Below are 64,718 nucleotides of genomic sequence, written 5' to 3' on the forward strand. Positions count from 1 at the left end.
GAAACAGACACACAGAGCTACTATAAACATCAAAATGCAGCGGAACAGATCATCTATCTTTTTCTTCCTCCAAAAAAATCATATACAAATACAGCTCATGGCTTTCAGGCAGAAAGAAAAATAGAACAGAAAAGTCATGACTGTACAAAAATTAAAAGTACAAAATACCTATAACAGATCAGACTCTGAACTCCTACTCCAAGACTTCCTTCCCTTTCCAGAACCTAAAAACCATGCATAAAATAAGGATGAGCTATAACAGCTCAGCAAGACATCAAACCTCCAATCAAAATCCTCAGAATCCACATCAAACACATCAGACAAAAATTCGTACAGAATCAGATCAACAGAATCGTATATCGAATCAGAACAGAACAAAAATCACAGAAATCATTATTCCAGAAATTAAATTAGAATAGAATCATACAGATCAGATCAAATCAGAACAGAACAGAATCGTATCAGAATCATAAATCATATCAAAATCGTACGGAAATTAGAAATCATATCAATTTAGAACATATCAAAAGTTAGAACAGATTCCCTGACTCTGATAGAATCTCAACGGATTCTGGCCCCTTATACCTCCCTTCCTAGACACTGACAGAATCTCTCGGATTCTGGCCCCTTATACCTCCCTTTGTGCTCATGGCACCAGAACAGATGTGCTTATAGCACCAGAACAGAACTTATCATCGGATCCGGAACAGAACTTGTTTTCAAATTTTAGAGCTCATTTCAGATTTCCCTGACACAGACAGGATCTTACAGGATCCTGATCCCTTATAACTCTCTTTTCATAACACACAATCATATCATGTCATTTCAGAACAAATCCGGACAATTTCAAAAATCGTACAAAAATCCAGCGGCATAACGGCAGTATACGAATTTACACAAAAATTTCTAAATTAAAAAAATTACCAAATTAGCATAGAATATTCACAAAAATATTGCAAGACTTTTATTCTACTACCCAGACAATTTCAGACTTCATCAGAAATTACAATCAAAATAAAACACCGCCGAATCAAAACTATCCAGTTAAAATTCTTCAGAAAATAATTAAAACGTGCGCACTCGGCACCTCAGAAACATACCAAAAGTTACGCGGTAAAAACTGAACCAATCGAAAAATACAGACGAAATTCGCTAACGAAAATGAAATTCGGACAGAAAAATCGTTCAAACTTCACCATTCTGAAAATTGAGAAAGGTGGAATGTGCCTTACCTTGCGTACACCAATTTCTTGAACTACTGCAATGGACGAAAACGGACGGGAGTCGCCCAAAAATCACTTTTCCTTCTTTTTCCTTCGTTTTTCTCTCTCCTGGGCTTTTCTCTCTCTTCAAAATATCTCATTTCTATATATATCCAAACTGATCGTCCCGGACGATCGCAACTTCGTCCCGGGACGATTTGGCTCTGGACGAATTTCGTCCAGACGAGATTAATTACCGTCCCTGGACGACTTGGCTCTGTAAAAATTTAGTCCAAACGATCCGACTTTCGTCTAGACGAAGCATGCAGCCAAACATGTTTTCCTGCACAACCTGTACCGATCGTCCCGGATGATCCAACTTCGTCCAGACGAACTTGGGAGCAAAATGGCCTTTACTACACATGTGATCTATGGAATGTGCCATGTGTTCCACTTAAGTGACTCAGCACGATCGTACTTTATGATATTTAGATATTACAATACGATCAATCCAGAAAATCGAATATAAATGGAAGAAGTTGAATATCTTTTTGCATAGTGATCCAAATGTCATTAAATTTGAAACATAACTTCCCCAAAATTAGATGAATTGTGGGGAAGTGTTTAATTACTTTGAAAAGCACTTTTCATAAAAGTTATTTTGATTTGAATATTTAAGCTAGAGTTGGGCAAATACATTGATCCATATGGTGAAATCCTTTATTCTTGGGCTTTATGGACTCCTAGAGAGGTTCTCATTATCTTCCTTTAAGACCTCCTGATTTGAAATCCACGAGATGGAGAGTTGTTTGAGTGGAAAGAATTTCTCTCTCTTCTCTCTTAGAACTCATCACTTGAACTTTTATATAAGGTTATGTAAGGCTTAAGGGAGTTTGTGTGAAGCTAAGGAATGCAATGTACTAAACCTCACTTCAACAAATTTAGGGGTATTATAGGAGAGAGAAATTAGATCCAAGAGCCAAATTCATGCCTAAGTAATAATCAACCACCATTTCAGTTAGAGATAATCTAATAGGCTGCAAGGAAAAATTCTAAAAATTTTAATCTCACACGATTTATTATTAGGAAAATTATAATTGAACCAATCATTTAAGAGAGTTTATTTTGAAGATTCTTGCCACATCAACCATCTATATGGGTAAGAGCTGGCTATGCCATGTATAATGAATGTTCTAGAGTATTGGGCCCAATTTAGGCTAGGTTGCTAATGAGCACAAGAATTTGGGTTTTAGAGGGTTTGGGTTAGCTCAATTGGTTGATCCAAGTAAACTCATGGGTTGAGCTTACTGAGCTAGGTATATTTGGTCAAGATACACCTACTATAGCTGTTTAGGTAATTTAATTTCACAAGGATTTGAATTTGGTTCAAGTAAACTCTTTTGGGTTCACTTGATTCACCCCATGTCGTTAAATTAGATGGGCCCATAAGCTAAAACTTTTTAGGTGACCCTTGGAGACTCAATAGACAATCCTTATAGGTTTGGATGCATTAATTATGTCAAAATTATTGGTTTTGAATTTTTAAGTGCTTAATACATTTTGCTCAATTAGGGTTGACCAGGGTTCAAAGTGTGGTCCAACTCATTTCAAATGTGATTTAGAACTTGTTGGAATAAGTAAATTCCATGTAATGAAGAGGTCATTTGGTATAATATACATGTTTGAGTGCTTAAGGGACCTTTTGGTCAACTAAGATTGACTTGATCAACCATGGTTAACCAAGGGTTGGATCAATGCATTCAAAATGATGGGTTGAGTTTAATGAAGGTGGTCCCAAGATTTGGTCATGTCTCCATGCATGAAACATAATTTTAAAGGTTTAAAGAGCCTTTTGGTCAACAAGGGTTGACCATGGCTTAAGTTTGGGTTCAATGCACTCCAAATCACATTTGAAATTTGTTGGAATAGGTTTTAGGGGTTGGTTTGATTGACCCATATTGAAGTTCAAGGAAAATTCAATTTCAGGAGATTTTAGGGTTTAAGGTTTATGTGGCATCATGGTTAACCATGGTCAACTATGGGTTCAATGTTGGTTCAATACATTATGCTAATGATACTGATGATGTTTAATGGATTTGGGAAAGCTTCCAAGGTCAAATTCCATAAGATGTCATATTCAATGACATATGTTGTAAATATTTGAAGGTTTTGCAGTATTGGAATATACTTTGAGTTTAATGTGTTATGGGACTTGTAATACCTCTAAATTGATATGGTTTACTATAGAGACATGTCTAATCAATATGCATGTGATTGATCGTTAATATATGGTTATTTGGTTGGGGTTTGAAGTGATTGAAAATTATCCAAAAATAGGTTATGGACCAAAGGATTTTAGGTTTGGTTTTGAACATTAGATTTTGAAGTTTTGAATTTTCATTGGGAATCAATGGATTTGGTTTGGATTTCATTTGATCGATAATTTGAAGGAGTTTTGGATTTGAAATGATCAGATCATTGATAGTTATTGACTGTCAATTATTAAACCCTAAATGATCAGATGACAAACTGTGGTGACTGTTAAATGATGGATTTAGAGTTTGATTTTGCTTTGAGTTGACTATGAAATTTTGATTTTGAAATGATCATATCACTTACAATCATTTGGTGACAATCAAGTGATTGATCAGTTGATCATATGACAATCAAAGATGTTTGTCAAGTGCTAATTTTAGAGTCAATGATGTGATCACATGACAAAACACAATGATGAATTAGATTTTAAGTTTGGAGTGGAGTTCAATGATTTGTGTGTGGAGATTGGATGTTTGATATAGAGAACTATCCTCACACAACAATGAGGCTAATAGAGTCCCCACTGACTTAATAAATCCTGCATACTAAACTACCATATGTGTCTTAAAAATTTTTGAAAAGTAATTTACCTCAAGTACGCCTAAAGATGATTCAGATTTCACATCCCGCTTTCTTGCCGACTACAAATAAATAAAACTCTTAATTTTTATGCTATTATTTTTAATTAAAATTTATAGGTAGAGGCCAAAGTTTGAGGCAAAGTACTGTTGGAAGCTAAAGATTTACTTTGTAAGTTTTACTGTAGAGTTGATGATCACATTACTTTATAATTAAAATTAAAACAATTGATGTTGAGTTAAGCTGATTATTACATTTAAATCTTTTTTGTTAATAAGAAGTTTATAAAATTGATACTATTATATTGGAGTAGTAGACTGTGTTGGGAGGATTGCAATTTTTTATTTAGGTAAGCTTTTTTTTAACTATCTTCTTTGGATATGATGAAATAAAATATTTTTTGTATGAAATTTATTAAATAGGATTTTCATTATATATTAGATATGAAGAGATATTTTAAAGGAAAAAAGTGAAGTGGATTTATATGACTGTATTTGTAGTTATAATAATGTGAAATTCAAACAAGCTCGCTTAGAACTGAATTTTGATGAAATCCCTTCGGATGTATTTAATTAATTTTTTTTTTATTATCATCGAATGTATTTGAGTTAAGCTGATTATTACATTTAAATCTTTTTTGTTAATAAGAAGTTTATAAAATTGATACTATTATATTGGAGTTGTAGACTGTGTTGGGAGGATTGCAATTTTTTATTTAGGTAAGCTTTTTTTTTTTAACTATCATCTTTGGATATGATGAAATAAAATATTTTTTGTATAAAATTTATTAAATAGGATTTTCATTATATATTAGATATGAAGAGATATTTTAAACGAAAAAGTGAAGTGGATTTATATGACTGTATTTGTAGTTCTAATAATGTGAAATTCAAACAAGCTCACTTAGAACTGAATTTTGATGAAATCCCTTCGGATGTATTTAATTAATTTTTTTTTTGATTATCATCGAATGTATTTAATTAACCAATGAATTATACTAAAATTAAAATATAAACAAAGATCTTATAGTAATTTTCAGAATAGTCCTCATCTTGCAGCATCTTAACACATCTCATATTAGAATCCCACATCGGTAGCCCATCAGCCCCGGCATAAGTGATTCCCACCTCAGTCGCCCACTGGCACCGGTATAACATAATCCCATCTTGATTGCCCACTGTTGCTGGCCACCTCAGTTTTGTGCTTGCTCCAGCATAACAAATCCCATCTAAGTTGCCAACTGACATCGATATAATAGAATCACACCTTGGTTGCCCACAGGCGCAGGCATAAATGATTCTCATCTCAATCGCCCACTGACGCCGACATAATAACACATCACATTATCTCACATATTTTTTCATAAATAAACATATTTTTGGATGTATTTTATTAATTAAAGCATAATTGGATTCAATTCATAAATTAATAAAAAAATTAGAAAATACTTAAAATATTCGTAACCATAATCTTTATAATATATAAAAATTTAAGTGATGAAAGTTTTACCAATAAAAAGTTATCATCGTATTTCGGTAACAAAAATATAAATTTTATTAGAAAATTTTATACATATTAAATTATTATAAATTGAGATAGACAAAATATAATTTACCTTGAGACGAATAAAATTTTCAATTAGCCCAATGGCTAAAAATGATTCTAAGCAGATTAAAATGGAGTTTTTCTCTACATCAATAGAGGATTTTGCTTAACATTGCTCTCTAAAATTTACAAGTGCAAACTTCCTTAAGCAAGTTACTTTCGCATGGATTTTGTATCACATCATGCCAAGTCCTCTATTTGAATAATTTTGGGAGATTATGAAATATTCTGTTGAGCGCAACGGTTCTAGGGATGCGAGCACCACAGTGCCTAGGCTAAGTTAATGTTTTTTAAATAATAAATATCTTCATCCATTTTTATTTCTACCACCTCACCCTAGCCATTGCCGGAGGGAAGAAGAGGAAAGAGTGGAGAGAGAAAAAGAGAGAGGGATTTTGGAGGATAAAGCTCAGGTTCCATCCGTCGAGCCAGTTAGAGATTTTGTAGAGCATGGAATGGACTTCTATACTCTTATATCTGATTTCAATTCTAGTGATTTTCTAAAAAGTTAAGAGTAAAAATATATTTTTCTTTGATTTTATGATGTTTTTATCATGTTACTTTAGTATACTATTATACACTTTATTTCAAGTATTTTGACAGTAAGAAATTAGATTTTCTCGAGTTAATTTTTTCTACTTAAAATTTTTGGTATATGAAATGATTTGAGGCTTTTTTCTCATTTACAATAGTTATATAAATGTTTTAAAATACTAATTTATATATCTCTCCGAAGTTAGAAATTAAATAGAAAAACTTTAGTGAGTATAATGTTATACGTACAGATTCTACTAGTAATTCTAGCAATTAAAGTATCATCCAAGTACTGCATTAAATCATAATTATTTACTATTGCATTTACATGTGCATACTTCATAGCATGACAATGGAAAAGTTTTGATATATAAAAGTTACATATCTTAAATATTATTAGTGCTTTATTATATTCTATTTTTGTCTCATCTATCTTATATGGATATATTAGTGATTTTGATCATCCTAAAAGAGAGTGCGAGAGATTATGTTGTGATGTTATTTTTTTTTTTTTAAATTTTGGACTCACTTGCTATATGCAGGTCTAAGAGGTTAACGAGAGTTATAAGTTGAAGTGGAGTTATAAACATGTATCAAGACATGTGCATTATAATCATACATTGCATATTATGATAATTTAATGAATCAAGTATAAGTGATATTCTGAGCTGAATTTTAATGATTTTTGAATCTTTGTATAAACTTTGATGAAATGGGAAAGTCAACTTAAAGTAAAAATCTAAAAATAAATGTTATTTGAAATATTTGAAATTTCTATGAAAGTTATTGTAAAAGCTAAGTGATAAATCTGAAATAGAATTGATGAATATTAAAAAAAAAAGAGATAAATCTATGAAGTAATTTTTTTTATCCATTATTAAAAAAAAGAGAGATGATTTTAAGAAATATGAAGTAGACACATTTTTATTTTTTGTTAAATTTACTTCAAATTAAATAAACTAATTTTTTTTATACAAGAATAAAATAAAAAAGAGTTTTGTAGATGCGTTGATAAAAATTAATTTAATCATTTTATAGATTTAGTTTAGAATAAATATAACAAAAATATCAATAAAATTCTATATTTTATTTATAAGGACGTTGAACAGCCGAGCATTCATTCAGCTCCGGCGAAAGTTCGCGGCTTGCACGATGGAGAGAGCCACAGTCGCCTCTCTTCTCGTTTTCTTCTCATGCCTGATTTCTTCCTCGCTCGCTGTAACGTCTGGGTATCTCCGTACCTTTCCGATTTTTCCTCTTCTAAACCCTAATATATATTCTCTTTTATTGAGCTATTGTAAAGGATTCTCTGTAATCTCGCAGTTCGGCGGATGGATACACCATCACGGGTCGCATCAAGATCGATGGTTAGTCTCAGTACTTTTTTCTTGCTTCAAATTTATAGTTTAATTTAGGATCTAGCGGGACTGGTTTGATATCGCTTCTTTCGTACTTTCAAATCTTGTTTAGTAAATAGGGGATAAGATGTTTTATGCTAAAGTTATGCTTTGCAGAATTATTGCGGTTAGTTGGTCCTTTGAATGCATTTTGTCACTTATTATGAATGTTGACGTTGAAGCTTGTTTCTCCTTGATTCTAAGTTCAATCGCCTAAATTCTCTTAATCCCAAGTGCTTGTGAGCTGGCCGTGTCAAGATCGCATGATCTTATCATTTTTTTCTTTGTTTCGTAGTCTATAATTTAGGTTTTTAACCCTTCAGAGCCTTTAAAGATTTGAAGTAATAGAGTGGTGATGAGATGTTTTCTTAAAGGTTGTGCTTTGTAGAATCATTTTTAGATGCAGTGACTTGGATCATGGACACCAGCAGTATTGTTAAAAGAAAAAATCAGAATGCAGCAGAGTGGTACTTCAGTTGATTTCAGTGGTCTGGATAGGGAAGTTGAGTCATAACTCAGACTTCCAGGTAGGGTTCGGCATTGGCATGAAAGAGCTGGAGGAACTGGGTAATGCAGAAAGAGAGCTACGATAAGAGATAAAGGTTGACTCAGGTAATCTGGATCACCAAATCAATTGGAGATGCATTGCTTTATGCAATTGAAACTTTGTTTCAAACTATGTTTAAGACAAAGGAGTGCAATGGCGGGATCTTCAAGATTGAAATAGAAAATTTCATTCATCAATAGCCGAGTTCTAATAACATAAAGAGCTATTTATACTAGGCTGTAAACCAAATAGCTGCCGTACTCCACGAGGTATTTTTAGATAAAAGAGGTAAAAAAAATAGAAAGTGACAATAAAGGGGAATTACATGAAAAATGAATGCTTACTGTATGTATGAATTCAATTTGAAGATCCACTCAATTTGATCTAGAATCAACTAATGTTTAATTCTCCACGAGCACAGTCGGAGAATAGAAGTGGTCAGGCTTGTCCAACATATATGCTGGAGTAGATTGAGACTAGCTACCAAGCCTTTGAAAGGGAAGAATGCATATCAACTATAACAACATATGAGAAATACTAGAGATTGGGGACTCATAAGTTCGAGATAAAAAATTAGCATGAATCAATTCTCTACTTCATCACATAGCAGATCCATACTTCGCATAATATAAGTCATTAGTTACTTCAATGTGGCTTACCTCTGCCACAGTACAACATTGAACCCAAAGATTCCAAACTTTTAGGAAGGGTGTTAATTTTTAGATGTGCATTATTGTTTTCAGCGAGTCAAGAGTTGAAGATGAAGGTTATTTACCTTTGGAACTTCCTACTAATGGGTTTGGGAATTAGGATAGAAGAAAATATTAGTACAAATAGTGAAATTGCATGAAACTAAATGTAGGATAGCATTAAGCTGAATGAGTAAGTGTACAAGTGGAGGAAGGTAAGGCTGAAAATATGAATTTTAACGCCTTAAAAATGAATTTTTCTAGTAGGGAGTTACAGTGAAGTATGTTGTTTGTAGATGCTTTTGTCATTGTCAAGGTTTAAAATTACGCAACTAGGTATTAAGATATTTTTTGTTCATGAGACAAGGCATAATTCTCAAGATGTTTTGAAGGCGTAAGCCTCAAAATTCAAAAGTTGCGTAAAGTGAAAATAAATGTTACAAGTACATTTATATATAATACTCAAATAATATATCAAAGGATGAAATATTAACTTTCTATTGAATTATGAAGTAACAAATTGACATGCATATAAAATAAAAAATTTCAAAAGACGTAAAGCGACAAGTGATAAATTGAATGAAATAGATTTGAAATCGAAATATTACAAGAGCAAACCAACATAAAGGATATGAATTGTATAAAAAAGTATCATATAATATAAAGTTCAACTCCAAATTTTTTCTTTTCCTGTTCCATGCTCATCCAAATTTAATTCCTATAGAAAGTTGAAATAGTTGGTAATAACTCAAAAATTATCTGCACTGTCATCACTAGGGGATCTTTATTTGAGTCGTCGTCATAACAAATTAGTCTATCTCTTGTATCTTCCTGTGGAGTCTAATGCATCCCAATCTACTTCATCTTCATTTATTTCAACCATCTTCCTTTTTCATAAATGTTTGTCATCAACATAATGATGAGAGTAATACTCTAAAATTTTTAGATGATGTCATGGTGGTGTGTGGCTTTCAAGTAATCCGTGATGATGACTATGATGATGGTGGCTATAGTGAAGGCTGTAGGCTGGAGGTTGAGGCAGTTGAGTGAAAGTTGTTGTGGCTCGAGGTTGTATGAATGCATGATTTGTTCGAGGCTTTAGGGATTTCGATAAGTTTTAATAAAAAAATATCTAAATAGGGTGAGGCGTACCTCACGCCAGCAAGATGAGGCTTGCCTCAAGGCGGGCCTTAGCTAAGCCGATGCGTATGTCTCATAAAAAAGCTTGAGGCGTAAGTCTCGAGATATTTTTCACTATAATTGTGCTAAGGCGTGCCTTAAGGTGAGCCTCATATTGCACAATTTTAAACAATGATCATTGATACCATGAGAGTTTCTCGTTCTACTGTTTGGCTAGCAATAGGCTATTAAAAGTGCTTAATCCATACGAATAATCTTATAAGAAAGAAGATCAAGATGTTTTATTAGTGATGAAATGTTTTGAATGTGGTTTTGATTAGCCTGAGTTAGGGGTGTAAGTGAGCTGAGTTTGCTCACGAGCCAGATCAAGTTCATTTTAAAGAGCTCGCGCGTCAAGCTTATTAAGTCACGAGTTCAAGTTTGAGCCTATACTCGAGCTCATATAATAAACGATCTCGAGCTCAGTCTAGCTCATTGAATCGTTCGATAGCTCGTTGAAACACTCGATTAACTTAAAGTATATTTAAAAATTAATTTAAATTAATATTATATAATATATTTAAAAAAATTTAAATTAATTTTATATTAAAAATAATGTTATTAAAAAATATACATATATATTTTAATTTAAAACTAAGAAATCGAGCTCAACAATTGAGTTAAGCTTGATTTTTTCAAATGAGTTCGAGCCTATAAATTTTTTAACTAGTCAAGCTCTAGCTTAGTAAACGATCTGGAGTTGAGCTCAAGCTCAATAAGAACTTAACAAATTGGCATCATCCGAAAAAAATGAAGAGTGGGATGCAAATTTTTTCCATGTGGCATCATCTGGAAATTTAATTTTCATTGCAAGTAAACTTGACCTGCAAAGTTGTAAAAAGGTAATGGGGAAAACATATAAGGAGAAATTCATAGTGACCGTCATGAATAGTTTGATGAGCATCTTTAGAATGCATCCTAACTTGCTAAGAGGCAAAACAAAAATGAAGTTTGGAAAAAAAATTCTATATAATTCATCTAAAAATTAATGTACTATTGGAATAATAATTTTATCTTTAATGTTGAGTATATTACGAGTTTTAGAGTTAATGCAAACATGCCAAGTACCATTAGCATCTTTTTGAAAATGTGGAGAATGATAAGGATGGATGTTAATTGTCTGAGAAAAAGATGGAAGATGAATACATTGATCAATGGTACAAGGTTGAGGTGAACCTTTCGGTGGCTGAAATAAATGTTGAGTTTGTTTGAGCATGGTAGAATTGGATAAAGGTTGATGATGTGAAAGAAACGAGAAACTTGATGTGGAAGGTGGCGGCTGTAGAGAAGGGATTCAGTTAGTGGAACTAAGAATGCGGGTGGAAGAGAAATTATCTTGGAGTGGAGAATGTGGACGGTCATACACAAACTATTAAGTTTATTGTTTATAGAATCCATGAAATAATGGATTTGTTGAAGGGATGAGCCAATGGAAGCAAATTGAATATCTGCTTGATGAAGTGATTTCTGAATTTCTAAAAAATGGGATTCTTGATGTGATTGCATGGATCGTAATGCATCAGCCAAATAAGAATTCTTCATGGTGATGGGTCTCAAGATGATGGAAATTGGAAATATGCAATTCTTGAGAACAAAAAAATTGGTATCTGTAAGAAAGAAGAACATCTAGTAGAAATATGTATTTGGAAATGCAAAATAAGTAAGTGATTCGAAGGAACAGAGAACTTGATGCGGTCTTGAAAAGAAAATTTGCAAGAGGTGGAGGACCGGTTGATTGCAAGAATTCGTAGGTCTTGAAAAAAACTGCAGATGGAGTTGTTGTAATGTTCTTGAATGGGAAAACTGCAGGTTTAGAGAAAAACTGCAACTGTTTGGTCTTGAAACTGCAGATCTTAGAAGGTTAAAACTGCAATTCTTGAGACAAACAACTCCTAAAACAATGTGGAATTGCTGAAGATTGAATGTGAGAACGTCTGGTGGCTGGAAAGAGGGCTATTATGGCTGAAGGAACCGTCCAAACAGGTTCTTGGAGGGGACTCTGTGGCTTAGGGGCGTTGGCTGCCATAGAATGCTGAAAGGAGGTATCAAAACAGCTGAAAGAAGCTGTTTATTGTCAAAATAATTCAGGGAATGTAGATGGATTGTGCTTTTCTGTTTCTTGAAAACAGCAGGTGCAATTAGCTGGTGGTTGTATCTAAAACAATAGCTGGAATAGGTGGACTGCTGCTGTTTTTGAAGGTTTTGGGTGGAGAAGAAGTGGCGTGAGACTGCGGCTGGAAGAAGTCTAGGCAGAACCGAAAAGCGGTGTCCAATATTGCTAAAGAAGCGCGGCTGGAAGCTGTGTTTGGAAGGTTAGCTGCTCGTCTGACTGGAGACTACGGCTAGAAAAGCTGACATTGGATGGCACATGGACAGATGGTAAGGAGGGATGCCAATCGGCATGAAGAGGAAATGGAATTTGAGGTTAGCGCAACAAGAGCACTATTTGTTATACTTCTTGATTGACATCAAGAAGGGAACGACATTGTTTGAGTAGGTATGGACCCCATAAGGAAGAAGAAGGAAAAGAAGAGGCTAGAAAAGGAGAAATGAGAAATCTTTCATTTCACGTGTCTTTCATTACAATAGGAGAAATATTTATAATGCTTCAGGAGATAATGTTCTTACTAGACATTTGCAAGAGGATGTACCTTGGTATGCTTTTCGCTGATGATATTCTTCTTATTTATAAGATTAGAGAGGGAGTTGAAGGTAAAATTGAATTATGGAGGTCAATCTTAGAGTCTAAAGGTTTTATAAGACTAGAGAGGGACTTGAAGGTAAACTTGAATTATGGAGGTCAATCTTAAAGTCTAAAGGTTTTCGCTTGAGTAGATCTAAAACTGAATATATGGAGTGTAATTTTAGTAGTGATAGACCTAGTGGGGGAATTGTAACTTTGGGTGATCAAGTCAATAATAAGAGTATACATTTTAAATATCTTGGATCTATTGTTCAGCGTGATGGTGAAATAGATGGGGATATTTGATGGGGACATCGGAGCTTGGAAAGTCTATTAGAGGCGTGGCCGCCGATCTACTGCTACGATAGCGCTGATGTATTTTTAAGTTGTCATATATATTTATCTTTTATTTATTTATGCTTGTATTTGCTTTAGTTATTTTTCCTTTTTACCCCTTACTTAAGGGTGGTCATGTGTAAGGCCAATGGGCATCGTCGTCTTTTATTTTGAGTCCTTTGTATGAGGCTATACATAGCTCTTATGTTCTCTTTTCATGTTTAATGAATGAATGATAAAATTTTTCCCGTGTTTGAGTTCTTGTGAGAGCTTGAGAGAGATTGGAGAGAGATCCCTTGGAGAGGGAATCAGATCACCCACCAACATTGAAAGTGTCCGGGTTTGTGGTTCTTTCTTCCCTATCTTTCTTCTCCATATTCCCTTCCCCTATTAGCCGTCGGCCAAGGATTCCCCACCCCTAAGCCGCCGACCACCTTAGCCATCACCCACCAACATTGAAAGTGTCCGGGTTTGTGGTTCTTTCTTCCCTATCTTTCTTCTCCATATTCTCTTCCCCTATTAGCCGTCGGCCAAGGATTCCCCACCCCTAAGCCGCCGACCACCTTAGCCATTCACTCTCACCGTTGGCTAGCTCCCAATCCCCACCTTACACCCGAACCCACCTCCCTCCACCACCACTCACGGCCAAGTCCATACCGCCGGCCCCTCCCCTTGGCTTTCCCTCCACCTTCAACTTGCCATCAAGCCTTTCCTAATTTAGCTTTTCATATTTTAGGTAATTCTATTAATGATCAAATTCAAATCTGTTTGAATTTGAAATTGTTACATAAATTATAAATCATATTTTAGAAAACTTTTCAATTCATATCCTATTTAAATTTTAAATTAAATTGGGATGAAATCCTTCATTCCAAATTTAATTTATTAATATAAGAAAGCATTGAATGCCTCCTTAAATCCCACCCCCCTCTCCCTATTGTCGCTGGCCCCCCTCTTGGATTCCTTTGGAATTATTTCCAAAATCCAAACAACCCTCTTGGCAATAATTCAAATCTCCCCTCCCCATCTCTTGGCTGAAATCCCCAAGGTCACCACCTCTATTTCTTTCCAAACCCACCTCTTCTCTTTTGGGAATTAAATCCCAAGCCCCACTACTCCACCCGCCCCCCTCCTTGTGGCAAACCTCCTTTAAATTTCTTTCCAAGTCCAAGAGACTTTGATTTGAAAATTAATCTCAGCTTTTCCCTCCAAAATCACCTCTTTAAATCCCACTCTAGCTCCACCCAATCGCTGAATTTCCAAACCCTAATCCTCCCCTACTACTAGGCCGGCCACCTCCCATGTCTTCTCCATTACAACTATTGGGAGAAACTTCTTTCTATATAGTTGAGTCTTCAAGGGAAGTAACAACTATCATCGTCCACACATCAACTCTTCAAAACCAATGAATGGCCGATCCGAAACTTGATTACGTATTCGCTTACGACGAGCAAGGGAACGTCAACATCCTCCACTCCACCTTCGACTTCAACCCGGAAGTCGATAACTCCGTTAAAGACTATTTGGATCGCATCATCTTCACACTTTCTGAGGTCATTGACGAACAACTTGCCAACGCCCAATGACAAATTGTTTCTGGACACAATGAGGGCGAACTTCTTCCCCTATTCATTTATCTTCTTACTCCGCTAATCTTATAGGTGGTGATCCAATCGCAAGGAGTCGTGCCTCGCCCTTTGCCCCCTGCTTAGTAATCATAGGCATTGAGTTTTACTTTCTATGTTTCTACTCTCATTGTTAACATAGGGATTTTTGTTGAATAACTACTTAATTTGTATGTTGTTGAAATTCTAAATTGTTTTGATGATTCAAGTACTTAGCATGCGATTTGGCCTAAGCGTAACTACCACTCTTATGCTTTCTATTATCGTTTAGTGGCTAATAGTCTTAATTGTTATTTGCTCTTATCAAAATCGTGCAAGTTCTTATTGCATTAATCTAAAGCATATTTAGTCCTGCATCAATATTATTAGTAGAATTCAAGTTTCATGGTTGAAGTGGAGGAATGCATCGGGCTTATTGTGTGATAGAAAAGTCCCCCTCAAACTTAAGGGAAAATTCTATAAGATAGTGGTGAGATTTACAATGTTTTATTGTGCAGATTGTTGGCCATTAAAATAGAAGCATAATACTAAGTTAAGTATTGCAGAGATGAGGATGCTCAGGTGGATGAGTGGATTTATCCTTAGAGACATGATATGAAATGAGCATATACGTGAGAAGGTTGGAGTAGCTCCTGGGGAAGATAAGATTAGAGAGAGTCGCCTTAGATACTTTGGTCACATAAAACGACGGCCTTCCGATGACCTGGTTAGGAAAGTAGATGTATTAGATTTGACTTATATTAAGAAAGGTAGATGTAGACCTAAAAAGACTTGGTTAGAAAATATTAAAAATGATCTTTCTTTATTAGATTTAAATGAGAATTTGACTTTTAACAGGACACAATGGATAAAAAGGATTCATGTACCTGTCCCACGTAGTGGGACAAAGGCTTGTTGTTGTTGGGGAGATTAAGTTTACAATATAGAACTGATATAGTTAATACAAACTTAAAGTATTATACAAAAAATAAACTATTGCTTATTTTATATATATATATATATATATACTATTTGGTTTGTACTTTATTTGACTAAAGATATATTGCTAGTGTATAACAGAAGGCCAATGGGTAGACTAGAGGCAACATAGATAGATTTTGTATAAAAAATTTGCGCAAAATAGGTTTGGCGCTTCGTGTAACACTCGACAAACAACAACAACAACATCATCAAGCCTTTAACACTCGACAAAGATTTATGAAAAATGAGAATTTATAAAGTCAAACTCAAAATATTGGGATACTCTAATGCTGATTACGACCTTGTGCTATTTTTACAAAATGTGAGTCGAGAAATAAAAAATAGTATTCAGGTGCAGTTGCATTAAAAATAAATGTACTCATTAAACTAAGCAATTGATGCTGAAAACACCCAGTGTGGTTGATTTGGAATTAATTGGATGCTTGACTTGAATTATGGAGTTCATCTTCTGGCATTTGTTATTAATATGGCAGCTAGTGTTTCTTGTAGGTTTGTTGTACCGCCAATGATTAAATCTAAAGATGCTGGCTGCGTTCCTTTGTTATAATTTTAAAATGTATTGTTTAGTTTTTAATGTTTGCTTTAGATTTCTACTCTTTATCTATGGCCTAGTACTACAAAGTTGAGATCTGCTCTTTTGTCGTTCAGGTTATATTCTTGTTTGCCAGGTTAGAATAATTAATTTGTTTCCTAACTGATTTTTGGATTACCATGTTTTTTTATGCTTGATAAAATTATTAGATTTGGCATCTTTTGGAGTAGTGCCATTTGTTTAAACTATGTCCTCTGTTGATTGTATATTCTGTCTTAATCTTGATTTCGTGAGGTGGGAATGCGGGAATTGGATATGATCAAAGCTCAGATACATGAGTTTTGCGAACTCTTTTTGCTTCAATCAAGATAAAATAACTCATTATATCACTGCCTTGCGCAAAAGATATCTTTGTTTTATTATAATTTTTTTATGTACAATTTTTTGGTATATACCTGATGTTTTGACAAATAATACATAGATTTTAGATCAATAACTATTTTGGTCTTGTATATTTGAGTTAGTTCTAATACAGTGTCTGAAACAAAATCTATTTACAGGTATTGGGTCAAAGGTATTTGGACATTCCTCCAAGTTATCTAATATCAAGGTCATACTTAATGGTGGTCAGACAACTACTTTTGTTAGAGCAGATGGTTACTTCTCATTGTATCCTAGTGACTTTGTTTTTGAATTTCTTTTTTTCCCATCCAATTAACCGTAACGATTCATGAATCTCACGGTATTAGTAGAATTCCATTCTCACTGATTTGGTGAGCACCTTATTTCTTCCTTGTTCTAATCCCCGGTTTCACCATCTTATCAGAATAATCATTGAAAAACAATAATCATATCTTGTTCGCCCATCTGCTCTTGCTTCATCAGTGTTGGATCAAGATAATTAGATAAGAAATTTTTAAATTAGTTTTTATTAGTAATTGGTGGTTTGACAGGTTGATGCCACTTCTGTGTTGTGTCTAAATTTTAAAAACTCTTTATATTCAGCATATTTTAGTTCATTAAGGCTTGCAGGTTTAGATTTGTGACATGCCATAATACACCATGCCATTAATATTGATGGTGTATCATACTCTTTTTCACTTAAGAAAACCAATCTGGTATTTTGGGACCCTTGTACCTACCATACCGTATATAAAGAAGCATGGAGGGTTTAAAGGTTCTTTAGAACAAGAAATTACATTTCAAATATTGGAATGTGATTTACAAGATAATCCATTGGTGGATTTATTTACTTTTTATTTGAGTAGTCTCTTGTTTTTCTTTACCGCCATGCTTAAGCTGCAACATCCCTGCTGGTACTCATCTGATTGAGGTGGCTGCAATGGGCTATTTATTTTCTCCTGTAAGATCTTCTCGCTATTAGACATATTCAATTCACCAAGACAAAAACGTGAGCAAATTCTTTGTAAGTTCTTCAGGTTCGTGTTGATATAAGTGCTAGGAATCCTGGTAAAATCCAGGCAGCGTTGACTGAAAATAGGAGAGTTCTACAGGAGTTAGTTTTGGAACCTCTAAGAGAAGAGCAATACTATGAGGTACGTTTGATTTTTGGCTTAAAGTTAGCTATTCATATGTACTGATGATTTATTTGGTTATTATACTTGTAGATGAGGGAGCCATTTTCTATAATGTCTATCGTGAAAAGTCCTATGGGTTTGATGCTTGGTTTCATGTTCCTTGTTGTGTTCCTCATGCCAAAGTTGATGGAGAATATGGGTATGTACCCATCCTTTAATGCTTGCTTGTTACATATTTTATTCTTAGAGCCGAGTATTTAACTTCTTGTGATGCATTTATTTGATACATTTGTGTGTTTATCTTTGAAAGATAGGCCGTTATCTCCTATTTTGGTAACAGATTTAACAATATGAACGCGTACTGAAAATGAATGCATGTGTATACAAAGACCAGGCGTAGAGGTTTCACATAACATTTTCAAATTAACATTGTTTTTTGTTTTTAACATTGTAACACATAAGATGGCGGTTATCCTACTGAATTGAGAAAATAACAGTAATATCCTCTTTTTATTTCTCAATTCCTCCATCAGCAAGTGGCCTACATTGTTGGTTGCTTGAAGTCTTAACAATTAAGGAAACTTTCCTCTTTTTGGTGCCACACATCTATTGGAAAGCCCTATTAACTGAGTTATGCATGGAGTTGCAATTATGCATCTTAGACTCAGCAAGAAATGACGGTCAATGATGTGGTCCCCCCGAGGGGGGTGGTGGGGGGTGCTGCCTGGTTGGATAGGGAGTAGAATTAAAAGAGTGGATCACTTATCAAAGGAGAAGGTGGGGAAAGTGGGGAAAAACATGAACTAAATTCAAGTTTTTGAGGGAAAATAGGGAGAATTATATTCGACATTTTGGTGGTATTATTTCTTCATGCAGATGTTGTAGTTGTTCTTCTTGTCCACTATTTTTGTGAGGGATTCTAGCAGCATCTAGAGTTTGGGAGAGGTCCTCCCGAAAGAGGACCATTATATCTTGTATATTCGTGTTTGCTTTCTTATCAAGAAAATCTGATTAGTTTGCTGAAATTTACTGTTTGTTCGTTTATTTTTGGAGTTCAAGTCCTTGCAAATGGGTATCAGAGCAATTTCTTGGGACCGATGGTTGGGATAAGAGTTGAGGTGTTAGAAGAAAAGTTGGAGGGGGAAGTAGGACAACTGCGAATGGATGTGGGATTGTTGAATGAATATTTTTCAATGATGGAAGGTTTGAGAATCTAGAGGAGATGATGAAGTGGATGTTGGAGTTTCAAACTAAAGCGGCTCCTCCGGAAGCAAGGGGGAATAAGGAAAATTTTAGGAGAAGAGGATGGAATACCTCTCCTTGAGCCTTTACTGAGAAGGGGGATGTATAGAGAATATGGAGGCAGTATGGAATGGGAATAAGAGAATAGGCGGGCTGAATTTGAAGGAAGAGGGAGATACGAAAGTAGAAGGGAGGAGAGGGAACCGTGGAGAGATCTCAATACTCACTTCATGGGAGGCATGACAGGCGGAAGGGGAAATTGGGGCGGAGGAGATCCGAAGTTTAGGAAGTTGAAAATGGTGGTGTTTGAAGGCGAAGATGAGCATGGGTGGATCTATAGAGTGGAGAGGTAGTTTATGGTGAATGGGTTAATTGAAGGTGAGAGACTTATGGCAACAACTCTATGTCTTGAGGGGAAGGGACTGTCATGGTACCAATGGAGGGAGATGAGGTTCTTGATCTGTTCATGGTAGGAGTTTATGGATTGCTTGTTGGAGCATTTTCGAACCAAGCAGGATGGGGATTACTATGAGCAATTCTTTGCATTAAACAGGGAGGCACTGTGATTGAATATCAAGAAAGATTTGAGCTTCTGTCAAGTCGGGTAGGGAGGTTTTCAGAGGCAGTGTTGGAGAGCAATTTCATGAAAGGCCTCAAACGAAAGTTGAGAGCAACGGTGCGGGTGGCAAGGCCCCGTGATTTGGGGGAGGAGATGGAGTTAGCTTAGCTGATTGAGGACAATAATTGACTGCAGAGGAGTAGTAAGGGTGTCAGCTTGGGAGGTTCTTATCGCACGACGGCCACTTTCTTGGCACCTAGGGTGCAGACTATACCAGTTCAAAGGGAGGCTCCAAAGGAGGGTGGTTCGGGAGTCCGACAGGGAGGGAATTTTAAGAGGTTGTCTGATACAGAATTGCAATACAAGAGGGATAAGGAGTTAAGTTTCAGATGAGATGAAAAATTTACACTGGGACATAGATGTAAAAATCGTACCTTGCAGGTTCTCTTTGTGTGATGAGGAGGAGGTGGATAAAGTAGAGGCAATAAGGGAGGATGTAGAGGAAGAGAAGCCATTACACTTGGAGGTGATTGAAGTTTCATTGAACTTTATCTTGGGATTCACCCCGAATCACACTATGAAGGTTAGGGCACAAATAAGAGGAGAGGCAGTAGCGATCTTGGTGGACAGTGGGGTGGCTACACAATTTTATATCAAACCATGTGGTTGACTAAGTTGGGTTGAAACTATTGGACACTAGATGTTTTAGAGTGATAATGGGCATAAGAAATGTGGAGAAGAGTAGAGGGATCTATCAAGGTTTGGTGGTAGAGCTATAGGGGATTCACATCAAGGAGGATTTTCTTCCATTAGAGTTGGGAAATACTTATTTAATTTTGGGAAGAAAGTGGTTACAAACCTTGGGGGAGACCAAGGTAAGCTGGAAGGCATTAGCTATGAAAATCCAGGTGAAGGGGAGGAAGGTGGTAATTAAGGGAGACCCAAGCTTATACAAAGTAATGGTTTCTTTGAAAACTATGATTCGTGCCATACAAGAGGAATGAAGGGGATTCTTGATGGAGCTCCAGAGCTTGGAGGGAGGTGGGACAGAGGAGATAGAGGACATTCCAAACATTGTCTAGCCACTACTTTGGCACTTCAGGGAAGTATTCCAACTTCCCCAGGGATTGCCACCCCCATGGGAACACAAGCACTCTATAGTTCTGAAGGAAGGAATCTCTCCCATTAACGTCTGGCCATATCACAACCTTTAGATCCAGAAGGATGAGATTGAGAGGTTGATTCGGGAGATGGTTGAAGCTGAAATCATCAAGCTCAGTGTGAGTCATTTGTCTAGTTGTGTATTGTTGGTGAAGAAGAATTGAAGTTGGAGGTTCTGTGTAGATTATCGTGCCTTGAATAAGGAAACTGTACCAGACAAATTTCCTATACCAGTCATTGATGTGCTGTTAATAAGTTGCATGGATCTATGATATTCTCCAAGATCAACTTGAAATTCGGGTACCACCAGATTAGAATGCGATCGGGAGACACCCACAAGATAGCTCTCAGGACACACGAGGGACACTATGAGTTTGTGGTGATGCATTTTGGCCTCACTAATACATCAGGTATTTTTCAAACTCTGATGAATAGGGTATTTCAACCCTACTTGCGAAGGTTTGTGCTGGTATTTTTTGAAGATATATTAGTATATAGTAAGTCTGAGGAGCACTTGGAGCATTTGTGAGTTGTGCTATCTATCTTAAGAGCGCACTTTGTTTGCCAATCGGATGAAGTGTTCTTTCGCCTAACCCAGAGTGGAGTATTTAGGACATTTGGTGTCTTAGAAGGGAGTAACAATTGACTAGAGTAAGATTAAGGCCATGCTCAGATGGCTCATACCTAAGACATTGAAGGAGTTGAGAGGATTCTTGGGACTTACAGGCTACTATTAAAAATTTGTGAAAGAATACAGTTCTATAGCAGGGCCGTTGACGGAACAGCTCAAAAAGGATAACTTCAACTAGGGAAGTCTACCAACCAGGCATTTGAGGAGTTGAAGAAGGTTATGATCAGTGTGCCAGTTTTAGCTCTTCTAGATTTCGGCCAACCTTTTGTAGTTGAGACATATGCCTCAGATTTTAGGTTGGGAGCGGTACTCATGCAGAACGAGAGACTTGTGGCCTATTTCAGTTAGGGGTTGACAGCCAGGGCAAGAGTCAAGTCAGTCTATGAGAGGGAGTTGATGGCGATTGTGCTTGCCATTCAAAAATGGTGGCCTTATTTATTGGGAAGACATTTCATCGTCAGAACTAACCAGAGGAGCTTGAAGTATTTATTGGAGCAGAGAATCATCACTGAGCAGCATCAAAGATGGCTTTCCAAGTTATTCGCTTATGACGTTGGGATTTAGTATCGACCTGGAGTTGAAAATAAAGTAGCAGTTAGTTTATCCAGGTACATGTGAGAGTCCCATATGATGGCATTGTTTGTGTCCTTAGTAGTTGATTGGGAAGCATTGAGGAGAGAGAGAGAGAGTGAAAAGGATGCGGGGTTAATGAAAATTAGGGAGGAGCTGGTGGAAAATAAAAACAACCATCCAGGATATTCAGTGGTGGGATAGAAGTTGCTTCATAATGGGCGGTTTGTGCTTCCAAAAACATCTTCTTACATTCCCTGCTTGTTTCAAGAGTTTCATGGGATGACCATTGAGGCATATTCGGAGGTAAAAAAGACATATCACAGATTTTCTGCAAAGCTGTTGGGAGGGTATACAGAAGGATGTAAAAGAAGATGGTGGCTAGCTGTAATATATGACAGAGGCATAAATATTTAGTTATGTCTTCAGGAGGGTTCCTACAGCTGTTAGCTCTTCCAAAAAAGGTGTGGGAGGAGGTGACCATAAACTTCATTGAAGGGCTGCCAAAGTCAGAAGGATACACTAGGATACTGGTGGTAGTGGATTGATTAAGTATGCTCATTTCATTCCCTTTTGCTACCCTTATACAATAGTATTAGTAGCAATATTTTTCATGAGATATCGAAATTGATTATATCTGATCGAGACAAGATCTTTGTGTTAGTTCTGGAATGAATTGTTCAAGATGCAGGGGACCGTTTTGAAAGGAGCATTGCTTATCATCCTCAGATGGATGGATAGACAGAGGTGGTCAATCGTTGTGTGGATACTTATTTTCGATGCTTTGTATCAGATATACCAAAGTTGTGAGAAAAATGGTTGGCATGGGCTGGGTAGTGGTATAACATTTTCTATCATTTGATAGCTTAGACAATACTGTTTGAGGTGTTACATGGAATATATCCGCTTCACTTGATATATGATTGACAAGGCAGCACACTGGTGGCATCAGTAGAGCAATACTTTGAGGACAGAGGCATGATATTGGTGGAGCAGAAGGGGCGTTTTTTGAGAGCTCAACAAATTATGAAGAGACAAGTAGATGCATACAGGAAAGACATTCATTTTCAGGTGGGGATAGGGTTTACTTGAAGCTTCAATCCTATAAATAGAGTACCTTGGCACAGAGAAGGAATGAGAAGTTATTACCTTGTTATTTTGGTCCTTACAAGATAGTGGAGTGTATTGGTGATGTGGATATTGCTTACAATTACCATCGTCATCAGGCATTCATCCAGTGTTTCATGTGTCCTAGTTCCGACGTGTGATAGGAGAGCATATTCCGTTTTCCGCACTTCCCATGACATTGACGGACGATATGGAGGTGTTGTTAGAACCATTGGATGTTGAAGGAGTGCGCCAGGGAGTAACAGGAAGCAAAGAAGTGTTGATTAAGTGGAAAAACCTACCAAAGTATGAAGCCACGTGGGAGTTCTATCAGATTATTCAGCGGCAGTTTCCTTCATTCCACATTGAGGACAAGGTAGTACTTTTCGGGGGAGTATTGATGGACCATTGGTCAAGGATTTGGGCCCAAGTGTGGGGGGTGGCTGCCTGGTTGGCAAAGGAGAAGAATTAAAGGAGGGGATCAGAAAGGGAGTAGAATTAAAGGAGTGTATCGCTTATCAAAGGAGGTGGGGGAAAAATATGGCGTAAAGTTAGGTTTTGGGAGAAAAATAGGGAGAGTTATATTTGGCCTTTTGGTAGTATTATTTTTGTTCATGTAGATTTTGTGAGTGTTCTTAATGTTCATTGTTTTTGTGAGGGATTCTAGCAGCGTTTAGAGTTTGAGAGAGGAAGGCCTCCTCTCGAAAGAGGACCATTGTATATTGCTTGTTCGTGTTTGCTTTCTTATCAAAAAAATCTATTTATTTTGTTGAAATTTACTATTTGTTCATTGATTTTTGATGTTCAAGTCCTAACAAATGGGTTGCTAAGTGAGTAATACTACTTGGATGTTCTTGGTTTCTCTACCTAAACTAAACATTTATCTGTACTGCTCTTTCATTTAGATGCAAAATGGATGATTTTCAATTTTGCATCTTATTCATAACCAAGAAAATTGGTTTCTCAGTTAGACGGCTAAGGATTTTTGCTTTCTCTACTTCAACAAAACCTTTATTAGTACTCTTTTTTCTTTTAGTTGCAACATGGATACCTAAAGCAACCCCTGATCTTTTTTCTGTACAAATTTAGAATGGGAAAGAATGGGAATGCCACTACGAACATGTTACATTCCGGCCATAATACCTACACCATAGCAAATCACATCAAAACCAGACGGATGGATTAGGCTAGATCATTCTATCACATTTTTCATCATTCATATTGAATCATCTTTATTTGTCATACACATCTACTAACACAATAAGATACATTTCTAGCGGATTAGATGAAGTCCTCTCATTCATCAAATATAGAAAAACTTATACATTTATCCATCATCTATACAAAAGACATTTAGACTTTAACTTTTATTTTAGGGAGTAATACATAAAACATGGATTTTAATATACTAAATGATGATGGATGACTCATCTAAATATGGAGTTCAATTTGTGCCTTTTTTCTTCAAATTTCAAATAATTGAACATTATACCAAACCAATCTTAATGAAAAAATGACTTGGTATTCGTTTGGAATGACTTTCTTATTGCTTCTTAAAACAGCTTTCTAGTATCAAAATTTTAATTTTTGTATTAAAAAATTACTTCAAGAAGCAGTAATAAAGCCGTTCCAAACGAAACCTTAATCTTCACCAAATGGCATAATCATCATCTAATCCTAGAGAAGAAAAGGAAATTAGAACAGATTGTCATTACATAAAAATATAAACAACATCAAAATGACAAGCTTGAATATAATGATCATTCTAGTCTATTCATCATGATATCGTAGCTATGAAAAAGGTGTGTGTGGCATAATATGAGCTTCCAGCCTGCGGGAGCTTTGACCTACACTATGAAATGGTCTGTTGTTGGTGACAAGGCCATAAACCAATAATTAGGGAAGAATTGCCAAAGTGGATTGGAGATATAATTTTACAATTGGAAGAAATTCTCTTTGAATGGGTGAAGAATGCCTGCTATTTATCCGAGCATAATGGAGTTAATCTAATTGGCCCAATTAGCCAAACATTCAGCGAGCTGAACCTTATATTTCAATCTCTATGATATTTCCTACATTTGATTGAATCTGTTTCCTTACCCTGACTAATTTTCACATTCAGATCCGGAAGAAATGAGGCGGGCTCAAGAAGAAATGAGGAACCAAGGCGTCCCATCTCTCTCAAACTTGCTCTCTGGAAGGACCAGTAATTCATAAACAAGCCAGTTTCATAAGAGAAATGTCCATTGGAGCTGAAATTTTCTTCTTTTTTAAACTATTGTGGCAATGCTAAGCTGGTTTCTGGCAAGATAGATAGAGACGTGAGATTTTGACATTTCTCGAATGATAAATTTGCTTCTTTGATATGCTCAAGTGGTACAACAGATTGTTTTCTCATTCTTATGTAATTGAAAGTTTACAAGTCAGGCTCTCATTGTAATAAAACTTTAATACTATATATTTTTTGCTTTTCACTTTAATTATTGGATTTTACTGATTAGGAATTATTAGAGTTGAATTTTAATAGTAATTTTTAGTACTTAGTTTAATGTGTACTCTAACTATATTAAAGATTTGTTTGAGATAACTGTAGCTTTTTATAAAGATAGTTGCATAGTTTTTATGGAGCAATTAATACTTTAAAAGCTGTTGTAGAAAGCAAAGCAGCCTTAAGACAAAAATTCTTAAAAGTAGCAATAATGAATAGTCAAATAGAGACAGTGGTTGTGGTTTGAAAAATAAAATAATAAAAAATTGATTCAACCGAATCTTAAGATTTTGTTTTGAATGACTTATTGCTTCTTAAAGTAGTATTTAAGTAAAAAATTTTAATTTTTATACTAAAAAATTATTTTAAAAAGCTAAAGAAAGCCATCACAAACGAAATCTAAGACTTTGGGATAGCTTATTGTTTTTCGAAGTCATTTCTTATTACATTTTTTTAATAAAAAGAAGTTTTAAAAAATATTAAGAAAACTATCACAAATGAATATTAGATTTCATTTTTGGTTGTCTTGGGAGTAGTAGGATAAATGCTCGTTGTGCTTGTATATTATTATCTTGATTTAATGTAAAATTTTAAACAACAACAACAACCTTTTGTCCTACTACATGGGGTCGGCTATATGAATTTTTTTCTCCATTATGTTATGTTAAAAGTCAAATTTTTGTTTAAATCTAATAAAAATTGATCATTTCTAATATTTCTAGCTAAGTCTTTTTAGGTCTACCTCTATCTTTCTTAACATAAGTGAAATCTAATATAAAATTTTAAAATATCCTAATTAATTACAAATTTTTATAAATATAAAAAAGATTAATTCCATAACTTTTTAATAGATTGATAGGTTTTATATATTTTTTATTCGAGCAATTTTTATTTGATATGTAATCCCTGCATCTCCCACCTACGACAAATTATTGCATCTGGTCACCGGTTGCGGAAAATAGGTTCGGATATCCAATAAAAGTTTGTCACGTCACCTGCACTTTACCTATAGTTTAGATGCGCTTTGACCTGCGCTTTAGATGCGCTTTGACCTGCGCTTTAGATGCGCTTTGACCTGCGCTTTAGATGCGCTTTGACCTGCGCTTTAGATGCGCTTTGACCTGCGCTTTAGATGCGCTTTGACCTGCGCTTTAGATGCGCTTTGACCTGCGCTTTAGATGCGCTTTGACCTGCGCTTTAGATGCGCTTTGACCTGCGCTTTAGATGCGCTTTGACCTGCGCTTTAGATGCGCTTTGACCTGCGCTTTATATGCGCTTTACCTGTGCTTTTGACACTCTTAATTTAAAATAATATTTTATTAATTTCTGGACCTATCTCCGCGTCCCGTGACCGGATGCAATAATTTGCCCCCACCTACGGATGTGTTTCATTTTCTTACCTTAAATATAAAATTAAATCAATTAATATTTAATAATAATTATTTTGTTATATAAATATGTCCAAGCCAACAAAATCATTACTCGTGGATGGAGGTGGAGCGATCGGATAAAAAAGGGGGGATTTACACACAAATCACGTATTTACTCATCAAATATATAAATTTTTATATTGATCTACGTAATATTTAAGTATTTAATTATATTAAATGTATACATAAAAATATATTTTATTAAAAAAAAATTAATGTTAATGATATATATGATGAGAAAAAATTGTTTTTTTGGCAGGCTTGCAATAAAATAATTAATTAAATGTTCTATAAATTTTTACATGTATTTTGTTTTTTTAATAAAAAATTTTATCCTACCGCAGTAGTCTATGTTTGTTTGTAAATTTATCTATTGTACTCATATAATATAGACATGTATTATTTAAAAAAAAAAACATATTTTTTATCTTATAAAAACAGAGGAAAATGTTAATATTTTTAGGCGCCATTGCTTTTCGCTGCTTTCAAGAATTTTTTTTTACTTGAAAGCTGTTTTAGAAAGCAGAAGAAAACTGTCCCAAAGAAGGCCTTATGGCTTGTTGTAAAGTTGCTGTGTAAAAAATAGTTTTTTAAAAGCTCTTGTAGAAAGTAGCTTGCCATCACAAAAATTTGGTTGGTATCTTAAACCAAAACATTAAAAAGCTGTCCCAAATCAAACCTTAATCGAAAAAATAAGATAAATATTTTTGGTCTCATTTGAACACATCAAAATTTGATTTTGATTAAAATAAATAAATTCACATTTCTTACACAGTTTTTTTTTAAGCAGATTCATTGTTAATCACCTTGTTTATTATTATTATCATTATTATTATATCAGATTATAACTGATGAATAGATTTTTTTTTTAATTACAAGGAAATATTACTAAATAGGAAAATTAATGAAAGGTTTCCCTTTCGAACGTATATATTTCCACTCTACCAACTTTTAGCGTTTTACTTCTTAGAAGAGCAAAGCGGGCACGCTTCAATCTTCCAACTTTGACATTTCTGCAAAGATATTTGAAGCTATCTTTTTACCAATATAATACCTTATTTTCATCTCAAATATTTAATTTTTTATTTCTTGGTCTGTCTGACATTTGTTGCCTGCCAACTACAGTCCCTCTGACCATCGTCACCCACCGACTATGGTCCCTCTGACCGTCGTCGCCCACCGACTATGGTCCCTTCGACCTCTGCCAACTGCTGACTATAGTCCCTCCAATCTCTATCGTTCGCCAATTATGGTCCCTCAAACTACCATCCCTCATAGATTACGTTCCCTTCGACTATCATCGCTCGCCGACAACCATCCCTTCGATGGTCCATCCGATCAATGTAGCCCACTAACTATGGTCCCTCTGACCACCATTGCCCATCGACTAAGGTCCCTCTGACCTCCATCATTTGCTGCCATCACTCGCCGGCTATAGTCTATCCAACTTTTGTTGCCCGTCGACTCTGGTCCCTTCGACCACCGTCACCCACCAAATATGGTCCTTCCTACCACGGTAGCCCGCTCATTACGATCCCTTCAACCTCCATCGCCTACCGACTACAGTCCCTCAAATCTCCATCACCAGCAGAGTACGGTCCCTCTGACCATTATCGTCCGTCGAATATGATCCCTCCGACCACCATGGCCCACTGACTACGATCCATCCGACCAACGTCGCTCATCGACTACAAACCCTCCGACCACCGTCTCTTGCTGACTATGGTCCCTTTAACCTATATTGGTCATCAAGCACTGTCACTCTAAGCTCCGTTGCCTGTTGACTACGGTCCATCCGACATCCATCGCCCGCCGACTATGGTCCATTTGACCACCGTCGCCCACAAACTATGGTCCCTCTGTCCTCTATCGTACGCTGACTATGGTCTCTCCTACCACCGTCGACTTGCCAACCAAATGAACATGCTAACTTTCTCTTGAGAATGACTCCTTTATCATTGGATTTTTCCAACCCCAACTATGTAATGTGCTCTATATGATACAATGAGCCAAGGCCTTTCCCCCGAGGAATGGGACCATTTGTAATCAACTACAAATACTAGTGGAATCTTTTCAACTGGGCCAGACTTCATTTTTCCCTTTTTTAGGATTTTTCATATAAAAATCTTAGTGTCTCTTATGAGTATTGCACACCTCTATTTTATTTATATGTTTGTTGGATCTTTATTCAAAGCTAAGACATTAAGCTCTTTATCTCTCTATCGCCGAAAATATTTTAGTCTACAAGATGAATACTTAGGGGTAGATGTAGAAATAGTTCAGGGTGGACAACTGCCCATTATAAAACTTTTAGTAAAATAAATAGTTTAATTATTGTTTTCCTTAGTAGACCAAAATTCTACCAAAAAAAAATCATTTTCTATTTCATTAATAAGATTATGCACATTCTAATCATATTTTGCCCGTCTTCTGCATCTAAAAATGTTGCATAAGTTGCTAGTTTTGTTTTGCATTTTTTTTTCACATATTTTAATAATGCTATAGTTTCATAATATTCAGTTCAATTCTTGCTTCATTTGGGAAATGTTTTTTATTGCTTTTTAAAACAACTTTCTAGTACACAAATTTTTTGAATTAGAAATTTTTTTACTAGGAAGCGCTATTTTAGAAAACAGTAAAAAAGTTGTCCCAAAAGAAAACATTCAACCTACACTAAGAGATTAAATGGATAATCTTTTCAAACTTCTTTCACTAAGAAATTTTTAGCCGAATTGCTTTTTAAATTTTGTGGCAAACAATTGAGATGGTACGAATGTTAAAACCATATCTTCTACTATTCCTCTCTCTCCAAATATGTTACAGAGAGCAGCAAAGAACAAAAAAGTAAAAAAAATTGCAAACAAAAGTAAGATGAGACTAATCAAATAATTGCAGCAAATACGATCTCATGAAGCAGAGATGATTTATGTTAACAATAAGCAATTTAGCTGAACGCAGCTATAAAGGAGAGCTTAAAGATGAGAATTGAATTAAAACATGCATCATCATCTCAAACTAAACAAAAAACAGTTTACAAGCTTGCATATACAATCAGGGATCTTCACTAATTCACAAAAGGAAGAATCCCTCTTCATGGACTGAAACAAAGTCCAACCAAACTAACCTATCTAGTTAGAAACAAGGAATCAAATCCCACACCATTAACAAAGAATATTTAATCATATATACTGTACAAATTAATGGGAATAACAGCAATATGACAAACTAGACGACCAAGTAGCTCAGAAGGGTGGGAGAAAGATCAGGTGAATTCGCTGTATAGGTTAGCCGAGACACTGGGCTTTGATGATGCACCAGCTCGTGGATGTCTCTCACAATGTCAAAGACTGCATCGGGTTGAGCCAATTTCAGTGCATTCTGTGATAATCTCTTTAGTTCCTCTCTCTCATGGCCAAACCACCTGGCTACCTGGTTGGCTGCTTCCTTTGGGCTGCTGGAGAACACCCCAGCTCCATTGTCAACAACATAAGGGATATTGCCAACTTCCTGTAGTAAGAAACAATCAATTAAATAGCTGGAAATAACTTGGCATATACAATCCAAATCAATCCATTTAGGCTTCGTTTGGGACGCCTTTCTTTCTGCTTCTTAAAGCAGCTTTTCAGTTCAAAAATTTTAATTTTTTACAAAAAAGCTGCTTTAAGAAGCAGAAAGAAAGTCGTCCCAAACAAAATCTTAATCTGAGTATAACTAGTACCTGTCCAGGGATGAAATCATTGAGGATTATTGGAAGTCCCCTAATTAGAGACTCAGAAATTGTGCCTGGTCCAGCCTGACTACCAAATGATCTTTTAGTAATAAATGGAGGAGTATGTTCTTAAGGTAAATGAAGTTATTGTACCTTTGTTATTATGCAATCACAAGCTCCCATCCATTTCTCCAGCTGCATTTCGAATCCCCTAACCTTTATCCAATAAAAATGACTTAAAAAGCCTTGCTATGTATTGAATTTGCATCAAATCATACAAGTTATTGATTTATTACCTTTACAGGAATCTTCCATTGAATTGATTGCAATGAAGAATGCAGGGCCATATTACGACCGCAGATGATCACTACTTGCCCAATTGGGCGATCAAGTTCTTTGTCATGAAGTGCCTCTTCAAGGGCTTCAGCTGTCTCCTTTACTGGACCCATCCCTTCACCTCCCCCCATCAACAGAACTGCTTGAAGGCACGGCTCCATCTCCAGCTCTTGTCTCAAAGAATCCTTTTTCATCATATAAATGTAAGAGTTGTTTCATTGAGAGTGTGCTCGGAAAAATTCTGATGTTGCTTGATTTAATTCTAGTAAAAAATGCATTTCATGTAGTCTTTTAGCCAGTTAAATCCAAGGAAGAACTTAAGTTATATTTGAAGAGATGTAAAATGGGCTGACATCATGAGTTCATTTAAACACAACATTTACTAAACCAAACAGCTTTTGAAACTTGCATTATTTATCATGTAACACGAGATCATAAGCTTGCATTTTATTATTTCTTATTTTATTACTATTTCTTAAGGAAGCTTGGAGATAGGGGGATAGAAAGATGGAAAGGCTTGAACCTTCTCGAGTGCTGCACGGCAGAAGGAAGGCCTAATTGGTAAACCAAAGACTCTGATTTGAGAAGGAGCAAGTCCATCAAGTAGGGCTCTATTGGCCACTTCCACAGATGGGCAATAGCATCTGTTCACATCGCTATGAAACCTGGAACAAAAACATGTACATATAGCTTAGTTCTTCAATGTTCAGTTATCAGAAAAGAGAAAGAAAATTTTTTCTGAGGTTTACCATGCCCGATGGCAGGAATTTAGGTCAGTGATGACAGTGAGGAAGAGAATATCCTTCTGATGGCTTTTCCATTTTAGCACCCATAATGGAATGTGCTGCATAAGCGGATGGACGCTTATAATGATATCTGGCTTGTACTTCCTCAGACCAGCTTCCACCGTTCTTCAGATTAATACACAAAAGATAAATAGTACAATGAAATATTATTCCTCCACTCTTCAAATTAATAAAGGCACTAAGTATAAAAATGAAGATTTCTTTGTCTTTAGTGTACAAAACCAGTTCTTGAAACAGCTTAATCATATATTTTTCTTTCTTGCTTGAATAAAATGAAATTTTAGCTAGGGAGTAGTCCACATTTAGTTTTAAATTATCAAAAGATGGCAAAGGAAAATGGTAAGTCACTTAAATAATAAATAGGAACCATTAAAATACTATAATAATGTGCTTATGCACCTGCAAAATTCCACTGGAATTTGCATCATATTTCATTTCCTTACCAGTGGAAAACATCCAAGAAAATAATATAGAACGACTATTTCAAGCCTTAAGAAGAAAATTCTTCAAGGAAAAAAAATCATCATATTGGTCTAATTAAACTTCCTAGTATTCCTGAAAGAACTATTGAAGAAATGTGCAAGTTAAACAGTAATTCAGTGCTTCGTCGTGTCAGTTTAGCACCATACTTAATAAAAAAATTTAGGCAAAAAACATTATTTATCCAGAAACATTTTATTTTATTAGTGAAAAACAAAAACTGGTTGATAAATCAAACCAGTAACAATTCAGACAACCTTGTATTACTAATTAAACTAATCTAAGGAAGAAAAACATACTTGGCATAGAAGGCAGCCAGGCCTTCAAGATAAAGGGAATGCACCCAACGAGGTGAAGTGCCATGAAAAGCGACCTTCCAGAGCTGGCTATGTCTCAACAGAAACTTGTAGGACCTCTCCATGTTATTCAATGGCCAACCTGCATGCTCCTTGCACAGGTCCTTCACAAATACCTAATAATTCATCCAAAACAACAAGAATCTACTCAACTCATATTATCTGACCACAATAAAACATGAATAAAGATTTATCTAATTCAAACACGCTTAAAAAAACCATTTTGCTTTCTCAAAGGAAGCATCCTAAGTATTTTACAAATGAGACTTCATTTGTCATAGTTTTTATTTTGCTTGTTTCTACTTCCTCGAACAACATTAATAATTTTATAATGTTTGGAAAAAAAATTGCACGATTAAGTGCAATTATGCCATGTTCAAAAAATAGTTTTTTTTTTAGAATGCAAACTTAGATAACTTTCTCTAAAAAATACAATTTGAATTTAAACATTTTATCTAATGATTTAATTATTAAATTAATTAAACACAAATTAAAGTTATGAAATTTTATTTTCATCTCATGGAATTAATAATAAAAAATATTATAGTTGATATGGCAAGTTAGCCAATAAATATAATTGATTTTAGCAGCAATGAACCTCTATAACTGACAACTGATATATCATCAAAAACTTATCTTGATTGGCCACCGACCATCACCGGACTTTCGTCCGACCACCAGCTGTCGCCAGACTATGGACAGACTGCCAACTGACGACAGATTTTCATCTGACCACTGAACATCACCAAATTTCCATCCGATCTGCGTTCATCACTAGACTTTAACCCGACAGTTAACTATTGTAATCTGACCGTCCTCAATTTGAAGGGAAAATCAGACATTTGTAATCTATTCAAACACCCATGGTTTTTCTCTTGAGGGTTTTCCACGTAAAAAAATTATGGCATTTATTTTTCCTCTGTTTGTGTGTTGAATACTTGTGCAATGCTAAAACATGTTTTTCGTATTTTATAGCCACGAATATTCTAGCCGGCAACAACAACAATGAACAAAACAATGCAACACAAAATAGTACAGGATATCAATGATCAGAAGAACCACGTTGATCCCATAAAAATAAGCAAGCCATTTGCTTGGGGAAACGAATTATCAGTTGTAAGCGCCAGGGGATGAAAAAGAAGCCAGTAAAACCACCCATGAGTTCAAATCTGGGTACAAAATCACAGCTTCTTTTAATTAGGCCAATAAATTAAGCGAAAAAAAATCGAGCAAAGTTCTTGCCAACAAAAAAAAAATAATAATAATAATAAAAAAATGTAATTCCAGAATTACTCATCCAAAACCTCAGTATCTCGAATCAACAAAGAATCACATAATTCGCTACAAAAGAAGTTCAATAACTCGAACAGAAAAGCAAATCGGTAAAAAGCTAAAGGAGAAGCCCATACCCTATAGTCGTCACCGAATTCAAGGTGGAAGGCCTCACGGATGGCCTCAGCAGAAGCGCGATGGCCTCCGCCGGTGTCGCTCATAAGAATTAGCACATTCTTGGGGCGCTCAGTCCCGATCTGCAACATCTCCATGGCGCCCTCCTCATCTTCGTCGACCACCTCCCCGCCCGCCTCCGCCCAAACGCCGGCCTCATATGAGCACCGCCATGGTCGGCGCTTGTGTTGCCCACTGTAGGCCATCAGTACCGTCTCCCTCAGCGATCTCCTCGTAGCCACCATTGCCGGCGAACTTTCCGGCCACCAAACAGACGTCACTGGGTTCTCAGATTCGCGGAGGTGGAAGGGAAATGAGGCGTTATTAATAATATGTGCAAGATTCGGGAATTATGCGGGAATGTTTACGGTTTAATTAAGAATAATTAGTGTTATTTGCATCGCTGGACGGAATCTTCTAAGGGGTATATTCTCTATACCTACTGGAGCTGGTGACACGTGGCAGATTTCTAACGGATAAGGGAATGTGACGTGCTGTATTAGAGCGTGGGGCCCACTTGCAGACCTTTCGTTAGGTGTAATGGCATTATGAAAAATGAAAAATAAATAAATAAATAATGCACGAAAAAGGAAGAATTATATATATATATATATATTGGCAATCCTTTTCATTGATTCAATTGGATCTATGGGTCCCATGCAGGGCCCACTTGCTTAATTCAAGCCAGAAGTCTAGCGGTATTAAGTATTTAATGAGTTGGATTTATTTGTTTGTATTTTAATAGAAATTAATTAGACGTTGTAAGCGATTTGTATGCAATAAAAAATAAAAATAAGTCTACGTTCTTTTATTTATTTCTTTTATGTTTAACTTGTTTTTGTTAACATTTACTTTTATTTATTTATGTTTGGTTCATTACTTATGAACATAAATAAATACATACAAATATATCAATGGCGATAGAAATATTATAGATGTAGCAGTTAGATGGTGATAGTTGGGCAATGATGATCGAATGATAGTGGCAGGGTGAGAATAATCGGGCGTTCATAGTCTAATGACTGTAGTTAGAGGATGAAGGTAATATGATAATGAATGGATTGTGATGATTGAGAGAGAGTGGTCATGTGTCAACGGTTAAGAGGTAATGGTTGGATTATTGCAGTCAGACAACATAGGTGGCTAATTATAGTTATCAACATTGAAACGTTAAGAAAAGTTCTAGAGTTCTTCAAATCTCAAAGTTCTTTCCAAACTAAAGTCCCCTTTTATGTGGAGAATGAAAGTTTATTTATAGTATTTTTATAGTGATATTTTATTAAATTTGGCTAAACTTTCATAACACTTCGGTGGTCGGATGACTATAATTAGTGATAGCAGTGGCTAGCGATGATTATTAAATTTAAATGTCAATAGAGCTTTAGAGTTCTTTAGATCTTTAATCTCTCTTGAAACTTAATTATAAGTTCTTTTCATATGGAGAATGATTGTCTATTTATAGTATATTGAGAGTAGCAATCTAATAAATTCAGTTAATTTATATAACACTCCATCGAACTGCTCATATTGAATTTTTTAATAATATAACATTCAATTAGCTTTGAAGTATCTTAATGGCATCAAAATCTAGTGATATCAAGCCACTCGATTTGACCATATGCATATGAAATTTGGAGATTATTTAATCATTCAATTAATATTCTCAAGTCTTCAAGTGCTTGATTAGGGCTCATTTGTACTCTTATTGAACATCCTTTAATGTTGTTGGGTTAATCTTATCAAGACACTCAATTTGACTATAAGTTTACTGAAATCAAAGTTGGAAAGATTTCAAAATTTAATTTAAATAAGATCTTATTGTAATAAATTATGCAATGATATATATAGCTGCAAATGACCCGAGCATTTGTACAAGTTACTCATGGTTCAACACAAGTACTGCTTGTTCATGGTCGTTTGTTTATGCAATCAAATAAGTTTGAACAATTTTTGAAATACTCGACCGTTAATTAAATAAACAAACATGAACATCTATGTGTTTGGCTTGCTTATATTCATGAACATTATCAATTAAAGCTCTTGAATAAGCTCGATTAGAAGCTTGATTAAATCCTTATTTTGTATTTTTTCGCATAATTTTTAGTTTATTATAATAAATGGTTCTTTCTTTATAAAAAATATATTTCATTTTTTATGTTACACTCTTCGAATAGAATGAATTTGTTCAGGAAAAAGAGGTATTTATTCAAGTTTGTTAGATTGTTTATTTAAAGTATTTATGGACAAGCTTTTTTTTATAAGAAGAATCATTTTTTGAGCTTTTTTGTTCATGAACAAGTTCATTTGATAGCTCAAAAATATTCACTATATATGTTTCTAAATCGGTTCATTTGGTAGGTTGAAGATTCACACTATATATGCTCACTATTATACTCTAGGTAATTATTTATTAATAGGGTCAAGAAGGCTTGATAATGCTTACTTGTTTAAAGCTCAATAAACACAAAATGAATCAACTATCAATATCAAAATTGTGAGATTTCAGCAGCACTTGATAACAACATTTTTGAAATTGCTCTTGTAGATATCTTTTCTAAGCGTTTTTAACCGCTATTAATTTTTTGGATTTAAGGCAGCAATTTAAATTAGTTTCTAAATTCTATCTTAGAGCATTTTATGCACCAATTTTGCTAGAAATTGAAGGGATAATAAAAATCTCCAACAAGCTGTCCGCATGTATCCATGCCCTAGCTACGCACGTGCAGTGCTCGATCTCATTCTGCTCAAGCTCCATTCACATCCATTCGACGATTGGTGAGTCTTCTGCCTGAGGTTTCGTTCGGCGAGTATTCACAAATTCAATCGCTCGTTAAGCTCATGGAGGTTGCCCCTTGCCATAGCTCCGCTCCGATCCATTCTAGTAAATTTGCATGAAATTATCCCATCTCCTAATTTATCTATCAAAGCATAGATGATTGTACCAATTTAAGTAGTGATATATGTTCGTTTAGAGATTCAATGGTTTTCTCAAGTGCAAAACCCTTTTCCCAAGGCATCACAAAAGAGTATTTTTGATTATTTTTTTGGTCTTGATTTGTTCTTAGTTGGCCATTCACTAAGAGTGAAGAGGGAGTAGAAACGTTTGAAATGAGAAAGAGTGAGGTTGGAGAAGATGAGTTAATTGAGAGGAGAAGTGGGATTGTTATTGTTTTTTAAATATTATTTTTTTGTACTAAAAACATATAATGAATATCTATGTTAGTGCTTCCTTTTTATTAATTAGATTTTGTTTTCATGCATACATGTCATGAAGATAAATATGAGAGGGATATATTCATAAATGTAGTTGTATTTTCTCCCTTAATCTTGATGTGTAGGAGAAAAAAGGGAAATAGATTAGGAATTTCTAATACAAAATTAGTAATTAATGTAAATTATTCCTTAAATCTAAATAATTAGATAAATAAATTTCTTGTGTATTTATAAGTAAAAACTATATTCTTTTAGTTTTATTAATATCTAGTAATTTATCTAGAACTTGTTATTTTGAACTTAATACATTCTAAGCTCAAAGGTGATAATTTGTAAATAATTCTAGATAAAAATCTTTGAGATAAAAAGTGAAACTAGTATATATGTGAAAACTACTTTACCTAATTTTATCAAAAGTAACAAGTTTATGCGCTGACCACAAATGAAAGAAATTCTCTTGAGCAAATTAAAACAAACATGTAATCAAGATGTACAAAGATTGATGCATGCCCTAATAATTGTATATTTTATTGGAAATATAGATCTAATCAAGATGTTTGTGACATTTGTGGAGCATCAAGATGGTTAGATTCTAAGAAGAGAAGTATTGTAGGTATGAAAAATCATAGGAAGTTAGCTAAAATTATATTATATTTTCTATTAATTCTAGACTTCAAGGACTATTCAAAATAAAGAAATATGCTGAGGAGATAATTTGTCATGCAACACACAAAAACAAAGATGGCTTACTACGTCATCCTGTTGATGAAGAAGCATGGAAAGCTTTTGACTTGCGATACCCTAATTTTGCAGATGATCCGCATAGTGTTCAATTTGATTTATCAACAAATGGTTTTAATCCTTTTAAGATTATGAGTAATAAATACAGTATTTGACATGTACTTCTAGTTTCATATAACTTGCCACCTTGGATGGGAATGAAGCAAAATTCTTTCATTCTATAAACTATTATACGAGGGGAGAAAAGTTTAGAAAACGCTTTTGACATTTATCTTGAACCATTGATTCAAGAGTTGAATTATATTGAGTTGAATGCTCTGACATGACAACTAAACAAACTTTCAATATACATGCTGCATTAATGTGGACTATAAACTATTTTGTTGCATATGGCATGATATCTTGTTGGAGCACTAAAGGGAGATATGCTTGCCTTATTGTGCAGAAGATACATAATCTCTATAGTTATATAAGGGCAAGATATTTGCATATATGATTCATCAATGGTGGTTTTAAGATAATCATACTTTTCATCTCCAAAAATAGCATTTTGATAACATAGAAGAAGTTTGAATGGTGCCTAAAAGGAAAAGAAGTACTGAGATTCTAGCAAAGTTACATACTAGGTAGTTCCTTACGGGTAGATTCAGTGGCGGAGCTAGAAACATTTTTAGAGGGGGCACAAATTCTTTTAAAAAAATTTCCCTCAACTTTTTTGCATCCGGGCTTGGGACCGGCATAGGAAATTTTAAATTTTTTTTTTAAAGATTAAATACTAAATATAAGATAGAAAAGACTTACAATTTATAGCGTCTGCTCTTTATATTTTGAAAAAGATTAACAATTATATCATTTTCAATACAATCCAATATTTCCTTCTCAATATATGCGAGTAAAGTATTATTCATCCACTGATCTCCAATCCTATTTCACAGTTGAGTTTCAATGATAGCCATTGCAGAAAATACTCTTTCTACTCTTGATGTTGCAACCGGCAAAACTAAAGCGAGTTTTAATAGCCTGAAAACAAGAGGATATAAAATATCTTTTTTATTTTGTATCATTGTCTCAGCAAGGTGTCCAATATCTTTTAACAATGAGAACTGTGGATCTGACTGCATATCCATGATATAAGTTTCCAACTGATTGTCTAGAATTTCCAATTCAACAGAAGTAAAATAACATGGATAAAGATGTGCCATTTGAATTAATCTGCCTTTACTGAATGCACAAAAAGATTTAGATGGATTCAAACAAGCAATTTTGAATGGCCAGTGCAGTAGATTTATTAAACCATGTTTGAAAAGAGGTCGTAATGGCCAGTGCCCGAGGGATGGAAGAAGATATCTATTTTCTTTGACTTACCTTATTGTGAGTATAACTTATTTCTATATAATTTGGATGTTATGCATATTGAGAAAAATATATGTGATAATTTCATTGCTAATTTGCTTGACCTAGACAAATCTAAAGATAACTTGCAAGCACGACAATATTTAGTTGAAATTGGAATAAAGAAGGAACTTCATCCACAAATTCTTAAAAATAGAAGCTATATTTTGCCGCCAACGCCTTTCAGTATGTTAAAGAAAGACAAACAAATATTTTGTGAAGTTTTACAAAATTTGAAAATGCATGAAGGATATTCATCAAACTTCTCCTGATGTGTCAATATAGTTGAATGCAAAGTCATGGGCCTCAAAAGTCATGATATTCATTTGCTCCTTGAAGTGCTTCTACCCATCTCTCTTAGATCATTTGCACCATTATATGAGGTTATACACATACTTGTAGAGATATCACGTTTGTTGAAATCAATTTGTGCAAAGATTATTATTCCAAATGAATTGGAGATGTTAAAAAATAATATTGTAATGACTTTATGGAAGATGGAGAAATCATTCTTTACATCATTCTTCATGATTATGGTTCATCTCCTAGTACACTTAATAAAAGAAGTTAAATTAGGTGCACTTGTTCAATATCGATGGATGTATCCATTTGAAAAGTAAATTATACTTTTCTTCCACTGATTAGTTAAATGTTTCTAATCAAATCACACATGACTCTTATTAATTATAAATTCTTCTTATTTTTGAAAAGACTAGGTAGGAAATAAAGCACAACCAGAGGGGTCAATGGAAGAGGGTTTCATAGTAGAGGAAGATTTTTTTTTTGCTCTAAATATTTGGAGGGAAATAGAAAAAGAAAGTGCACTATTCCTGAATCAATAGAAAACATTATTATGTTTAAGTTTTCCATTGGTGGAATTCCTCTTTGGAAGGTTTCCTCATTTTTGCTAGATAATAAATTGGTAGTCCAAGCTCACAGATATATCCTTCATCATTGTTATAACCTGACATCTTATAAGGAGTGTTTCAAAGATGGAGAGAAAAAGAAGAGATGTTGGCATACACATATGATGCCTTCAGATGTTGAGAATCTTGTTAATTAATGATTCCATGAATGGTTGCGTCAAATAGTAAGCTCAAATATTAATTTATTTCTTCAATAATTTAAAGCACATTTCATCTAGTAATATTTATTTTAATATAGGTTTCATCAAGTAATAAGTATTTCCTCTTGCATGATGTCTTGTATGAGCTTTGTATGTTTTATTAACTTTTAATGCATTTCCAAATGGTTATTTACATTTGTTATAATTCATGTTGTTACATTATTTTGGTATAACTTAACTTGTGCTGTAGATTTTGTAGAAAATGAGAGGAGGTAGCTTGCTCAGATGAGCCAAGAAGGTCATATCTAGGGAAGGATCAAGTAGGGGTAAAGTAGTAAGACATCAAAAACACTCTCTACTTTAACCCACCTTGATACACAGGAGTAGCATGGGTGTAGTGCCATGCAGTAACCCCTACGCCAATCATTTCATGAGCAAGCTCCAAGCTCAAATGAAGGAATATGGATAATAAGTATATGCTTTTGATTTAAGAAGTTTAATATGAAATACATTTAATTATGCTCATGGTATAAATTTTATGCAGATGAACAAGGAAACCCTATACGTCATAGGGGGAGGACCACATGTGTTGATATACAAAAAATGCCCCAAGGAACATGTATTTTATATTGAGGTGAACAAGAAAAATATCACATGCAACATACTAGAGTTCATCCTCCTGTGGTCCTATTTGGGTGTTATTGCTAGAGATCCAATATTGGCACCACTTGCATTTTCAGATTGGAGGAATAAGGCCATGGAGCCCTTCAAGAAAAGAATGTTAGTTGAAGTTGAGGTAAGTTTAAAATATTTAATAATTCTCCCAACAACATGTTAACCCCCACCCTCCATCTTGAGAGATTATTACGTGTGGAGCTCGAAATGGAGAACCGTCCAGTTTTTGTGAGCATGCCTAGTAAAAGCGTAGTTATTGTTCATCACTGAGCTTTTACTGTGATTTTTTTGCATACTCATGAAAATCAGGCGCAGCTTCAGTTTGAATTCTACACGTAATAATCTCTCCCATCTCACCCCCTCCTCTCACACCATCCTTCTCATTCACTAACCCACCTTGCGCTCCCATCATGTATGTAGGGGAAGATGGATCATATGATATTTATAAGATAGTGCTAGTATCTTTTGTTTCATTCATAGGTTTTTCACTAAAATTTATATTCTAGATGTAATTTCTTTTTGACAAAAAAAGATTATTACTATTCTCTTTTCATGTTTTTATGTGTCTACTAATGCAAAAATTAACCAAATGATAGCCACCTTGAGGGTCATTTTAATTTTCATAATAAATCCCCCGTTTCATTTTGTATATAATCCCCATCCCCCCACCATGATTAATGAACTACTAATATACGAGATATAATATCATAGGCTTGGAGACTTGTAGGGGCCAAAAAGACTTTATGCAAGATGTAGTTATTTGAAAAAAGCTAATAAAATGTTGATATTTAGATGTGTTGATTAATAATAGTCATGAGAATTTTCTCATTATTAGATGTATTTCTTTTTTTAATTACTTTAGAAGATATGTGTACTCATTGTGAATGGATATATTGTCATTTAAATAATAATGTTAACTTTTTAGATCATTTTATTAGTGATTTCGAGGCCTTTATCTATTATTTTAATCAATTTTGTGAAGCTAAGGTGTGCCACTGAATAAGATCAAAAGTCTTTCAATGTGATGGTAAGAATTTTCATACACATGATTTTGTTATAATTCATTTATAATATAAAGGATTCACATACAATTGTTTAATATAATGTGCTTAAGGAGAATTATCAAAGTAAATAACTCTCTTTGAGTTCTCACCATGATATTTAGTTGCACCTAATCCATATATTGATATTGTGAGGCATGCACATGGCCCACAAGATTTTGTAGAAGATGCGAACAACACATCAATTTATGAAATTGATGAATTATTGAATGAAGAATCTATAAAATTTTATGCTCTTATTTTAGAAACTATAGGAAAGTAAGCTTTTTGCGGTGGAAAAATCTGCCTCAAAACAAGCCAAATTTGTTGTAAATTTAGCTTTACTGCAGGTTTGCTTTGCGGTAGATTTTCGACGGATTACATTCCGACGGTAAAAGTCGCGTCTCAGCATTTTGTGATGGACATATTCCATCTCAAATAATTTACAACGGATATATGACATATTTACAGTGGAGTTAAAGTCCATAAAAGGAAGTCTTTATTTTAGCCACCTGCCATTGATTCCACCGCAAATTATAACAGATATGCAATGGATTATGGCGAAATTGTCATCGCAAATTATGGCAAAATTACTGCCACAATTTATGACAGAATATTTCGTCACAATATACGATACACCTTCATCGTTTTGATATTTGAAGCAAACATTCTGCTGCAAATTTGTTTGAAACCTCTAGCATTAAAAATAAATAGCACCTACAATTAGTTATTCAGCTTTTGAACAATAATAATTCATGCAATTTAAAAGCAGTAGTTAATAATGCTAAATGAAGTAGTTATCAATGATAATATTTCAATAAATAATGCTAAAATAAACATAAGAAACACAATTTTTACAATCATAATCCAACTTAAATAGACAATTATATTCCAACCGTTATACAATTATTCTAATACTGCTAAAGTAAACATAGTTCTTACACAAAAAAAAAGCATAAAAAATCTAAGAAGATAATCTTAGTAGAATCTATATCCTCACTCTCATGCTCGACCAATGTAGACGTAGGCTGATTTCCACCAATCTGCTCTCTCAATCTTTAAAACTCATCCAGTATTTGAATGTTAATGTCCGCTTGTGATTTTTAGACATGTTTTAACTATGATGTCAAGTTAGTTACCTGTTTCTATATAAACTCTCATGGTTATTTACAGAGTAGTAGGGGGAAGAAGAGGACTGTCCTCATAAGCGTATGCTTGCAAACCTAATTCATAAATGCTTCCCTTCTGCATTCCTCCTATCGCTTATAACCAAGTATGATAGTAAGAAATATCTATGGAACAGCCACAAGATCCCTTACTAGCTGCTTCCTAGCTCTCTCAAAGCTGTATATACCCATCTTACAAAATATAACATAACATTAATCATCATATAATCATTACTTACAATATTTAGCTAAGAATAATAACTTTATATACTTACATAGGCCCTCCTCGCTCACTCATCCATTTACTACTGGTCCTCATGACATTTATGAGTGTGACTAAACAACTCAACTATAGTGAGCTCTCTACCTAACATAACTTTATATAGTATACTTATATTAGCATGCAATAATAAATAAATTATTAAAATTTATTAAAATTCTTACCAATCATTGTCTCTGCTCAGTGTGTGAAACTGAGCCCCAGTATAGAGGGAGCTATCTAGGCCCCTAATGTTAGAAGCTCGATTCTATTTGTTTTACACCCTCCTTACATTATAATTTGGGCTACCCAAAACACTTATGAGCTTTACCTATACACCTTCTCTAATCTAAAGCAGTAGATTGCTTGCCCTCTTAATATGTGTGAACATGTCTCGTAGGTGAGTTGATCCGCATTTCTCAAAATTCATTTTAATATGCATGCCATTCGATAACCATAGAATTCTCGCTTAAAATTAGAACACAAATTATTCTTTATAAGCTTAATAAAAGTTGAACATATGTTATCACTACTGCAAGTTACTAACCTCGAACTTCATAAATCACATGTCGTGCATATCCTTTGGGATTTTCTTTCAAGAACTATATGGAGCATCAAACTTACTTAGTACAATGTCCTGTGTCTTGTGTGTGCTTATTTGATGGGTAAAACCTATACAAAATATTTATTTAAAAGCATTACTTCATAAAAATCTACGTAATATAAAATATGTATTACATACATGTTACCCTTAGGCTGAATCAACATGCGTCTATCAGTGGTCGGTGTTACTGCAGTCTGCATGGAAAGTATAAAGGTAATATGAGTGGAAGGTTCAACTGTAGAGGGCTAAGGGGTGGTGGGTAGTAGAATGGTGGAACGTATGTTAGATAGGGATAAGTAAAAAGGACTCCCTGAGAAGATGGTGGGGGTAGTACAGATAAAAGAGAGCCATCTTTGTAGGGTATAGTTATGGAAAGCATGGGCCTGGGGAGTGAACTTGAGGACTTCTTGGGTATGGGTAGCAGGTTGTTAAGAAGAGGTCCCCTCAGTACATCCACCCTTACCAAATCATCAATCAGAATTACTTATTCACCTAAATATTTTTTTGTGATGAATTGCCTAGGGGGCTCATCACAAGTAGAAGTTATCCGCAAAAATAAAACAAAAAATTAGTAAGTTATCAAAATAAAATAAATGAAGGAAGACGCGTAGCGTTGAGAAAGCAACATATAGAAAGAGGTCATTCATAAACCTTACTTCCCTATGTCAGAAGTGACATTTCATTCCTATCACTGCCTCTATTATGAATCATAAAAATATGATGCAAGATTTTTATTACTCCTTATGCCCCCATAGCAAAGCGGAGAAGCCTTTACAAAACTCTCTTCCACCAATCCCTGGTGCGACAGAGAACCGTCGTCCTTTCACACCCTCCAAGTGTAGGCAGATAAAATTTTTTCCTTTCACACCCTCCAAGTGTAGGCAGAGTACCTTCGTCCTTTTACACCCTCCAAGTTTAGGCAGAATACCTTCGGCTCTTTACACTCTCCAAGTGTCGGTAGAGAATCGTTGGCTGTTCACACTTTCCAAGAGTCGGCAGAGAACCTTCATCCTTTCACACCCTCCAAGTTTAGGTAGAGTACCTTATTCCTTTCACACCATCCAAGTGTAGGCAGAGTACCTTTAGCTGTTCACACTCTCCAAGTGTCGGCAGAGAACCATCGGTTGTTCATACTTTCCAAGTGTCGGCAGAGAACTGAATCTTATCCGAAAATCTTCTCATGAGCAATCTAGAAAGATAAGAGGAAGAATGATAACCATAATTACAAAGAGATTCTTACATTTGAGTAACCTTGTGAACCCTTCACATTTCACTTGCAAGAAATCTCTCTCAAACACACTCTCACACTCTCTCCTTCAATTGCCCTTGAAAAGTCACATAGACAGGTATATTAACGTCAGTTTTTAATGGACCTTTTATACAAAAGACATGAAAACCATCCAAAAAATTAAAAATTTCAATTTAGAGCATACACGATCGTATAGTACGATCGAATGTTCATACATACGAACAGTTCAAATACTGTTGCGTATGAACCTATTGTGAATAAGTATGAAATCATTTCGTACGCGATCATCATCTAGTACAAACCAAGTTTGTCCAGGATAAATAATATGAAAAATTTCAAATTTTGCCTGTACGAAACGTCAGGATGAAAGGAGCGAGAATGAACCCGAGACATTCATCCTTATACGAAATTGGAATCGTCTCGTACGATCCATACTTAGAAAAAAAAATTTCATGTGAGAACAGCCTTGAGACGTTCATCCTTATATGAAACTGGAATCATCCCGTACGATCCATACTTAGAAAAATTTTTTCATGTGAGAATAGACCTGAGATGTTAGTCCTTGTATGAAACTGGGATCGTCCCGTACAAACCATACTTCAAAAAAAAAAAAAATCATTTCTATTCATTCAATTGCTAGTCAGGAAAAATAACTAACCAGATCATCCCGTATGAAGTGATATCGTACAGTATGATCAGTTAAAAAATATGAATATTAAACTCTCCCCCGGTGTGTGTGCTCAATTATTCAATTATAATCACACTCTCTTAGACTCAATAAAATGGAAGATATAGACTTCAATTATAATAAACTCTAAACTGATCTTGATTTTAAATCTTCAACAATCCAGAGTATGCTTTTTCTGAAATGTTAGTACACATAAGAACAAAACAATTCTTCTAAAATATGTTAGGAGAAATAATAATCAAATAAATAATATTTAGAATCATAAAAAACATATAAGTTGTAAGAATATCAAACATGCAAAACTAAGTAGCAACTATCTCAACAGCTTCGACCTCTCAAGATGAAGTCCTCTACTTTATGGAAGTCCTAGGAGTAACTTTCTCTGATGAGGATTTACTTTCGGGTATTTTTGATCATAATTGCCTAGTTTACATCATTGTAAATGTGGGAAGCTTCAAGTTATCTAGAGTTCTGATTGATCTGGGTGCATTATCCAATATGATGAATGTGAAGACTTTCACATATCTTAAAGTTGATACAAGCAAGTTAACAACTTATAAGTTGGTGTTATGCAATTTTAATGAAAAGGGTGAGAATGCTTTAGTTTCAATTACCCTACTTTTAGAGTTTGTTGAATAAAAAATAGAAGCAAAATTTCATATAATTGATTATGCGATGTCCTTTAACGCACCCTTTTGTAGTCTCTGGATCCATGAATACAAAATGGTCCCATATACCATTCACCAATGCATCAAGTATCAATGAGATGACATTGAATATATAATTAATGGTGATTTGCAACCATTCTCCATTTAAGAGATCAGGATCTAAGAGGATGCTACATACTACACACCTAAAGGGTCCTCTTCCCATTCTAAAGTTAAGATCAAGATTGAGGAGAAAACAAATGAGCAAATCTCTAGTCAAAATCAAGAATCAAAAGAAGAAAAAGAAAAAAAGATCAAAAGGCATGAGAATCAGATAGTGAAGATGACCTCGAGATTATGGTCCTTAGGCCTCCAAACATGTTACCTCGAAGAGGTTGGAGGATGGCCCAAAAGGCATATGGTCGAGGCTGTGCTTCATTTGAAAGTAGAACAATCCCAGTATATATTGACTCGAAATCAAGTTTCAATGAAGAAACTAAAGGAATTGGGAGCTGCAATTCCTTTTAATTACCAAAAAATCAATCCTCCAAAATTTAATCTCACTTTAGAATAGGATAGTGACCCTGAGGTTAATGTTCCAAAAGTTTAAAGTGATGAGCCTAAATTAATGATGTATAAAAAGCTTAGTAGGAGAATTGAAGCCTTAACCTTAACCCCAATATCTATGGGCAAGGTTGCAGGGTTAGTCATTAAAGAAGCTCTTATCCTATATGGCAAAGTAAGGAATGTCTAGAAGTTCTATCCTGGCTCCTCCTCCTTACGGAAAGAAGAGGATGTAACCCTTGAGGAGGCAGATTTCAAAGAATTAATGGAACTACCTTTTGGCTACTTTCCTGTTTGTGTTAGAAGTCTTGTCTCTAAAGGTCTTATGCTGAGTTGATGGGTCAAGCCCGATACCATAAAAGTCTATGGTATATGAAAATAAGATGAGTGGTATCAGCTTTGGTATCGTTAATTCATTTAACAATGATGAATATTATCTTATGATAATTGATCATCTTGAAATTAAGAATGACCCTATGGAAGCTATCGATTAACGCTCAAAAGACTTTATTTAGAGACTTCAGTGACTCCAATGAACTTTAAGTTTGGGATGCATCCCCAGAATTCAAAGAATATATTAAATCAATAGTTGACAAATTGAAACAGGTTAACCATGGAATAGAAGATGACACTCGCCCCACCTTCATAAGTTTTTTATTGAGTGAGAGTGATTCTAGGGATCTGATTCAACTTATTTCAGAGTTTAGATACTACTTCGCCTGTACATATGATGAAATTCCAGGCATGTCCGTTGATATAGCAGTTCATAAACTTGGAATCTAGCACGATATCATTCCGGTAAAAAAAGCTCCTCGATGAATGCGCTTAGAGATAGAGCAACAAATCATTTTTTATGTCAAAAAATTGGTCAAGGCTAGATTTATTCGAGAGGAACAATATCCTTCTTAGATAGCCAGCGTCGTGCTAGTTCGAAAGAAGAATGGTCAAATTTGGCTTTGTGTCGACTATAGGGATTTGAATAAGGTGTGTCCCAAGGATGCATTTTCTTTGTCCATACCAAAACTTATGGTGGACATTGCCTCTTTATATGTTATTTTCTCCTTTATGGATGGCTCGTCTAGTTACAATCAATCAAGATGGCCCCAGAAGATGAGAGAAATGCTATATTTTAGCCTTAAGAATGATGGTACGACCTAACAGTAGGCCATGACTCACATCTTTGATGATTTAATCCACAATTAAGTTAAGTGTTCTATTGATGATTTGATTATCAAGAATAAAGGAAAAGAGGCTCATCTATATGACTTAAGAGTCATTTTTTAATTGTTGCATCGCTACGACCTCAAAATGAATCCTTTGAAGTGTGATTTTGACATCACTTTAGGGAATTTTTTTTGATTTCGTAGTGAGGCGCCGTGGAATTGAGATTGATCCTACCAAAATTAAAGCCATCTTAAATATGCTGCCTCTTAGGAGCATTAGTCAATTAAGGTCTCTTCACGGTAGGCTAACATATATAAGGAGATTTATTTCAAATCTTTTTGAAAGATGTCAACCCTTCTCTGTCCTGACCAAGAAAGACACTAAGTTCATATAGTATAAGAAATGTAAAAATGCTTTTGATAACATCAAAGAATATCTTACCAATTTGCCAGTCTTGGCGGCCCCTATTCCGGGGAAACCTCTTATTCTTTACAATGATGCCCTCAATGAGTCACTCGATGCTCTTCTAGCTCAAGTCAATGAAGAGGGAAAAGAGAATGCACTCTATTACCAAAGTCGAAGACTTTTGCTTACAGAAATTCACTACCCTTCAATCAAGAAGCATTGTCTTGCTTTAATTTTTATAGCTTAAAAATTAAGACATTATATGCTCTTTCATCAAGTAAGTTTTATTTCCAAAGTATATTCCTTATAATATCTCATGACCCAGCCTACATTTTTAGGATGTTTAACATGGTGGTTTATGATATTATTTCAATTTGAAATCATTTTCATTCTCTTACGTACTGTGAAAGGACATGCCATTGTCGACTTCTTTGCAGCACACCCGAGGCTGATGGATTCTCCTTTAAATAATAATTTATCTAACAAATAAATCATGAGTTTAAAGGAATTTGATGATTGTATATAGGAATTATATTTTGACAATGCAGTGTCCTCTCAATAAGGTAAAACCAAAAAATATATAATCCTCAGAAAACCCAAAATTGGCCTAATTTTCATAACACCATAGAAGAGAATGATGCATTTTTCCTATCATTTATCATAACCTTACTTGAATAATGAAGCCATGTATGAAGCCCTAATAACTAGTCTGGAACTTGCAATCCTAATGAAGATTAAAGAGATTAAAACCATTGGTGATTCTCAATCGGTAATCAACTAGATTATAGGAACCTATAAGGTTTTGAATCCTAATATCCTTAAATATCACATGTACACTAGTTATCTGCTCGAGCAGATTCTTTTGTAATTTTGTATAAAATTCCTCGTGGAAGTAATTATGTAAAGGTTGTCTTAGAAAAGCTTGCAAAGGAATTTGCATGTCTGGAAAAAGACACCATTCTAATAGAGATTCAATGTCGTCATATCCTATCTCCCATAAATTTGGAGCACATCAGCATGTAGTATTCCTAGGTCATGTTTGCCTCTTCAGCAACTAATGAAGAAGGTGAATGGAGATAACCTTTTATCGACTACCTTAAAGAAGGCAAACTTCCACAAGATAAATCCCTCACTAATCAGATCAAGAAATATGCCATCTCGTATGCACTTATGAAAAATACATTATATTGCTGATCGTTTGGTTAGATATGGCTACATTGTTTAGATAAATGATAGGCCTAGAAGATCATTAACAAGGTCCATTCCAGACTATGAGGTGATCATCAATCGGGTCCTAAGATGAAGTTGAAAATAATAAAACTTTGATATTACTGATCTACGATGATTGACGATTGCATGAACACTACATAATGTTGTCATCAATGCTAAGTACATGATATGGTCTTACATAAGCTGCCTAACGTGTTGTATTCCATGATAGCTTTGTGGTCATTGGAGAGTTGGGGAATGAATTATCGAGTTGATTGATCCTCCTTCTTCAAAGGTTCATTACTTCATCTTAGCAGTGATTGATTACTTCTTTAAGTGGGTGGAAGTAACCTCCCTACAAAATGTAACATCACATCATATCATGAAATTCTTTTGTGATCATATCATATATTGATTCGGCGTACCCCACAAAATTATATCTGATAAGAAGCTCGCTTTCAATTCTACAAAAATCAACAATTTTGCAAGGCGCCATAGTATTGAGTAGAGATACTCAATAATCTATTACCCATGGGCTAATGGGTTGGATGAGGCCTTCAACAAAACTTTGGTGCAAATCATCAAAAAGATCCTCAATGATAACACACGTCAATGGGATGACAAATTGGTGGAAGCCTTTTGGGCCTATCGGACCACTTATAGGACCCCAACCCAATCCACTTTGTTCGCACTAGTGTATGTGTCTAAGGCCTTACTCCCCCTGGAAGTACATATTCCTTCACTCAGAATTGTAATCCATAATCAAATCACAACTGAGTAAAATGCATGATTCTGACTAGAAGAGATCGAAGGCCTTGAAAAATGCCATCTCGAAGCTCAGTAGAGTCTAGAGTTGTATAAGGCCAGAATGGTTCAAGCTCATGATAAGTAAGTGTGACATAGAACCTTCGAAGTAAGAGACTTGGTCTTGGTTCTTCGGAGGCCTATCTTAGATCACTGAAAGATTGGTGGAAAGTTTGAACTGACACCCCTCTAATGCGGGCCAGGCTAAGCAACTGTTCCTTGTGGCTCCTCGCTTGTGCCTTCGGCAACCCCATCCATCACCTCAGTGAATTCCAGTGTTCATTTTTTTTATACTTGAAGTTGATCTATTACTGTGCGAGATGTAAGAGAACCCCTTTCATTGTAGAGTTAGTCTACAAAAGGGGCTTGTATCAACTATTGGATTGTAAAGAAAATCACCCAATGTTGCATGTAAGTGGGTATTTCCTTAAGAAATATTATGCTTGATGTAGATAACATTTTTAATCAATACAATTTTTTTGAGTTCTAAATTAAGTTGGTTTATTTTTGTTCAAATTCAATTAAAAAAATATATATCAAAAAGTTCTACCTTATACTTTTCTTTTCCTTTAGGATAGGTGTTGCCTTTCCTTAGGATTAGAATTACTAGTGGTGGATAACGCCTTTTACGGCACCATCCTACTTCTACCTTCTACCCTTTCTTTTCCTTTAGGGTAGGTGTTGCCTTTCCTTAGGATTAGAATCCCTAGTGGTGGATAATGCTCTTTGGAGAACCATCCTAGTTCTACAGTCTACCCTTTCTTTTCCTTTAGGTTAGGTGTTTCTTTTCCATAGGATTGGTATCACTAGTGGTAGATAAAGCCCCTTGCGACACCATCCTAGTTCTACCTTTTAACTTTCTTTTTCTTTAGGTTTGGTGATGCCTTTCCTTAGGATTAGAATCACTAGTGGTGGATAATGCCCTTTGCAGCACCACCTTAGTTCTACCTCATACTTTCCTCTACTTTAGGTTAGGTGTTGCCTTTCCTTAGATTTAGAATTACTAGTGGTAGATAATGCCCTTTGTGGCACCACCCTAGTATCAGCTCAACCTTGATTCTCCAAGGATAGGCCCTACCTCTCTCTAGATTAAAAATTCCTAATTCTACCTTTCTATTCGGCCAATGCTAATATGTGTAGTAGAACTTCATTCTACTACACATATTGGGGATCCATTTATTGACCTCATCTTTGTATGAGGTCATCAGGGCCCATTCTACTTTGAATAATGTTCTAAATCCAATTCAAATCCTGAACCCTAAACCAAATCCCAATGTTAGAGGCCTAGATCCTCAAACCCTTTCTACATGATTTTTCTATCACCATAAAATTCATTCAAATGACCTAAGATTTAGGGTATATCAATTGAATATTAATTAGGCATGTCCGTAGGGTCAATCCACCAAATTTGAGCTCAGTATGAAACCCCTAACCTCAAAAATTGAATTTATTTCCAAAGGCTATAAAATCATCAAATATTTATAGCCTATGCCACTAGACTTGTCATTTAGTGGATTTTGACCTTGGGGCCTTCCCCAAGATCTGTGCCCATGTTCATAGCTTCTAATATGAAATGTTGACCATTAAACTGCACTTTGCTGAACCCAGTTTGACCTAGAGTTAAATAGGGGTCAAAATGACAAAAATGCCCTTTTAGGGGGATTTTGGACTTTCCCCAAAACTCAATATGGCTCAACCTTATCAATCTTTGAAACCTATACCAATGAACCCTAAATGTCATCAGGAGCACATTAGATTGAAACCCACCCTTGGGATTGACTTGGTTGACCAAGTCAACCATGGTTAACCAAAGTTCCCCTTAAGGATTCATATGACCATTTCAAACCAAATGAACTCCTCTTTACTTGAAATAACTTTGATTGAGTTCATATGATTAATTTGAACTCAATGGACACAACTCTTAACCCTAGGTCAACTTGGTTGACCAAGTCAACCAAGTTTGACCAAACTCACAAACACCTTTATCCTTTTCAAACCTCTTGACGAAGGTCTTACTAAGAAAATTCAAACCCTTAGGATTACCCATTAGGTCCATAGGGGTGTCCCTTTAGAGGACCCAAGCCTTGGGATCACTTGGATTAGCCATTTGGCTTGACCCAAATGTCCAAAGAAAGGTATCCCATGAGCCAAATCTCTTCCATAGCCAAACCAATTCAAACCAATGGTGGCATTGGGTCCCCGATGACCCAATGCACCTACCCTAGTTAAGCTAGCCCTTGGGTCAACTTAGGTTGGCAATTGGGCTAGCCCAAAATGGCACAAACCACTATGGGTTGAGCCATTACCTAACCTTGACCTCGCCATATCCAACCAGCACTTCCATTGGGTGGCTCTACCTCCAACACACCTACCCTAGTTAGCCCAACCCTTCGACTGACTTTGGTCAACCTCTAGGCTAACCCAAATATATCAAAACTACTTTTACTTGAGCCATTTTCCACCATAGACCATACCTAAACCAATAGACACTTGCATTGGTGGCCCTTGACCCAATGCATCTCCCACCTCAATCCCACTACCTAACTCAACTTAGGTTGTACCATGGTTAATTGGCCCCATGGTTAATTGGCCCTTCAATCAAGCTCGCCATACCTCTAGCATCCTTTCCAACTCATCCTGACCCTACTAGTGGTTGTCGGTGGCCTGAGCAAGCAAATTGAAGCTCCCATGGTCCCCTCCATCTTAGGCCTCATCCTAAGCCTTCTAGAGCATCAGTTTGTCTGCCTATAACTTACGAGACCTTGGGGACATCTCCCCTTACATTTGGAAGCCATCCAATAGCCTTCCCGATCAGTCTCAGTCGACCGAAGTCTCACATAGGGCTTGAATAGGGTAGCTAAATCCATCCACTCATACACACTTCCAACATTTTGAAAACTCTCCCCAAAGCTTGATGAGTTTTCCTCTCTTGTTCCCCAGTTCCCCAACCCTCTCCAGCCATTAGTTCAAGCAAGCTTCAGTTAAACTCATCCACATCCCTCTCAAATTTCTCCCTACATCTATCCTCTAGCTCCGACGACTGAAGGAAAAGTCTTCGCCTTCATCCACTGAAGCTTCCAAATAGAATAATTCATTTGTTGGGGCATTCTACTCGGCGAGATCATCTTCTTAAGCTCGTAGTTAGGTAGTGGTGGTCAAGTGTGAAGTAAACCATTAACCCACCAAAATCTGACCATTAGATTGACAATTTACATCATCCTGACCTCCCTTTGAAATTTTGAAGGAGTTCACCGACAGGATCTCTCGGATCATGCCGGAGAAGTTTAACAGTGTCATGCCCATATGGGAGGATGAAGACATAATCCTGGTAATTGATTTAAATCAACGTCCTAGATTATATCCCATGGTTCCATAGCCCATTTGATCACAGTTGTTTGATTAATGATCTGACGATTGTATTCAATCATGCGTTTGCACAGTCAGTCACAATGATTGGCTAATCAATGAGATGGTGCTTGCATGTAAAGAACTGACTGAATGTGTAATTTTGGGTACAATAATTCAAAAAATGACACAAAACTTTGAAAATTTATATATCTTAATCCACTTGACCAAATTAGGAGTTCTTAGCTCATTAGAAAGATCTCAGAGAGATCTTCAGAAGCCCTATAATCTCAAGTTATGATCCTATATAAGACTTATTAAATACCGTAACTATCCTAGGGACCTTTTGGTATTTCTCTTAGAATTGAACTCAACACAACTTGAGACTTTGGGGAATTGAATTTGGGCATGTCTTTAACGTGTCCAAATTTTCTCCCCTTTGTTTGACTTTAATAAGGGTATACTTGGTTAAGTTTAAACTTAACGGTCATTGTTTGACAGTTAAGTTTAATATAGCCAAACTATCTATCTAATGGGAATTATGTTGTGTGTTTTCATGTGTTGGTTATGCTTAGTATAAGGGTTAGATGGCCGATGATTTCACTCGAATCTAAAGTCTAGGTAACTCCCACCAAATTTTTGAAGGTAACCCTATGGTTACGTTAGGTGGTTTGGTTAGCCACCTTAGGGGATTCAATTTGGGACCAAATTTAGTGCGCTTGGGCCTTGATATTAGGTGAACTCATGACCCAAGGTTCAGTAGAAATGGTGCCCATTTAGTCAACCATTTAAGAATCCCAAATTCAACCCTTGAAATTGACTAACATCTTTAATTAAATTGTAATTAATTCATATAAAATCTTTAAAAAATATATAAGGTCTCTAATTACTCATAATTTAACCCTTAATCCATGAAAAATAAAAACCATATGATCTTATCATTTATTTATGGCTAATCCTTTTTTTAAATAAAAATTGATCTTTAATTAATTTAATTAATTAAAAATATAAAAAAATCCAAAAAATCCTTGGGCACTTGGGATCATCCCCTTTGGTCATTCTTGACCTATGGGGTGATTTCAAGGAGTTTGGGATTGATTTGGATCAAAACTCTAAAATTCCCTCAAATTAAATAATTTTAAAAATTCTAAAAATATTCAAACTTTGAAAAATGATAAATAATTCTAGAAATATCCAAATATATCAAATTCAAAACCATTCAGCTCCAATTAAAATCTAGTATTTTCTAAAAATGTTAAGCTTCCAAAACTAAGTCAAAGTTAAAAAGTCAACTCTCTGGTCAACCTTAGTTCAAATTTAGATCAAAATTTTAGAGATTCATAACTTAATGTAAAAAATTACAAATCTAGCAAACTTAGTGTCTAATTACTCATCTTAAGGTCTAATATTTAGAAAAATTTCCAAAATCTAGAAATCGCTCTAACTTGAAAAGTCAATTTTTAACACCTTAATAAACATATTAAAATAATTCATATAATTCCAAAAATTCAATAATTCTTTTTAAAATCTAGAAAAAATTTATTTTAATCATTCAAACCAGTAATTAATCAATTGATTTAAAATTTATCAAGTAGGGATGAACTACTCCCCTGGATCTCCTAAGACTCCTATCTGGGCACATAAGGAATAAATAAGAGAAGGGTGTCCAAAACCTCAAGAAATAATCCCTCTGATTATGTACATCAGAGACTAGTAAATTATTTTTTGTACATCTATGGTCATGTCTTTTTTACATAAAAATTTTGAGGGCTTGCTCTATCTCTAATAATCCCACTAATGTTTTTACTAGGCATCAATGCTACCAAAATGAAGCAATGTTAGGCCTTTGCCTCTAGAGACAAAGAAGAGGCAAAGTTCACTATTTGATCCACCCTCATTTTTCCACTATGCATTGGTATTGGGAATAGTAAAAAACTAATAACATTATCATAATCAATAGGAGCATTATCAAAAGATGAATATTCATCAAATTTTGAAATTAGGGGTTATATATTATAACGCCCCAAGATCTAAACTTGGAAGGTTTATCTAATTTTATCTCTTAATTAATTTGCTAGAGTTACTAAATGTCCATCATTTTAAATAAATCCAACGAAAGAAACTATAAATCATATACATCAAAATATTTCAATATTATTAATATATTCTTTTTAGAGCTCTTAACTATAAAAGAATAGAATTATAAGCTATTAGTATAAATGGTAAATAATACATGCAATCAATATCAATCAATATTAAAAATTAATATGATCAGTAAAAGAAGAGTGTCTCACTAAGCAAAATGTGTCTATTAATTTATAAAAAATTGGTAAATAAGTTTATAAATCTATAATAGGTGTAGTAGTGAATTAAACATCAACTATCTATCAGTTACATTCATGTTGAAAGTTTTATCAATCATTATACCATGTATAACAATCATGTTAGTATGTAATATCAGTATGTTATATCAAGATATTTATTAATGAATTATACATGTATAACTATAAATGTCTAACAACAAACCTATCATACGTTATGTCATGATATATCAGTCTTATATATGTTATCATAAAAATGCAAAATGATTATAATTTTGAATAGCAAGGTAAGGCATCCATTTTTAAAGTGATGCTTTCATCATTCCATTTGTCATCCATCTGTTATATTAATATATCATTGTTTGTCAATCACAACTTTCAATTATTTTTATTAATCATTTTCTTTAACTTTAGATTTCAATTAATCAATAAATAGTCATCACTCCCTACCCGTCAGTGTAATCAGTCAATCGATTACAGTTAACATCCAGGATTACACCACAAACTTTTATTTTAAAGAAAATCTATCAGCGCACCCTCCTGTATAAGATATTATCATTTTATTAGCCAACTCATATTAATTATAGTGTTCATAGTCAGCCTTCCTTGCTTACATGCAAATATCATATTTATTGAATATCAATCATATCATTTTCTTTATGAAAGTTAGTATCATATATGAAATATAATAATTTATGAAATATAAGAAAATTTATTTATTATTCATTAAATTTAGAAAATCATAACTATCAAATTACCTCATGAAATTCAATACATTCATGTCAATATGTACAAAATGATTAAAATTATAATATGCTAAAAGTTACAAGGCTTAAGTTTATTAAAAAAAATTGAGAAATTGTAACTTTTGTAAGTTCTAACTAAACTAAAATTAAGAAAATACAAAATAAGTAAACTAACTAAAATCAGAGGTAGGATAATGATAGCCTACTTTAAGGCAAACAAATTTTCAATTGGATGGACTAGAAAAAAATGACTCTAATACCTCCAAACCTTAGCTTTTCTCTCCTCTCCTCTCTCTTTCTCATTATTTTAAAAATTGGACTGGACTGACCTGTTCAACCAATTCAACTAAGAACCGGTTGGCTAGCTGGTCTGTATTTTCTCTAAAATTGTCTTCACGCTGAACCAAATAAAATCGGTGGTTCAACTACCAAACTAATCCTAATTTTTAAGGATTGGTCAATTCAATTATTATCTATTTTATATAATTAATAATCTTATTTAAATTTAATATAAAACCATAAACATATTAAATTGTTGATTCTCTGGTTTTAGAAAAAATGAAAGAGAAAAGCCATTAGAGAAGTTCTCTAGTGGATTTAGATTTTTTTTATAATAAAATAAGCTATTGATATATTGGTAATTATATAAATTATTTAGTTTATTTTTTAGTATAAAATCCTTATAAATCTTTTAATATCCTAAAATCCAATGTTGTAAAACTTATGAAAAAAATATTCATGCATGTCTAGAAGGCTCTGGTGAAATTTGTTTGCAAAATAGACACCTAGCTACCTAAAAAAACTCACTTGTACCGACAAGTGTCAATTTCTTTAGAAATTACAAATAAATGGTAATTTTTTTGTTTTATATCTATATTTCCCATAAAATTAGGAAAAAAATATTATATTTAAAGCACAACAATATCTATGCTATGTGAAAATAATTTATAAATTAAATTTATAATGACACCTGAGATATTATTTGATTATTATAGGTCAAAATATGAGCTATTATAATCTCCCTATCTTTAAAATGATGTCTTCCTCGACATTGCCACTATCGATACGCAAACAAGACAAAAATAAGAATAAAATACAATAATAATTATTTTGTTAAAATCAAATCAATGATAAAATCAAATTGAAAACCAAACTGATACAGTCATTAACAAATTAAATAAAATACTAATCATGTACTCATCAATCATATCAATTTTATATATGCATGTTATTCAATATAACATACAATGATATCAACCATCTATGCATGAAAGATCAATCAAAATAAAATAAAATAAAAATTCTTTAGATAGAGAATTCCTTAAGTGAGTCTTTCAGACAACTCTCTATTCTTTTTCCCAATCAATCAAGTATACAAACTCAACATACAGATAAATATAAATAAACCAATTAAATATATAAATAGCAAAATCCAATCCAGCTAACTTATATCCCAGTCATAATTAGTTCTACGACCCTTGCTATAATTTAATTCTTTTAACAATCATTACTTTGATACTAACTATAATGCCCCTTGATCTAAATTTAAAAGAATTATTTATTTATATATTTTAATTAATTTGTGAGAGTCACTAAATGTCTGTCATTTTAAATAAATACAATAAAAGTAATTATAAATTATATTCATCAAATTATTTCTATATTCATTTATTCAAAATATAATTTATGATAGCCATGATATCTTTATAATATCAATCCATCATTTTAAAGCTCCTAACTATAAAAAAAGGAAAAAAAATGCACAAATAAAAGAAAACCTAAAAATATCGATCAACCTCACTTTAGAGGGTCATGTCCCCTTCCCAAACCAAAAATCAATAAAAATCTTGTAATGAGCTTATAAAGCCCAATAGGTTATCAAACTCAGTAGGTTACCAAAATTTTATCACTGCATTTAATGCAAAGTAAAAGATTTAATATTTATGCTCTAATTCCAATCAATATCAATTAATAAGCTATCAGTATAAATGATAAATAATCTATGTAATCAATTTTAATCAATAGTAAAAACTAATATGTTCAGTTAAATAAGAGTATCTCACTAAGCAAAAGACAATTATCAATCTATAAGGAAATTAATAAAAAAAAGTTTATAAATTTGAAACATATATCAATTATATTCATATTGATGGTTCCATTATATGCTTCTATCAATCATTCTATCATGTGTAATTATCATGTCAATATGTCATGTCATTATACTATATCAATATGTTTATTAATGTATTATACATGCACAACTATCAATATCTAATAATATACCTATCATATGCTATGTCATGTTATATTAGTCTCAATGCTTCTATTAGTCATATACATGTTATCATATAAATGCAAACATAGATATAATTATGAATAGCGAGGCAAGACATCCAGCTTTAAAGTGGTATTTTCATTCTTATATCTATCATCAATCTATTATATCAATCTATCACTATATGTTAACTATATATTTCAGTTATTATTTTAATCATTTTTTAATACGTGTCTTTTAATAAATCAAAAAAGAGTCACCACTCTCTACTAGTGGGCGTAATCAATCAATTGGTTACAAGATAACACCTAAGATTACAACATAAACTTTTATTTGAAGAAAATCCCGTTGGCCCACCCTCATGTATAAGATATTATTATTTTAATAGTTAACCCATATTAATTAAAATATTCACAGCCAGTCTTCCTTGCTTACATACTGATACGTCATAATGAAATTATCTTGATCGGGCATGAATCACGGCGCAAAACTCAAGTTGGAAACTTCAAAAATTAAATTTGGATACACCCGAACTCTGATTTCAGCAAGCTTATAGTCAAACTGAGCGTCTCGAAAATACGAATCCAACGACACCAAATTCGACTCAATCCGAGCCCAAAGGAGCCCAAATCGAAGACTCGAAGTGCTGTTGGAAGGTTCGAATCACAATTTGAGTTACCAAACGGTCTCCGATTTTGACGGGCTTGCTCGAATCGAGCAGCTCAACGAGATGAATCCAACGAGCCCAAGATCTCCGAATTTCAACATCACTAAAGCCTTCAAATGTCCAACAAACGGTGCACGATCAAGGGATTCAATATCGGGTGTCCATTCGGCCACTCCCTATTTAACCCTGATCTCACACCTATTTACGGGCTATGCCACTCCATAAAAGCTATAAATAGACCCCTCATTTCTCATGAGAGGGGACCCCAAGCAAGAGGAGAAGAGGAGAAGAGAAGGAAGAAGAGGAAGAAGTTCCTTCTCAACCACCGACGAAACCTCGCCGGACCACCGCCGGAGCTTCGCCGGACCACCACATGAGGCTCTCACCCTCGCCGGACCACCGTTGGAGCCTCATCGGACCACCACCGGAGCATCGCCAGACCACTGCCGGACCCTCGCCGGACCACCACCTGAGGCCCTCACCTTCGCCAGAGGCCATCACCTTCACCGCAACACCACTTGAGACCCGGACTTCTACTGGGCCACTACCTGACGCCTAGAGTTCTACTAGAGTACCTCCCTACTAAAACGGTCTTTTAGACCCCGGTCTCCTGCCGACTACAGTCCTCCCGACCTCCGTCGCCTACTATGGTCATTCCGACCTCCATCACCATACAACGGTCACTCAGACCCCGGTCTCCTGTCGACTACGATCCTCCCGACCTCCGTCGCCTACTATGGTCCTTCCGACCCCCATCACCAGACAACGATCTTTCTGACCTCCATTCTATCGATTATGGTCGTGCTGACAAAGCAAATACATCTATTGTAACTCCACCATGTAATACACTATATATGATGTACATTTGTGACATCAAGCCAAGGCCTTCTCCCTAAGAAGGCCTCATTTGTAATCAAATACTAGTGGATTCATTCAAACTGTGCTAGGCCCCGTGGTTTTTCCCCCTTTTTAGGGGTTTTCCACGTAAAAACTCTGGTGTCTCTTATGAACGCTACACCCTCTCACTTATCTAATTGTGTGCTGGATCTTCGTACAATGCTAAGACGTTAAACTATATATTTCTCTACCGTTGCGAATATTCCAGGATGCAACAGTTTGGCGTCGTCTGTGTGAAAGTGATTCCCGACTGGGGGGCAATTATCGCTCCAATCTCAAAAGATCTCCATTATCAACTTCTTGACATCAATCATTGCTGCATCAATTTTATAAGAATCAGATGCGGACTAGGGGGCAACTTTGACTCCAATCGTGATAAAAAAGATCCTCTAATGCTTTCAATATCAAGATTATATAAAAGGAAACTCCTAGCAAATGCAATTATGCTTCTGAAAGCCATATATAGTCCCTTAGCGGACTTTTACTCCTTGGACAATGTCTTAATCTCGACTTCAAAAAGGTAGTAACGGTCTAAAATAGACCATTATTTACCCTTGATTCGGGATACATACGGTGTTCGCCCCCTCCCAATCAAGGCAAAATCGATCCCACGGGGATCCGATTCGACCTCTTCCACATAGGTTAACGTCGTTGAGCAAAGGCTCTGACATACAACCTCGGATATGTCTCACATCCTTGGTGGATTCTCTCGACCTCTTCCACACAGGTTAACGTCGTCGAGCAAAGGCTCCGACATACAACATCGGATAGGTCTTACATCCTTGGTGGATTCTCTCAACCTCTTGCACACAGGTTTCCGTCATCGAGCGGGGCTCTGACATACAACCTCGGATAGGTCCTACATCTTTTGTGGATTCTCTCGACCTCATCTACAAAGGTTAACATCATCGAGCGGGGCTCTAACATACAACCTCGGATAGATCCTACATCCTTGGTGGATTCTCTCGACCTCTTCCACACAGGTTAACGTCGTCGAGCAAAGGCCCTGACATACAACCTCGGATAGGTCTTACATCCTTAGTGGATTCTCTCAACCTCTTCCACACATGTTAACATCATCGAGCGGGGCTCTGACATACAACGTCAGATTTTTCTACATCTTTGGTGGATTCTCTCGACCAATTTCACACAGGTTAACGTCATCGAGCAAATGCTCTGACATACAACCTCGGATAGGTCTTATATCCTTGGTAGATTCTCTCGACCTCTTTCATACAGGTTAACGTCATCGGGCAAATGCTCTGACATACAACCTTGGATAGGTCTTACATCATTGTTGTATCCAATATTGGTTAACATCATCAAGCAAAGGCTCCGACATACAACCTCAGATAGGTCTTATATCCTTGGTGGATTATCTTGACCTCTTCCATACAGGTTAACGTCATCGGGCAAATGCTCTGACATACAACCTTGGATAGGTCTTACATCATTGGTGGATCCAATATCGGTTAACATCATCGAGCAAAGGCTCCGACATACAACCTCGGATAGGTCTTACATCCTTGGTGGATTCTCTCAACCTCTTCCATACAGGTTAACGTCATCGGGCAAATGCTCTGACATACAACCTTGGATAGGTCTTACATCATTGGTGGATCCAATATCGGTTAACATCATCGAGCAAAGGCTATGACAAACAACCTCGGATAGATTATACATCTTTGGTTAACGTCACCAGAATGCCATCAATGGACTTCCATCGGACTTCTGCACAAAGTTAAATTTCTACCTAATGTTGAATTTCCTCCTGTCGCTAAACTTTTTCCTTCCAGGACTTTCGATGGACTAATACCCGAAGTTGTATTTCTACCTGACATCGGACTTCTCCCTGTCGTCGGACATATGCTCGTCAGCGGGCTTCTACTTGTCGTCGGACTTTTGCCCGACTTTTTTCGGTCTTCTACCCGACATAGTGCTTCTACCCGACGTCAGACTTCTCCCTGTCGTCGTACTTATGCTCGTCAGCGGACTTCTGCTCGTCGACGAACTTTCGCCAGTCTTCTACCTGACAGTACTTCTACCCGACGTCGGACTTCTCCCTATCGTCGAACTTCTGCTCGTCAGCAAACTTCTACTCGTCGTCGGACTTCTGCTCGTCGACGAACTTTCGTCGGTCTTCTACCCGACAGCACTTTAATGCGACATCGGACTTCTGCCTACCGTCGGACTACTAATAATCGTCGGACTTCTGCCCGTCGATGAACTTTCATCAGTCTTCTACCCAGTGTCGGACTTCTGCATGCCGTCGGACTACTAACCGACGTCGGACATCTGCCCGTCGATGGACTTTCGTCGGTCTTCTACCCGACGCTACAGCTATACCCGACTACGGACTTCTGCATGTCGTTGGGCTACTACCCATAGTCGGACTTCTGCCCGTCGATAGACTTTCGTCGGTCTTCTACCCGACGCTGTCCTCTACCTGACTACGGACTTCTTCCTGTCATCGGACTACTACCCGTCGTCAAACTTCTGCCCATCAATGGACTTTCATTGGGCTTCTACTCGACATTGAATTTCTACCTGTCATCGTACTTTTCCCTGACGTCAGAATTCTACTCGACGCCAAGTCTCCACCCTTTATCGGACTTCTGTTCACCGTCATCCTCCTACCTGACGCCGTATTTCTACCCGACGACGGGTTTCTACACTTCAACAGTCTTTTCAACCTCCCTCCTTACAACGGTCTCTTCAACCTCCATCTCCAAACAACTAACATCAGAACTCCGCAAGATATCTCAAAGAATAGAGGAAGAATGGGGGATCTCCGGACTTCCTTGCAAAGAGAGGGGCCTTGGAAGACAAAGGGAAAGCCTCAATTATAAGAATAGAGGGAGAAGGGGGAATCTCCAAACTTCCTTGCAAAGAGAGGGGCCTTGGAGAACTAAGGGAAAGCCTCAATTGTAAGAATATAGGGAGAAGGGAAAATCTCCAGACTTCCTTGCAAAGAGAAGGGCCTTGGAGAACCAAGGGAAAGCCTCAATTGTAAGAATAGAGGGAGAAGGGAAAATCTTCGAACTTCCTTGCAAAGGGAGGGGCCTTGTAGAACCAAGGGAAAGCCTCAACTGTAAGAATAGAGGAAGAAGAGAAAATATCTGAACTTCCTTGGAAAGAGAGGGGCCTTGGAGAACCAAGGGAAAGCCTCAATTGTAAGAATAGAGGGAGAAGGGAAAATCCCCGGACTTCCTTGCAAAGAGAGGGGCCTTGGAAGACCAAGGAAAAGCCTCAATTGTAAGAATAGAGGGAGAAGAAGAGAAGGGTCAATTTTTCTAAAGGTCTAGGGGGCATATTTATACTTTTTTGGAGAGAAGGGGGAAGTTTCTAGAGTTCTCCATAAATTTTGAATTTTTGGAATTTTTCTAAATTTTTCAAAAATTTTTGTAATTTTCTGGGATTTTTTTGGATTTTGTAAATCCACGTGGGGCCCACAAAAAAAATTCAAACCACCTCAAAAGAGGCGCGTCACGCGCCCCTCCAGCCCCGCGGTCAACGC

The 64,718-nt window shown here is 35.3% G+C and overlaps 2 protein-coding genes across 3 annotated transcripts; one reads left to right on the forward strand and one right to left on the reverse strand.

The window, feature by feature from the left end:
* The first annotated feature begins 7,320 nt into the window (after positions 1-7,320).
* LOC110103951 (ER membrane protein complex subunit 7 homolog) lies at positions 7,321-25,314 on the forward strand. Its single transcript, XM_020832855.2, has 7 exons — positions 7,321-7,465; positions 7,560-7,603; positions 16,766-16,874; positions 17,505-17,568; positions 17,645-17,761; positions 17,834-17,942; positions 25,136-25,314. The coding sequence occupies exons 1-7, from the start codon at positions 7,389-7,391 to the stop codon at positions 25,228-25,230; spliced, it is 615 nt and encodes a 204-aa protein (XP_020688514.1). The 5' UTR covers positions 7,321-7,388; the 3' UTR covers positions 25,231-25,314.
* A 4,578-nt stretch (positions 25,315-29,892) lies between these two features.
* On the reverse strand, positions 29,893-34,417 carry LOC110103945 (probable monogalactosyldiacylglycerol synthase 3, chloroplastic). Of its 2 annotated transcripts, XM_020832844.2 has the most exons (8): positions 34,028-34,415; positions 32,562-32,734; positions 31,726-31,887; positions 31,500-31,641; positions 30,937-31,161; positions 30,794-30,856; positions 30,650-30,724; positions 29,893-30,438 (listed from the first exon to the last, which is right to left on the reverse strand). In XM_020832844.2, the coding sequence occupies exons 1-8, from the start codon at positions 34,307-34,309 to the stop codon at positions 30,157-30,159; spliced, it is 1,404 nt and encodes a 467-aa protein (XP_020688503.1). In that variant the 5' UTR covers positions 34,310-34,415; the 3' UTR covers positions 29,893-30,156. The 2 variants fall into 2 exon arrangements, with proteins under 2 accessions (XP_020688503.1, XP_028547721.1); XM_028691888.1 differs by lacking the exon at positions 29,893-30,438 and having other exon boundaries at positions 30,654-30,740; positions 34,028-34,417.
* Positions 34,418-64,718: the final 30,301 nt, after the last annotated feature.

The sequence above is a fragment of the Dendrobium catenatum genome, unplaced genomic scaffold (genome assembly GCF_001605985.2).
Source record: "Dendrobium catenatum unplaced genomic scaffold, ASM160598v2 original_scaffold_83099, whole genome shotgun sequence".
NCBI classification, from domain to species: domain Eukaryota; kingdom Viridiplantae; phylum Streptophyta; class Magnoliopsida; order Asparagales; family Orchidaceae; genus Dendrobium; species Dendrobium catenatum.

Excerpts from the sequence above, each read along its gene's own strand:
- LOC110103945 (XM_020832844.2), bottom strand. The coding sequence starts at position 34,309 with ATGGTGGCTACGAGGAGATCGCTGAGGGAGACGGTACTGATGGCCTAC. Across the intron at positions 32,735-34,027 it reads AATTCGGTGACGACTATAGG|GTATTTGTGAAGGACCTGTG; the intron begins GTATGGGCTTCT and ends ATGAATTATTAG. Across the intron at positions 30,857-30,936 it reads AATGGAAGATTCCTGTAAAG|GTTAGGGGATTCGAAATGCA; the intron begins GTAATAAATCAA and ends TATTGGATAAAG.
- LOC110103951 (XM_020832855.2), top strand. The coding sequence starts at position 7,389 with ATGGAGAGAGCCACAGTCGCCTCTCTTCTCGTTTTCTTCTCATGCCTG. Across the intron at positions 7,466-7,559 it reads TCGCTCGCTGTAACGTCTGG|TTCGGCGGATGGATACACCA; the intron begins GTATCTCCGTAC and ends GTAATCTCGCAG. Across the intron at positions 17,762-17,833 it reads GAGAAGAGCAATACTATGAG|ATGAGGGAGCCATTTTCTAT; the intron begins GTACGTTTGATT and ends TTATACTTGTAG.